Source organism: Anopheles ziemanni, chromosome 3 (assembly GCF_943734765.1).
Source record: "Anopheles ziemanni chromosome 3, idAnoZiCoDA_A2_x.2, whole genome shotgun sequence".
Classification (NCBI taxonomy): domain Eukaryota; kingdom Metazoa; phylum Arthropoda; class Insecta; order Diptera; family Culicidae; genus Anopheles; species Anopheles ziemanni.
The window spans coordinates 17033398-17104479 of record NC_080706.1 but is presented as its reverse complement, the minus strand read 5'-3'; the positions used below and the strand labels follow the sequence as shown (position 1 = coordinate 17104479).

General features: G+C 45.0%; 5 protein-coding genes across 9 annotated transcripts in view; 3 read left to right on the top strand and 2 right to left on the bottom strand.

Moving 5' to 3' along the window:
• The window catches only part of LOC131288790 (cyclin G), a 21114-nt gene extending 2595 nt beyond the window's left edge, over positions 1-18519 (top strand). Inside the window, exons 3-7 of the mRNA XM_058317966.1 lie at positions 5389-6206; positions 14870-15112; positions 17576-17950; positions 18040-18260; positions 18331-18519. Of these exons, the coding sequence (XP_058173949.1) occupies positions 5409-6206; positions 14870-15112; positions 17576-17950; positions 18040-18260; positions 18331-18418 (1725 nt within the window). The 5' untranslated portion in view covers positions 5389-5408 and the 3' untranslated portion in view covers positions 18419-18519. The remainder of the gene's footprint in view (positions 1-5388; positions 6207-14869; positions 15113-17575; positions 17951-18039; positions 18261-18330) is intronic.
• Positions 18520-30163: 11644 nt separating this feature from the next.
• Positions 30164-38024, top strand: LOC131288962 (F-box only protein 11). The gene is made up of 7 exons (XM_058318147.1): positions 30164-30629; positions 33581-34376; positions 34443-35947; positions 36020-36264; positions 36361-36541; positions 36739-37813; positions 37886-38024. The coding sequence occupies exons 1-7, from the start codon at positions 30539-30541 to the stop codon at positions 38013-38015; spliced, it is 4023 nt and encodes a 1340-aa protein (XP_058174130.1). The 5' UTR covers positions 30164-30538; the 3' UTR covers positions 38016-38024.
• A 6481-nt stretch (positions 38025-44505) lies between these two features.
• On the bottom strand, positions 44506-46823 carry LOC131284233 (adipocyte plasma membrane-associated protein Hemomucin-like). Its single transcript, XM_058313087.1, has 2 exons — positions 46511-46823; positions 44506-45536 (listed from the first exon to the last, which is right to left on the bottom strand). Exons 1-2 carry the CDS (start codon positions 46821-46823, stop codon positions 44506-44508), a joined length of 1344 nt encoding a protein of 447 aa, XP_058169070.1.
• A 2440-nt stretch (positions 46824-49263) lies between these two features.
• On the top strand, positions 49264-51975 carry LOC131284232 (endoplasmic reticulum metallopeptidase 1-like). The gene is given in 3 exon segments (XM_058313086.1): positions 49264-50694; positions 50776-51133; positions 51136-51975. Coding segments are annotated over 3 exon segments (2622 nt in total). The 3' UTR covers positions 51969-51975.
• Positions 51976-54048: 2073 nt separating this feature from the next.
• Positions 54049-60078, bottom strand: LOC131289917 (catenin alpha). Of its 5 annotated transcripts, XM_058319264.1 has the most exons (10): positions 59465-60078; positions 58405-59303; positions 57302-58138; positions 56525-56597; positions 56288-56355; positions 56030-56211; positions 55723-55969; positions 55438-55554; positions 55053-55058; positions 54049-54285 (listed from the first exon to the last, which is right to left on the bottom strand). In XM_058319264.1, the coding sequence occupies exons 1-10, from the start codon at positions 59616-59618 to the stop codon at positions 54121-54123; spliced, it is 2748 nt and encodes a 915-aa protein (XP_058175247.1). In that variant the 5' UTR covers positions 59619-60078; the 3' UTR covers positions 54049-54120. The 5 variants fall into 5 exon arrangements, with proteins under 5 accessions (XP_058175247.1, XP_058175243.1, XP_058175244.1 ...); XM_058319260.1 differs by lacking the exons at positions 55053-55058; positions 56525-56597 and adding an exon at positions 56967-57033; XM_058319261.1 differs by lacking the exons at positions 55053-55058; positions 56525-56597 and adding an exon at positions 56967-57033 and having other exon boundaries at positions 55729-55969.
• Between the last annotated feature and the right edge of the window lie 11004 nt (positions 60079-71082).

Below are 71082 nucleotides of genomic sequence, written 5' to 3'. Positions count from 1 at the left end.
AAGTCTGAAGTGTGTATTGTGAAAATCCTTCGGGTCGGGAAGTGGAGGAAGGGGCAAGGGTCGATATTGACGCGGATTTTTTTGAGGGCAAATGTTGTGGAAATGCATTTCATCTAAGGGGTGAAACTTGGAAGTGGGTTTTCCGAACATTCGAGAAGCAAAGCGATTTTGAAATATAATCGCAGAAGCGGGTTTTTTTTTTCTGAATCACCTCTTGAAACGAACCAGACGTTAAAAGATTGTGCAAACACGATGAAGCAGTGTGTTAGCTTTGAAAACTGTACAAAAAGTTTTCCTAGATTAAGTGAAAAGTTTCGCGATCATTCGCGGGATAAGATCCATAAGCATCATCCACGGGACCATTCCCGAACGGACAGGATTAAACGTGAAATTTCGTCAGCCTCTTATGTGGGTTTCTTCTTGCCAAGGTGCCCCATCTTCCACCGCGAAGCAGTTGACTAACGTCAATAAGACAGACAAAGAGCAGTAGCTGAGGCGATTTTGTAGTTGCTAGGTAAAAACGGGAAAAAGCAACATAAAAAACATTAAATGAAATCGCCTGCCGCGCATCATCATCACACCAACACCGCGGACGTTCGTCCGCAATCGCAATTCCTGCTGTACCATAAACCCCCCAGCTGGTATATGTTGCTGCCCCAACCGTTGGAGCTGTGTGAGTAAGGTTGGTTGAATTGGAACGGGGGTGGTTGGTAGGTAATTGGATGGATATGTGAAGCAAAATCATCTGTTTCAGCATGAATTCGAATATCCTCAGCAAAGGGATGTTGGGGGATGGAACGGAGCTAGATGGATGCTGAGTTGTACTGCAAATTATGCTCCGTAACCAATGAAACAATTGATACTACCTCAGTAATGAAAGGAAAATAGGTATATGTTTCTTATATGCGAAACTGTGAAACAACAACAGAAAATAGCAAGTTTAGAAATAGAAATCGACGATATTCAATTTATTTTAGGTCAGCTGATTTTTGTTCATCGTTAGCAATTGTTATTGCTAGTGTTTGGGGCCCTGTATTATCACCTTAATTTATGTACTTTGCGTGCCTACTTTTCAGTCGTCGTCCCACTGCTATATTTGTAACACCAGCTCGTCCGTGTTCCGCCCCCTGTTGTGTGACCCAGCGAGCTGAATACGATCGAAGGGAAAATCGGGAATAAATTTACATACAATGGCGCTGTTGGGGTGGAGAAGCGCGAAGACCCAACACAACAACACTGCCATCCGATCGATTTTGCATAAGTGGAGTGTATGCGCGAGAAACAAAAGGCACGACACAGACACAGACGTCCGACATACACAACACAACATAATCCTGGCGATGTTGATGGAACCAAGCGGAGCGAAAATGAAGATCTAGTGTTTCATGGCACTGAAAATGTAATGTACCGAGCAAAGAGCTACTGCTGCTGCGCGCTGTTTTGTGTGTGTGTAGCAGGTTGCATTTTCTACGCTTACTTCGATGATCGAGAGTCGCGCAGAGGCAACGACGGCGGGGTTGATGTTTTCCAGAGTTTTCTATGGGAGAGCAAGCAAAGCAGGCTGTAACGTACGACGACTGTTACGAGGGACAACACAAAACCCTGCAATGGAAACGAGTAGTATGGCCTGAAGCTGACTGAAGAGAACGTGTAGGAGTGTAGGAAAGAAGGGAGTAAATGTCCAGCAGTGTCGCCACTTGACGCAAATAAACAAAGCGCGCGTTGGTCGGGTCAGATGTCGCTAACGTCGTCGTGTGTCCGCGTTCCGCGACCGATTTGGATCACCAACCAACCAGCGTACAATTGCCACTGGGCACGGTTTACGTTTTCAGTTTGATGGAGGCGCTTTTTTTTTTTGTTCCCTTGACCGACCAGAAGTGAACTGCTTGTTGCGGGTATATGGTAATCAATCACTTTTATTAGGGGGACCCAAATCGTACTTGCTTGCTGCAGCACTGATTAGAACGGCCATAGCATAAGCATCGTCTTTCTTTTGCGACTTTTTCCGCTGCCTGAAGTGTTGAATCGGTTTTATTAGTTAGTAACCTTCGGCCGGGGTTTCGTTGATTCACCACTTGTGATAAATATATGTGACGACGAAGTCTGAAATCGACTCCCCAACCTCATGACTAATTAGTTCATGGCCGCTGATGCATGTTCCGCGTTTCATGGAAAGACTTGTTTCCCTACCTGTATAACACGCATCAAGTATGGGACTTGGCTATTATCACTTTTCAGTAGAATCGTGATGGCACGCGTTCGTTAGCTGGTTCCGTTTACCATCCTGCCCCTAAGCTCGTGCTGATAAAGGCTAATGCATACAACAACTGGCAACCCCTACTATACTGCGTGCCGAACAAACCTTACCATGGAGGAACCACGCACACATCATCCTTTCTCATGGACACTTATCACGAACCTTGCCATCACCACGCCGACTCTCTCTTTTTCCCTGGTTTCAACTAGGTTGGCATCCGCTTTTACGGTGTCCTAATCCGAGCGGCATAATGAACGCACGTGAACAAGACACTGCCCAAAAGGGCAGATGGAGAACCGGAAAAGGGCCACCGTGCGCACTGCAACTCATGTGCGAACCTTTTAATGTCATCTGATAGAGCGCGCAACGTGATTCCTCAAATGTCTTCCATAGGTCCAGTCTCGTGTACGGACACATGGCGACACCTCTTGGGTTCGATTTGGATAGTTTCGCGTTGCACATGAAAATGAAAGTTTTTACGTAAACGCACATACACTGTACGATCGACTGATACTGATTATCAGCTAATGTCGGGTGTTAGTGTAGAGGATTTAAAATACATCCTACATTTACATGGTCACGATTTGGTGGAACACCACCCAGACGACATCTCAATGTGCCACTCCCCTTCCTTGTGTTTGGTTTTCATGCTGATTATTGGCTAATCATGTTGTTTGTGGAGGTCGCTACATCGATTCACACGGTTTGAGGTTGTTTTGAGCGGTCGGCTCATCTTTGCTGTGCATCCGGGTTTTTTTTTCTTGTTGCTGTGATACCCCGAGAGATGATCATACGATGATCGTCCGTTTGCGGCGAACGATTCTTAACGGTATTTACAACGGGAAGGCGATGATGCGCGTGATCATTGAACTAGGTCATCTGCGAGCCCAATCGGCCAAGGGTGTTGCGCCACTTGTTTGGTACGTTCAAAAAGGATTCGCAATACACAATTTCTGCTTCACATTAAACTCACTTTTTGGTCCAAAGAATATTTTAAAACCTTTTCATAAACGATTGTGTATTCCATTCAAACTTCATTATTGAATACACAAAGCTTCACATTTAAATCATCTTTGTAATATGGAAATATATTTATTCAGGTTTTGTCCAGTTGTGCCTTTCTTATGCTTGTGCGTGTGCTTTCCGTTTATGACATTCTCGTGCTAATGAATCATCATTAGGAAGTTGCATTCCGCGCCAGTCTGACCCTGTTCGGACATAAAATGCCCTTAACGATTTGCCTAAGGCGACGACGTCGTCGTCGTCGTCGTCGTGCACTAAAAACGGACAACACACGCCCTCGCGCATTAGAAGACCACATTCTCCACGCCCACGTGAACTGTATTATACCCCTGCATTCCTTTCCCAAACTTATCCTGTCCTGCCCCGTAACCAACCCTATACCTGTCCATATCTATGTTACCTTCCAGTAGCCCTCGGCGTGTTTAGACTGTTGTTATCTCCCTTCCATCCCATGATTATTCCATTGGTTTTTCCAGCAACATGCGTTAACCATTTACATCCAAATTTTCCAGATTATAAATGTAAGTGTCGGAACGGAAGTAAAAAGACACGGAAAGAAGAGCTTCACGAGAAAGAGAGAAGCTAAGATATACAAACAAACAGGGTTTGAAACAGACAGACACAGACAGTTTCTAGCCTCGTATCCTTGGTTCGTGCTGACCTACGTCGTCTTATACGCTCCGGTTTGCTCTGGTTTCTCATACCATTTTCGAGTACTGGGTGTTCACACCGTGCGGTTCCTTGCTAAAGTTTGCTCGGAAGCAGTAGTATATATTCTTTCCTATTTGTGTGATCAGTTTTGGTTTCATTGGATCAAAAGAAGCACAATCTTCTGTTAAAGAAAAAACAAAGTGAATTCAAACACCCTCTTCAAGGAAACGGTTGAGAGACTATCCAGACCCCCCGAGTGGAAGGTAACGGCTCAGCGAATCCGAACCTGTGTGTAAAGCGAAGGCTAACCATAAAAATCGTACGAAGGTCTTCTAGATCGATTACGTTCAATCCAAACGCACACTCTGTCCCAGCGACGCGCGAAACCTCCCCGTGCTTCGAAAACGACGGATCCTTGTGTTGAACCAAGCGCACGTGATCGCAGAACGTTCGCTTGCACGTGCTGGAAGAAAAATCGTGCGTATTTGCTGCGTGACGAACGTGCCCCAGAGGGTACTAAAAAAGTGAACCAGATCTAATTGACCGTTGTGTACGAAGGAAGGATCGTAAAAAAGGACAAAAGCGTATAAATAATCAACTAAATATAAAGAAGTTCCTCTCGAGGTGAGGCAAAGCTTGCAAGTAGAAAGGCGCACGAGTGTTCGGTTGAAAAATCGTACCCCGTCGCATTTCGACACACGATTCTGGCCCAGTGCAAGGCGGTACCAAGGAAGTGTCGTCCACATTTTCACGTACGTTAACAAGAGTATTAAAGTTTGCCCGCTCTAGCGAGAAAGGGTATAACTGGTGTATACTCCCATCGCAAAGAAGGAACCGAAGTGGGTAACTCCTCTTCTTCCGATTGTGTTCGTACGGCCGCAACTGCACTTCTACTGTTGGCTTTTTGAAGAATCGATCTGTTGAATAACAAGCAAGCTTCCTAAGCGCGACCCACCCAGAGGCGAGGGTTATTCTGAGTGTCACATTTCAGAAAGTTAGTGCTTGCGCGCGCACCAGTAGTAACTGCAGTCCTGCAAAGGATAGCTTACCCTACTGGGCAGAAAACAGCATCACTAACTGCCGTTCATACCAGTACCTAGCGGAATCGTTTTGCAATATCGTGCACGTTCGCAATAACTCAACAAACGGGCAAACACAGGCGCCAGGTTCGACCTACGGTTGTGTGTGTCCGCTGACCGTTATTGCGTGGGTGTATCAGCATACGTACAAGAGCAAGAAAAATCAGAGTTTAAGAAAAGTTCAATCCTAAAACGAAAAAAACATTTTCTACGACAAACGAATCTCTTGTTCTTGTTTTCCTTCCTTAAACAAAAAAAAAATCGTATCCCGTTGAATTTGCGGGGCGTCATTACATACGAATTTGCTGAACCAAACCATCCGTTCGGCCGAATTCGGACGCGCTGTTTTGCAAACGAAAACGATACTAAAACCAATAGGTACTAGGCCAGCCCTCAGTATGTCTGTCCCTGTGCGCTGCTACTCTGTCGATAGCATGAACAACATCGACCAGCAGCCCATCGGCATCGGCGGCCACGGTCTACCCAGCTCCTCCTCCTCCTGCGGCATGATGATGATGATGGAGGACGACTGCGGGGACGACCACCGGCCAATGATGCGGATGAGCCCATCGACGACCGTTCATGGCTCCGACCGGGCGATGCATCACGATCAGCGGATGTCATCAGAGGAGGGCCGGCTTGGGACACCGGATGCTGCTGATGGAGTTCTGTTGGCGCCACTAGACGTCGCCACCGGGAACCGCAGCGGCTACAACCACAACAACAACAACAGTGCCCATTCGTCGCCAGGAGGCGGTGGAAGCAACAGCAGCTGCAGCAGCAACAACAACGCCGCTGGTTACTATCATTATCAGCCGCAGCAGCAACAGCAGCAGCAGCAGCAAAATTACCACCACCAACACCTGATGATGATGGATACGGCCGCCGCGGTCGGTGGCACGGGCGCCAATCATGACGATGGCCAAGACCTAGCTGGAGCTGCCGGGGCAGCGGCAGCGGCTAGGTACACCTCACCACAACAGTCACCAACTCACCACCACCCACACCACCACCATCCCGCATCATCATCACCACCCTCATCGCCAGCATCGGCGCACGGTGGCAGCAACGGCGCCGGAGCAACGCCGCCGCCCCAGCCGGCCATGTCGTTCGAGCAGATGATGGCCAAGCTGAGCGAGCTGCTCGCACTGGAACCGAAGTACCAACCGAACCTTTACCTGCCGCAACAATCAATCGTAAGTAGTTCCATACATCTTTTGTAGATTAAGTTTTCTTTTTCAGAACAAGAATTCAGACGCCGTGAACAGGCCTCCTTTATCACTAGAATCCAACCCGTTGCAAAGAATTCCGAAAGGATCTTTTCTGCTTTACACCAAACTAACGGAATGTTGGAGAGGCGCATCCAAAAACCAAACGATAGTCAACAAATATACTAAAAGATAGCCGTTTACGGACTAGAAACTCTAAAACCGACAAAACTGTAGCAAGAGCGGTCAAAAAGTTCGCTCGAAAGCATTCGGGCAAGATTCCTAAGCAATGTATTCTAGTATTTCCTTTTGGTGTTGGACAATCATAAGCATCGGTACAAGTTCAAACACACTTTCCATTTCAAATCCAAGCAAGATGGTGTTAAACGAAATTGTTGAACTTTACTTTTGCAAATATGCTGATTGATGGTGGCAAGCGTGTACATCATGTTGCGCATATCTCACGTACTCCACGGACCGCGACCCAGACGGTGTTACACATTTTTACACGAAACCGTTGCTTGCCCCTTTCCTTCGTGGTGATGTGAAAAATGTTGGAATGCCACAAGAGAAGCAGAAAAACGAAAGTTGAAGCCGATTATACCCGGGCGAGACGAGGGTTCAATATGTGTGTGGTTGAGATGGTTTCGGCCACAAGGTAAAACAATTATTTGGTGCATTCAAACACTTCTTCACACTCTCTCGAACACGTGTTCTTCGGTTTAGTTTTACTGCAGCTGGGAGGTTTTGTTTTCCACGTGTGGCGTTGTCTGCTGTTGCTTTGCCTCACGTGACTTACTTTTTCTCGACAATGCCAATAAAGCAAAGAGAGTGAGAGAGAGCGCGCCAATTGCCGTCAATCAGCTGACGATTGTGGCATAAAATTTTCCAGTGGCAAGCATGAAATGTTCCATGGAATTGAAATCCGTTTTAACATTTTTGAATTATGATGAAAATAGTTGCTTACATACTTCATTTTATCTCCGCTATCTAAATGGTAGCGCACGATTGCGGTTTCCGTTCTTAATCAGATTGATCATGAATACGTGACCGATAAGGATTGTGGTTTGTTCTGCGTGGTTAGGAACGTAAGACGATAATGTAATATTTGCTTTTGTGATTATTTCATAGGTGGCAATCCTATTTCTGCTGGCCATAATTTAGTCGATAATGAGGGACACAAATATGTAAATAATCATCAATCCCTTTTGGATAATCAATATTGTGACACCAGCTACTCCATCATGATCGATCAAAAAAAAAAGGGAAGAGACTAACACTGTCCAGGTGTGTGTTACCCAAGGCAGAGAAAAAATGGACATGTTCCTGTTTTGTTCGTTGAGTTCGATCAAAATAGATTCCGATCTTTCGGGAAATATTCTCTGCGTCATGTTGCCAAAATAGCTTGCATGAAGCTACACACATCAGAATACACCAGTAAACCAGCGATGCTCTTGGTCACTTGTTCGGCTTCTACCAACGTTGTTTAGTTTCCTGGGTCACAAAAATCCCGCCCCAGGAAATGCATCCAGTAGCATTTTTTGGTAAAACTTACAAGGTTTCGCTGCACAAATTTCCGTTTCACACTGGATGGTCCCCTTCTTGACTCATTTTGCCGAATAATCTGGAGACTAAACTTGTTTCCTATCTTCTTCCCTTTTTTATGATACGTTCTTTCGGCGTTACTTCCCTCCCTCTGAAACCTGTTTTATGGCAAATGGGCTCTTCTTTAATCGACCAGACACGGACAGCGTGAACACCACCACACCACGAATTTTGTCTACACCGAAAAGAAGCATAAACGACGAAGTATGTTGAAGCGAATCGGCTTGCTATGTCAGTTGGTTTCTTTATTTTTTATTTTTTTTTGCATGTCCCAACTGCTCCCCAAGGGTGTGTGTGTGTGTCCGTGACAGTCCGCGATCACGTAGTCACTTATTTTTAGAGCTTGTAGGATTTTTCTTTTTTCGACTAAACGACTAATCGCTTCACCGTTTAGTCTGAATCGAAATCGAGATTTTTGATTGATTCGTTTTGTTCTTGCTGAAATGTAAAATTTTATTTGTGCCACAAGAATCGTCACCCTACAAAAAGAAGGATTCATGAGAAATGATCATAATAAATGGTGGAATGATTCTTATAAAATGTTGTTCTTAAGGCATCTAAGCCATCAGCTGTTGTTTGTCGGATGGACGAAGGTCCAAAAGGCCCTACCCTTGGCATGACCGAACTCTGCTCTTTGTTGTCCACTCCGAATTGTTTATGCGTTTATCGATTGAGCTCATGGTGGTGGAGATAATCTAACATCACCCCACCAACGTCCCACTCCGGAGTAGGTTATATTGCTTCGTTATCACCATCATCGTCATCGTCGGTGGTGGCCGCCGCATTTGGCGTGACTTTGCCGTTGTGCATGTTGGTGTTTTCTAAGAGCCTCATCACGAACGGGCCTCCCTCTGTTGTGGCGTCCTCTACGGTTGTCCTCTGCAAAATAATAGGATTTGTTGTTGTTGATGACCAGCTGGAGAAGGAGGGAGTGTTAGGTATAAGTTAGCGTTTGGTTTGGCGAGCCGAACTCTATACAGGGTGGATAGGTAAGCAGCCCTTCAACACTTTAGCCGGGCGCTCTATATTTAAACATCAGGTGTTTAGCCGGTCCCGGGTCGTCACCGGGTGTTAGATCAATAGGTAGGCTTAGCATCGGCGAACCAACAACCCCCAAGCCTTCGTCCACTGCACACTTAACTCGACAGTCCGAATCGAATGGTCTCGAGTCGATAATGAACCGTTTACCATTTGCAATAAATATCACCATACAATGGTAACCGGAGGGAGAAGCATATTGACGTACGAATGATTTGGTGTAGACTCCACGGTAGGGCGGGGAAGGCAGGAAGCAAAGTGTCTTCAGTGTCCGTCTGTCTGTCAATATTTGGCATGCTGATAACGGGCGAACAGAAGAAACAACCAAACGAAGGGTGTGGTGCCCGAAGGAGAGATCTATTTCCTTATCAGGCTCGCTTCTTCGGGTGTTGTACAAGACGCGAAATCAGGCCCGATTATTCCTAGTGAATTGTTTGTTCAGCACATTTTGCCAACCTCTTCTGGTGAAGATTTGGAACGAATGGAATGAATACAAAGAAGTACCTACGGTTTTTGTTTTCATTGCGCTTTTTTGCAGATTGAAACCCGCCGTCGACGTCATCGTCATCAACGTTGTTCCACTCCAATTGCAGACGGAAAAACAATCCGCTGTTTGGTGCTATCAGCATGACGATTTCGTTTTTAACCTTATCACGGTGAAATTAAACCGAAAAATAAAAAAAAAATATTGTGAGGTTATCGACCGGGAAAAGGTAACGAAAAATGAAAACAGGAAAATAAACCTTAGAGCGGAGGAGGGTGCAATATTTTGTGTCATCTTTTCTTCACTCCCCGGTTTCAAACGGTTCCAGACTAGAAGCCTCCCTTATCATTAAATCGATAGGAGGAGCGCAAGATACGGTGCTGGTACGACGATAAGTACCATATGTGACAAGACCATTTGCGTACAAAACCCGCTCCAGACGACATGGCACTGCGGCATTTTTGCTCGCTTGAAGATGGTGTTTCGTATGCGGAGATAATTGTTAGTATCGCGAAGAAGCCCGTTGATAGTGGCTTTTGTTGTGTTGTCCAGCTTTTCTTGTCCAGTCCGTGTGTAATCATACAGCGGGTAGAGCCGGGCTTATGTCAAGACCGGAAAGAATCTCGTAAGAAGGAAGGTTTTCCGAGGCTGTTGCACTTTCGATCAATAGCTTCAAAGTGGCCACCAGAAGCGCTCTCACGGATGTACACGTTTCTTGCGTGCGTTCGATAGTTGCATGTTTGATTCGTGTACCTTGCGGTGAGGGGAGGGTTAGTGCAAGTATAAGTAGACCGCTAAAGAGGATGATTACGACGAGTTGGTCAGCAGCTTGTTGTAATTAGCGTCAATGGTTGGGCATTCTGTAAGCGACCATTAAATGCTACCAGTGCTTAGGCTCGACTTGTTTGTCTACACAGCAAGAGGGGATAAACGTGTAAACAACATACTTCTTATCACTCTCAAGAGCACAAATGAATGAAATATCTCTGCCTTCAATTCTGTTGAGTTCTTTTCTACATTTTTTTCCACCCACCGAATCTGGCCTTTCCTTATGACCCAACCTCTTCTGGGTTCAAATGGCAGCAAGCGCCGGGAAAGGTTGTTGTGCAAATGTTTTTTTTTGTTCTGTCTATTTCTAACTATCCATCGTTGTTCTCGATCTCCAGATACACTGAAGGGTTTGTTCTTCTACCAGGGGCGCACTTCCTGTGTCGCTCCCGATTGTTAGACAAAAAAAGAGCCCCGTTGCGCCCCGCTTTACACCCAACAGAATACAATGGTGTTGTGCGTCATGTTAGTCAGTGCAGATATACAGAACGCCACATTACTACTCCACATTGTGTTCCGTCGGCGACGTTCCAACGGTGCCAACGTTCGTCACTTCGTCACTGGTGCGGAAAAAGAATGGGATTCATCGGGTGGGCCCGCGGCGGACTCGCGCGCCCGGAAGGGAGGCATAAAATTCGAATAGATGTATGCTCTAGCAGCAGCACCGCTTCCTGCTCGAGGGAAGGAACATTTCGAGCGGAGAATAAAGACGGTGCTGACTTTCTACTGGGAAGGCCTAGAAGAAGCCCAGTGTTAAATCTACTACTACTCTCGACTCTTCGAGGTACTGTAGCTAGCGTAAGATAATTGCTTCCACATGTTGCTACTGTTAAGGGTGGTTATTCTTTTCTCTAATAACACGCAGGCGTTAGGCAGAGCACGGTTCTTTTGCCGCTAGTTTTCAAGTACCGTTCGATCGTTTGATTCTCGTTCTGCCCAAGCGTTGGAAGCGAATGTCGGGGTTGGGTCTGGACGATAAAATTAACATGCTAATAAAGCGAAAATCTAAGGCTACAGATTATCGCCAAATAGAAAAGCACCTTAAGCGCGTTTGTGATTCCTTTTTTATGTTTTAGAAACACAATCGAATTGAGTCGAATCAGCACAAGTCGAACCAACCCAACACATGTTCCAGTTTGAGTTTTGCTAGTTTGTTGAATATAATCTCCACGCTTCAACGCGCCATCGTTTTACCCATTCGGGCACACAACGGAAGTGGGTGAAACGCTGTGGGGGATGATAGTCGTTTTCATTTGAAAAGGGTAACATAAACAAGGAGAGAACGACACCATGTTTTAGCATTGGTGCCCGCCGCTTGGTGTCACTCTCCATAAACCAACGATATTTCCCTTTTTTTGGGCGATTGTACGATCATCCCTTCTGTGCGTGGGGCGCCATCCGTGACCGTCACGCACGGTTGTGTTCGTGGTCGGTGGCGCACGCTTGAGGAACGGGAAACAATGTCATATTGTTCCTCTCCCCGTCAGGGAGATAATGAAGATCAAAGCGGGTTAATTTAAATTAAAAATAATGCACAAAGAAACGATACCCATCAGGAATGATTAACGTAACGAGATGCACAAGTAGGTTTAGCGAATGTAAAACATAAAATGCACGTTGCATTTTGTGGTAGGTAAGGAGGAAGAAATGATCGTGATAAAATTCATCCTTCTTTCTTCGTTTCCGATTAGTATTGGCCTAATTACAAATAGACAGACAAACAAAACGGGACGACATCCGCAAACAAACAGCAAACAGGTTTTTGGAGGCCATGTAGCAAATTCGTTCGTTGCGTCAAAGAGGGGACGGGGACGGGAACAGGCTTGTGTTTGTTATTTTGGACGAACTGGAAGAACCAGTTTTTCGCGAGTACGTGACTGGCAAGAAACTCTCTCGCCCGTCGATGTGTGCGTCTTGCGCTGGTCGAATGCTGCCTGGGCCATAGGGTGACGCCATAAAATGTCGATGGCAACACCAGTCCAACCTGCCCGAGCAATGGAAACGACATCGACGATAATAATAAAGGTACACCTTTCGAGGGACGACGGAGGCGGCAGACTCATTACGTACGACGACGCGACGCGACCATGCGTGGGTTTGCAAGACGCGCGCGATATCCAAGGGAAAGGAGGAACACACATCGACCCCCGTCGGTTGGTTGTTCGCTCGCTCTTCGTTGGTTGTGTGTGTCACGCATGCAAGATTTATTTTCGGTTTCAATGTCAACTGGCTCGATCGACACAACTGGTCCTGCCCCCCGTCCGGTGTACCCCCTATTTTTCCGCAGGGAACTATCCCCAAGGAGCCTGGCTATAGCCTGGGTGCCACTCGATCCTGGGCTACTGCTGCTACTACTTGTAGTTGGTAGCATTATTTGCCCTGGGGGAGGACATACTTATCCGGTCGCTCCGGTTACTGGTTGGACCGGCTTTAGGTTGCCTATCGTTGAGGGAATATTCGCAGACGGCTGGCGCTGCTGAAGGCAATGGACCAGTTTTTAATCTGGATAATATTACAGAGCCCTACCATCATCATATGGTATGAAGTTGATGATGGTGGTTTCTATTGGTCGCCTGTCTTATCGTGTTACGATCCCCACCGCCTCCCACTGGCGTTGTTCATTTTCGTCGACGGTCGTACACAACAACGTCGTTGTGCATACATGCGAAAATATACACAATCCCTCCCTCTTGATGGCGAGGGAGGATGGAGGTGGGTTGGTTTGCATTTACTTACGGTTCAGTTCGCGGCATGTGTATGTATTCATGCGTGAAGAGCAAACTTGGAAGTCCGATGTCTTCTTGTGTGTGCGGTGCTTAACGAATCGTTCCTTTTTTAGCTCACACTACTGGCTTGGTCAGGTACCACCGCACTTCCTTCTTCGACGCAAACCATCCTTTCCGTTGTACTTGACTGATTTTATAAATGATTTATTTTGTAGGCGTTGAGGAGGAGGATGAGAAGGACGGTTGTTGTTGTTGGGGGAAGGTATAAACGGAAGGTCGGCTAAGCCGAGTGGTCTTTAGCAGCTGTTTTAAGCCGTCCTTTCTCGCCTTGAAATGTTTCATTTCCCTCTGCCTACTGCTCAGGGAGGGGTATGGTGGGCTCGGGGAGGGAGGAAGGGACATGCCAATGCAAAATGAGACAAACAACAAAGATGATGGGCAGGAGGAGGGGGTGGACGAAGTTGTTGAGATCGATGTTGTTTTTGCCAACGAGAAAGTCCTCCTCGATCATTTGCCTTTGATTATTTTCAGCACGGCCTGATGGTGCATACGTGTGTATGTGTGTGTGTGCGTCACTACATTCGGTCCACAGCTGATGGACACATACGTGTTATGCTGAGGTCGGTCTACGTGACACACTCTACGCTGTTCCACATTTGCTGCCAGCCTGACCCTGGTTTCTCTGGTGCTATTCAAAGCAGGTGTCAGCGTTAAATTGATTACAAGGGCCGTGGACAATTCTGCCCAACCGCTTGTCACTTCTTGTCGGTTTAAGGACGATTTTGATTCATAGTGCAATAAAGAGTTATTTCTCCTTTACGTAAGCAATCGTCATGGTATGCAATGTAAGCTTTCCAATGCTCAGTCAGCATCATCATCTCTGTGTGTCTCCAAAAAGTGTTATCTTTCCCTCTCTACCTTGTGGCTCTTTTAAATTCCTCAAACTTGTTGGTATGCCGTTCCCAACATCGTCCCACCAACCAGCTCGCGTCCTCGCCTCGAGTCGTTGAACCTCCCCAGCGAAGAGAAACTCAAACCCATCTCAACGAAGGTTGACCGAACCCACAACCCCACGCCTCGGCGAATGGAGGATTTCGTGTGCACTATTGTCCACCGATGTTTCTCTTCGGATTTCCAATGCTAAAGCGTACCAGGAGGAAGCTGGGATTCCTTTGGGAAGATGGAAGGGCGGGGGGGGAGTGTTGTTGACAGTTGTGCCTTCCATAGGATTTTCATCGCAGCGCATCATTGATGTTTCTTGTGACCTCAATTTTATATAACACTCCATCCACCATCCCATCGGTGTGTGTTGTGATCTGCGGGTCACACTGAGTAGATGTTGTTTCTCCAATGGCGACCAAATAGAGGCGAGAGGCCCGTTTCTCAAACTCTCTTTGTACAACTTTGCATCTCCTGTACATGTTTTTCATTTTTCTGGGCAATGTCTGAAGGCTGCGTCTCTGCTGAGTTCGGCAATTGTCGAGGGCAAGAGATTGTTGTTGTTTATATTTATATATAAAAACATGGATCGCCTTTTTTCTGTTGCGTGCAATCGACGCGAAAAAGAATGTCCTCGATTGTTGGATGAGATTGTGTTGTTTGCTTTCTTTACTCCTGTGATTTAATTTTAAACTTTGCCCGAACACGATCTTGATTGCCTATTCCCGGGTCTCTTTTTAACGCCAATTAAGCAATCACCCGATCGGTTTACGTTGTCTTGCCTTTTCTCGAGGTCTCGCATCTACTTTCAAGCCACTTTTGTTTACGTGATGGTATGGTTCTTCTCCGATTGATACCGATTTGCCACAAAGTGGAAGCAACAATATGTACTTATGCTGTGCGCCGCACCGCGCATCCTTGGGGAAGGCCAATGACTCGCGGTTCCATCATGTCCAAGCTCTGAACTATATGTCCGTGTGCTAATGCCGTCCGTTCTCATTTTTTTCCCCCTGTCCTGTTTCTCATTCCAGAATGGCGAAATCACGATCGGCACCCGCGACGGAGCCGCTCATGTGCTGCGCTGCCTGAAGGTTTGGTACGAGCTGCCGAACGATGTCCTGTTCGCTGCCATTAACTTGGTTGATCGCTTCCTGACCAAGATGAAGGTCCGCCCGAAGCACATGGCGTGCATTTCGGTCAGCTCCTTCCATCTGGCGGTGCAGCAGCTGAGCATGCCGATCATCGACACGGAGGATTTGGTTGCTATCTCACAGGTAAGTTCCCGTGCGGGTTTTTTAAATCTAAAATCTAGAAGATAACGAATTTTCCCAAGGACAACTTTAATGTTGAATTTAATCACGCGCATTGAGACTGTATCTTGTTTACATTACACTGGAAGTAAACACCGTGACGCCATTTCCATGGGCCATCTTTTGCGCTGCAACATATCGAATTTGGATGTTGGGTAGCATGGTGTGTGATGCATCGAGCCTGTTCCTAAAAGAGAATGGTATTACGCGGTTGACTCACTCTCATATCGGTAGACACAAGGCCCGCCGTCGGTCGTCGTGCCTGTGTGCCGATTAAATGGCCAAATATGGCAATAAGAGTGGAACGTAATCTGTGTGCATATAACACAGCATATTGCGTGTTATCCTCGTAAACGCGGGAATCGATACTCAAAAACAACATCCCATACCGTCCTGCGTTTGTGGAGCGGCGGCCACCTAAGTAAACTAATAACAGATTGTGTTTCAACAACCGCGATACGTAGTTTTAATTTATCCCGTATTTATCAACAATCAGTTCAACTTATGTGTTTTTTTTTAAATAAATATTGTTTAATTTTGAAATTGCTGCGTCATATGATGGTCTCACTTTATTGGAAACGTTTTCCGTGGTGCATATTATTTTAGGTACACCAAGGAATACGTCACGCACCGTGTGTTGAAGAAGAATGCAAGAAGCTCATGACGACCTTCACTTCCAGCCTCAGCTTCGTTTTGTGTTTTGAAAGTGGCGACAAATGGGAACCATATGTCGCCGTCCACCAATAATACAGCATCAGTTCCCAGTACAAAAACCTCAAATCGATTCGATATGAGCAACGAAACAGAACGCCCGCGGAAAATAGATTCCTCAAATGCTAAAACATATGGCTCTCTCGGCGGCTGTGGTGGCTAGCTCAAGTTACCAAACTCTGCTGTATGGATGGAAGGACAGGCAGGCAGCAGTAAGAAAGTATTGGCCATTACTCCAGAGATGTTTACGTCAGTTCCCCACCCATCTAGAGCTTGTGTGAGCGATCTGATGCCCTTCGATCGCTGTACTCAATTGCGACGATGCGGATGATGCCACAAACGTACGTAGTACGAGAAACAGTTCCCGTTCGTTTGAAGAACGATCGTTTCATCGGCGGATGGCAATGAAGAGTTGAACGAAAGTCCTAAGAGATTGGACGTTAGCGACTAGTTCTATACGTCGTTGCACCGACGCTCAATATGTTGTTCCTTCTCATGCACATGTGCAGACATCATAACATTTTATCAATCCTTCGATCTCCCAACCACCACCATTCGATGAGCCGTAGAGAGACCGATCGGTGGTGTTTGTTTACGCGTTGCCTAACGGTTTGGCTGCGACTTTGAATGTTATTACCCAACAACCATGCGTGTGCAATGCGCTTGATATGCTTCTGTTGAAAATGTACTCCTTCCCCATCATCCCTTCCTCCCTCCCCTTTCTTTACACAACAGTAGTTTGTGTTTAATTTAAACGGGTATTCAACTTGTGTGTCAATTCGCTACGATCATGCAGAAGAGGAGGGAGGTTATGCTGCTGTAACATGCGCCAGCTTCAATTTAAAAGGTCCACCCACTCGACCAGCACTTACTCTCTGTGGTACACATTGTTGCCGATCGGCAGAACTGTCCACGGTTTCACATGCCGCGAGGGGGACACTTGATGATTTGCTACGAAGTTCGTAATTGACTACAACATTTTCTATGGTCAACAAAATGTGACCGGTTGCTGTGTGGCGATCCGACGAAGATCGCCACGGCTCGCAAAATGTGCTCGCTCGGCGGGTGTATGTGTGTTTGCACTCGAGCGGCCAAGCTCATCTCGCCCATTTGTGACGATCGGTTTCCATTTTAATGCTGACGTCGTTACTGAATCTACTTCACCATGTTTCAAGTGAGATCGCGCGGCCTAATGTAAACATTTTTCGAAGGCAAATAGTCGGAAATTTACCAGGAGGAGAAGTACGAAGATAGCACGCAATATAAACATACAACTCCTCTGGAGCTCACTCTTCTATTTCTTGTTGGGTTTTTTTTCTCATAAAAAAGTAAACTCTCATCGTTGCTAGTAAACACTTTACCCTCGGATGATAATGTGTTGATATACATTGCAGGCTACACCATCTTTCCGGATAGGTGTGTGTTTGTGATAGGTGGAGGGGTCGCAGACGAACCTCATGCACTGCCAAGCCCTTTTAAAATAAATCTTTTCTGGCTTCTTTTAGTTGACAATGGTCTCTAGGTTATAAAAGCATCTAGGTTCGATAAAGCTTGAAATCATGCACCCACCATGTTATCGATCTTTCGAAAAGCGAAACTGTGGTTTGGCATGGGTTTTGTTAGAGTATTGTTAATGAAATGAAGGGGTTTTTCCTTACATTTTTGGCAAATTTACACCGCTTAACTTCAATGCCTTCTTCTCTTTGTTCCCCACAGTGCCGCTGTACGTCGCGAGACCTGGTGCGAATGGCCGACATCGTCGCCAACAAGCTTGGCGTCCAGATGAACCTGGCACCGGTGACGGCCCTTTCGTTCATCCGGCTGTTCTACTACATCTTCGAGAACGCCGCGAACGCACTCGGGCTGTCCGAAATCTTCAAGTCGGCCATCTCGCTGGCCGATCTCGAGATGCGGCTGGAGATTCTCGCCTGCGACGCCAGCTGCGCCAGCATTCGTCCGTCCGAGCTCGCGCTCGTGATGATCTTCACCCAGATGGATGTGTACGTCAGCGCCAACAAGGACAACGGTCTGGTACACCAGCAGATCCACGATCTCGTTGACTACGCTATTCAGCTGCAAAAATTCTGTCGGGTAGGTGTTCATACCAATACCACTGAGGGTTGCTTGCTGTCTGTTGTTATTGAACTTAGAAAATTATCATATATTTTTCCCATTCGCAGATCCCCGACAGCAGCTTCCTCTACAGCAACAGCATTGTGACGAAGATTCTGTCGCTCTACAACGGCCAGCACAAGATGCCGTACAAGCAGAGGCTGGTGTGGAAACTTTCATCCCGCACCATGCGCGTTCTGCGCCCCACTGACAAGTTGACCTCCTACCTGCCAACGATTGCCGAACATCACCAAGCCCACGGTCACATGAACAACAACCTTAGATTCAGGTATGTGATAGACACAGCTGCGACATGGGTTCCTTTTGGTTTTTATCATTTGCCTCTTTCCCATTAACAGAACGGGTAGTGTAAGCTCCGAGGACGACGGCGAAGATTGGCCAACGTCACCGATCGTAGCCGTTTGTGAACAGTTCGTTGACGAGTAAGAGGCCCCTCTGGAGCCGGGATCGCGAGGGATTTCGCGAACCCGGGGGGTTATTACTTCTCCTTCGGTCTACAGCTGGGAGATGGGAAAAACAACATAAGGGTTCCTAGAACGTTGTTTCGAACGAATACAAAATTCACACATCACGATGTACACGAGACCAGCGTGTGTGTGTGTGTGAGGCAGCAATCTTTGTATGCCAAGAGGACGATCACATATTATGGACGTACGATTCCCCCAGCAAACGGAACGATCGAGACTGAGAAAGAGACACGTAAAGGACGAGTATATTTGCATGGCTAATATTACTACTACCCCTACTGCATCTATCAAAAAAACACTACTCTGCTACTTCTATGTTATTGAGCACCGATTTTGTTGATGTTTGCAACGACCGAAAAGAGATTGATTTCCCTTTTGGAAGGCAGCAAGACGGCAGGCGAATAATAACATAGCATTCTAGTATTGCATTGATCGGTGGCAAATGGCAAAGACAATTCGTTGGAATGGTTTCCAGCAGCTTCGTGTACATCATCATCACGTACGGGAGAGACACCGTGCTCTTCGCGCAATGTAAACATCATCATATGGAAACAGCGGACCACCACATCCCATTCCCCGCTTAAAGGACGATCATCATCAACGGAGCAGAAAAGCACTTCGATTGGTAATGTTAATTTTATTTTGTTTTCCTCCCTTTTTTATTAGTAAAAAAGCTTATTTCTAACACTTATTTGATAAATATGTATCGAGGCGAAGTGTGACAGAAAATGGGACGACGAGAGCAGTCAGAGAAAACAAAAGAAAAAAGATAACAGTCTAATTCGTTGGTTAAGGATTTATCAATCATCAATGTAAGGAAGTCGTTGCGCGTGTCGGTGGAAGAAAGGAAGAAGAAAAAGAAGAAGAAGCACAGAAGAGTAACGTAAGGTTTAAGATTCAAAAAGTAGCTGGAACGATAACGAACGCGCAGAAACATATTGGAACCCCTGTTACAAATGACAAAACGCCTGTACTTTCGATGGCGGTCTTAATTAATAATGAAGAGTGTGAACATAACGGAACAAAGCTGATTCGCGAAGGGGAAGAAGCACGGAAAAAGCATACGAAAAAAAAGTCCAAAAATGAGCAAAAACAAGTACACACACACAAAAAAAAACATAAAAATCTCTCAAAAAAGTCACGCAAAAAAGAAAGATAAAAGGAAAATCAAAAAAAGTACAAAATATACAAAACGGTTAAAAAAATCCTAGCAGATAAGTTGTGTAGGGTTTATCAGATATGGCAGACCGACCTCTAATGGTGTGAGCATATTTTGACCGACCAACAACTATTTACGGTTCAACCACTTTCCGGGATTGCAAAAGGGAAAGCAGCACAACCAACAGCGCAACACCTTTCATACAAAAAAAAAAAAAGAAAAAACGGCGCACCAGTTGGTTTTGCTGTTTTGCTGGAAAGTGGGTCTGCCAGCGTGTTGAAGGATAAATGCGTACGATTACTTAGAAATGCATGGAACTCTAGGAACGACGAGAATTACGCGATGCCCAAAAAAAAAGCGGCCACCCCCATCCCAACTAGTCCTAGGTTGGTAGTGTGGAAGCTAGGAACCAACAGAAGGAAAAGTGTCTGCGGCGCACTTACAGCAAACAGCCAGAAAGAAGAGTTATAGGAAGCAAGTGGAGAGAAACCAGTTTTGTTTATGTTTGCTAATGTTTTTTTGTGTTTATGTACCGAAGAAGAAATGTTTGGAATTATATTGATTTTCTTGTTTGATTTTTTGATGAACGGAAAATTCAATTGATTTACTTGGACTAAATTTTGAATTCAATTCAATTGAAAGAAAAAAAAATACGACAATTAAGCAGTAGAAACATAAACAAAAATGAGAGAAAAAAACTAACCGCAGTAGAGCAAAATTGAGTGTTAAAAGAAGAACACTGTTATCGTAAAGCCAGTACTGAATGTGTTATTAGTGTGTAGAGAAAACAAAACCAGAAGTGCGTAACACACGTTGCGAGAGGACAGGCATAGTAACGGTTTAAAAATTCAAACTATCCATCATTTATTACCCTTCGCGCCCCAAGCATACACAAATTCGCGTCCATCTCCCATTTATTCTCAAATGCAAAAGCCTTTTTCTATTCGATGCAAAAAGGAGAAATCATTTCAATTCCGGTAGAGTACAGCTTTAAAATTGAACAAAAATACGACGATAAACATAGCTGCTGCCAACAATACTTCTACTACAACTACAACAAGAAAACAATGATAACTTATTAAACACATTAGCTATTTGCTATAGGAATTAAAGGGAAAGCCACAGCAAACAAAAAATTACCGAAAAACATAGAAACAAGGACCATGCAAATACTTCTATCGAGGCGCGCCAGCATTAATTCTCACCATTCAACTTGTGCGTTCTGTGCATGCCACTTTTAAAATATTGTAACGTTTACTACATTGCAGAATCACAACCAGCGCGCAAACAGATCGAAGTAGGCAGGAAACGTATTCAGTAGATTTTTGGCCCTGTGAGCCTTTTCCTGTGTTTTGATCAGAACCCTTTTCTCACCCATCGTAGTAGCTGTGTTGTTCGTAGAAGAGTGTGTTTGTCTCTAAGTGTGGCATGATAAAAGATAAAAGCAAACCAACGTAAATGGTGAAGCGAATCGAGAATCGTTGGATATGTAATATGAAACCAGCGCGAATGGTGGATATGAAATGAATATGACTAAAATGTAGATACAGTTAAACGAAAAGCTAATCATCAGTGTAAACCGTGAGAAAAGCAAAGCCAACAATGATGTAGAAAAAGGATCAGGACCGCAATGAACTACAAATTTCGGTAACTTTGTACTACATTTACCGTTAACACTTGCAATTCGATGCATTTTAAAACCCATCATTCCCATTACGGGACTGGCGCAGGGGAGATCGTATGCTGGGAGGATTGATCCTTAACTGATCGATTGCAAAGATCGCAATGATCGCAAAGAGAAAAAAACCGAAATCTCAACGTTATAAAAGCCCTGTGCTCGCGAGATGATGAAACAAAAGTGTTGCGCAAAGAAAAAGTAAAAAATGACCACGATGCTGGCAAGGTTGTGCAATAATTATCTTCCGCCTTGTGGCTATCGGTCCTAAATTACCCTTTCCCCCCCTTCTCTTAGTGCGGTGCGCTAATGTTAATTTATAAATCAAAACCGCTATTGATCTCGAATATATAAATAGTTATATATATACATTATTATACACACATTCTTTTTTTTTTAATGTGTATAATGATTTTGTTTTTGACGTCCCTGATATCTTTATTTCCTTCGATCATTTTCACAAGTCGAAGGACATTTGGATTGTAGCAGGAGTGAAACAAAAACAAAGAGCGTACGCCAACCATGACTTTTCCGCAACAGTCACTAGGTAAGGCCGCTTCGGTTTCATCATTCTCGTACACACGCGGTGCACACGTGAACGCGTGTCGAACAAAAGGGGCACATACGAGAATCTTAAAGCGAGGAAACATGAACATTCGCTAGACACAACATCGTTAAGCTGAATGTGCGGTCGCTTACAAGTAAAAGAAGTGACCGAAAGATGAAATTACAGGTATTCGAAGAAGTAGTAGCGAGTGAGGTGATAAAGCAAAAGCAACAAACAAAACAACAAAACGACATGCTAGGAAAAGAAGTATTTTTTATCTGATAAATATTATTAGTTTACGAGGAACAAAAACAAAACGAAACAACAAGTGTTACAGTAAAGGAGGAGTAGTAGACGAAAGGAGTTGAAGAAAGTAAAAAAATGTGATTAAATTTATTTAAAAAGAATAGTACAGAGAGAAAGCGATGAATCGAAACAAATGAAGCAAAGACGTGAAACAGTAGAAAAAGAGCGAATGCTGTGGCAAGGATGATTGAAACAAGAGACGTTGAACACAAGGTGTTATAGACGTGAATCGGATAGGGTTCGAAAGGATTGGGGTACGGCAGTTGTTGTGGCCGTTACCTACGTAGCCAGGATGAGAACAAGAGTATTGCACAGGTAAACGTGTTTTTCCCCCACCTCACACTCGGCATCCTGTTTTGGCTCGTTGTGGAATGGTGGTGAGGGGATCTGGATATCTCTGGATAAAACCAAGAAGATTGGATGGTGGAAAATTGATCCTTTTTACGCACAAGAGATCGGTTGACTCTTCCCTCCAACCAGGATTTGGGCGCACGCTTTGAGACAACCATTAACAGAGCTAGTGCATTCAAGCATTTTGCAATATGGGTGTGAAGGCATATTTGATTTTTCTAGCCTTCATTCTCTTTGTCGTTGCATTTCAGTTGATTAACATACACTTTTTTATTTATTACCCTTATATGTTACAACTGAAAATTAACGACTAGTTATGTATGCTTTGTTTTTTTATCTTATAAGGTGCAAAGGTCTATTGCACCTTCATCATTGAGTTGTTGAGCCCTTTCCAATTAAAAACAGAAAGTGAAGCAAATTCTGGACTGGTAAAAGAGGTACTGAATGCTAGAGAGGACAACACGCATGCAATTGGCACATAAAAAAACACATGGAACCGCAGCAAAAGAGGACCATGCTATCACGTTCCACGCACACTCATAGTATCACCCTGAACGGAAAAGCGGAAACCAACCCTCGTGGGGGCGACGCATACAACATCACCACCCCCGCCTTCTCGAAGACGACCCCCCGAGCAAAAGGATGGAATGCGGTGTTGCACCTCATTCCATCCCACACACACACACACACCAACAACCGCACAGACATTTTTCCATCTACCGTTAATTTTTGCTTCATTTCTTTTGGTATTGTTAAAATGATGCACATTAATTATGTTGAATAATTTTATAAATCCCACCTCTTGGAACGCCGTCTTATAGGCTTCCATGTTCTTTATTTTTGTAAATTGTTTTCCCATACCCTGCGTCGTCGACGTATGCCGCTCTCAGGTCTGTGTTTGGATTTTCATACGACCCGGCAAAAACGACGAACGATTTTAAACGAATTAAATTATTTATTGCAAAATATCTCCCCTTAAACGATAATTCATCCTTTTTCCTATTTCCTTCCCGCCCCCTAGATCCCTCTCATTTCCTGCCCAAAAGCAAGCGCCTTTCCCTACCATCATCCTTCCTCACAGGCGTCTCCATACACCTAGCGAAGTGAAACACTTGCAAAAGCGAAGCAAACAAAGATGTGATGCGATGTCATCAAGTAAAGAGAAATAGAGTGTGCCCGTGTGCCAACGCGTGTATGTGTTGTGAACAAAAAAGTGTAAAGAATCAGGAAGAGTAAAACGAAAGCGAATGTGTAAGGATAAAAGTTAGAGGCACCTAAAGGCTTGATCCACAGAGCGAGTGCGAGTTTTGAAGCCTTAGCAAGACGAGTAAAAACTGTTTAAAAAGTTTAATCAGAGGCCCGTCTGGGACAAACGAAAGCGGTAGCTGATGTAAAACAGACACCAAGAGCGCAATAGCTAAGAGGAAACCTTAACTGTAGGTTCACGAGATCGAGGTTTTGGCACAGGAAAAGCGCGCAGTCGAGCGAAAAGAAATGGAAGAGAAGCTAAAACAGTGGAACAGGCATAAACAACACACATACACCGTTTGTCGTAATTCTCGTTCGTTTCATCGTAGTAATTTCTTCTTTATTGTATATTTTTCTTCTATATATACTTTAATTTATATTTTAGTTATACTTTAAGGAAAACAGTCCTTTATCACGCTTTTCCACATTTTTATAAAGTTGCAATTGGAACGACTCGTTTGTGCAATCGTGTTCTACTTTCCTTAACTCTAGTCCTTTTTGACACTCGCAAAACGTTCGTAGAACTGTTGTTCGGTGATCGAAAGGGATTTCTCCATATATACATACACACCGCAATCCTTTTCTCCCCATATCCTCGTTTTGCTATAATTATCCTTTCACTTTTTAGTTGTTAAGAAATCAATCGTAGAATTTTAAGTATACGGTGGGGACCTGCGCGTGCTGCGATATTTCACTGCAACTTCACTGGCGGAAGTGCAAGCATAAAACCCATAGAAGAATTCCCAGTCACTCAAAACTCTACACCCATTGCATCGTCCCGATCTTTCTATCCCGACCGAGACTGAAGCATGACGCGATATCGTCCTCGAAAAAAAAACAAGCAAACCAGCAAACTACTAGAGTTAACAGACAGATAACAGATCAAAACACGCCTAAAAATTTCCAACTATAGTGTAATTGAAACTATTTTTAAACCTAACCCGTAAGGGCATAAGAAGATGATTGTGAATCGGTTGATTAAATTGGTTTAAGAACTTTATAATATGTTTTTTGTCCTTTGATAGTACACCCAACACAGATATCTTCTCTGCACATCGCATACATTCTAAATGCTTAGACAAGTCCCCCGCAACCCCCATCACTTCCTGTCTAAACTCCAAATCCTGCTCTTATGATAGAAAACACAGAATAGTATCCACTCGAAGGATCCATAATAAAACTACAGGATATATATATACTGAAAGGAAGATGGAAAAGCAAATGCACAGTTTAAAAGAAATATCCATTCGGTGAAAGGCCAATAAGTAAAGCGCGGTAGTAGGATGTTGTCACCAAATAAGAGTAGAAAGGGAAAACAAACTAAACGAACAGCCGAATTAAGGACAAAGACTAGCGAGTTGCAAATCAGCATTGCGTCGTCGAGAAATGCCGGAAGGCGGCGGCGGCGAGAGATTGTCCATCGATTTTGTGTATAATTTTATTCTATTCTAAGACGAGATCAGTTTGTTAAGATCCAAATCGACAAATGAGAAAATCAAGGTGGGGCGAAGGGAGGTGATGACTGTAGAGTGAAATAAGAAATGAACATAGTAAAGCTTGTAAAAGGCTGCAAGTAAGGAGCAGTTTTTGAATGAATGTATGTGAAACATTGTTTAAGGAATGAGGGAGGAAAACATGCAATTATAAGCAACATTTCGAGGTGTGGCAAGTGAACGAAAAAAAGAGTGAACCAAGCCATGCGAGAAGTGAAGAAAAAAATAAAATCATTGATTTATTTATAAAAAAAGTATCTTTTGAATTTTGTTTCGATTTTCACACATCAAGGAATTTTGTAACATGTGTGTCCGAAAAAAAAGTAATTTTAATTGTTATAAATGTTCGCAAAAAATATTAAATCGGTAAGTTTGTTCTGTTTGTAAATCGCATAAGAACGAAGGAAAGCATTGGTTTATTTGGTCGGATCGTGTTTTTCTTTCATTGTTAATATTTTAATCGCTCTTTTTCTGTTATCATTCGATAGATAACCCAGCTCACTATTAAATTATTCGGCGAAATAATGCTTTCCTACTCAACTTTGGCTACGGGCCTCGGCAACCATGCTTTCTCTTGTTCTTAAACATAGTTGCTAGGTACGGAGTAAGCTAGAGACAATTTAGAAAAAAAGTAAATTGTATCGCTAGTTGAATTAAATGAAATTTTCATTGATAAGATTGATGTTTTAACAAAAATGAAATATCATCAAAAAATAACCTCCATTTCGAAAACAAAACAAATGAAATCTCTTTAACTGAAGTTTTTAATTTGACAGTTGAAGACCAAATGTATAAGCATTGAGATAATTCAATGAAAATTGTTTATCTTCAATCCCACTTCCTAGCCAATAGTTAAAACTTCGGCTTTTTCTTTGTGATAACGCAGGAAAAATTGTGGGCATTCGAATATTCATTAAAATTTCCATTGATTTGTGCTATTTTTGGTTTTCATCAGTGCTGCCTGTTTCTTCTGCTATCCGTCGTACGTACGAAGTCGAATTCGAAGGCAACCCTTACCATCAAGGTTACTAAACACTAGACAGGTTGCGACAGAGCAGTTTTGCTCGGAACCATTTTGGATATCTTGTTTACAATTTGTCTGTCAAAATAACGGTGGTGTTGTGGTTTGCAGGAACGATGGAGATTATTTAGTTGCTCGCATGAAAATGCTTCTCTTTTAATCTTCTTTTGGTTTACTTGGACCATGGCCGTATAGGTTGTAATAAGCGTAAGATGTGAGAAACAACATTGCTCTAAATCGTAGAATCGGAGGAAGGACCCAATGTGTACAATGAGTTGATCTTGATTCATTTGTACGTCCCCAGTAAAAACCGTTTACGAAGTTGATCGAGGATTTAGCCCGGCTACAGGCACACCGGTACTCAATTGCAAACTACGATAGGGAAAATCAGGAACGCGTTTGCAATGTTGAACGATGGTAAGTTCGGCCTCATGACGGACATGCTCCATAGTAAACTCTCTCTACACCTGCCTTTGTGAATTGATACTCATGAAGTAGCTTATATGAGACGGTGTTCTAGATCAGTTACATGTGGCCTCTTCCCGCGACATGGATAGCCAGATAATTCGTAAAGGAAATTATCGATGGCAAAAAAAAAAGAGTCGATCAACCTTCAGATTAATGATAGCACAAAGCTGCGTGAGAAAGGTCGTACGCTAATGCCCCATTTAAAGACGTGCAGCAAAATAAAGGTAAAATGAAGCAACGGAGCTATTGGCGGAGTTTAGAAAAATGGGAAAATATCTGTATTCGTCGGTGATACGGCAATGAGCACTATACATTAACATTCTAGTCATTCACAACATTCACAGTCATTCTCAGACTAAGACATGGTTTTTGTTGTTACTACCGTAACAAACGGAACAATCTTGTAGAAGATGAAATTATTAGTATGAACCAACAAATTTAAATCAACTCAAAGATAGTGTTCAATAGATTTCGAGTTCTCTTAACACCTGCTCTCGTGGAACTGTGAATCTGTCCCTCCGCTAACTTTAATAATCTGGTTAAAGCCTTCTTTGATTGAAAATAGTATTATTGAAAAAAATCTTCGTTATTCCAATCCGACCGTAAACAAACCATTCCAACTTGTTTGTCAAATTTTTCTTTCATTTTTTTATCTCCAACCGGTAAAAATGTTCTATTTGTCGCAACCTGTCTAGTGTTAAGTAATCTTGCTTATACTCTTATTAGACAAGGAATGTATCTGTCATATTTTTCCAGAAGTTATCTGCCAAACGCTCTGGACAGATACATTCCTTCCTCAAAATCGGAATCAGGCATGACCGGTTCCGATTTTCTTTCGACTGGCATTTATATGTCAAAGTGGCGATTTGTTTACTTTTTGCTTTGTTGTTTGCAACGGATTTTGTTCGTTACTCTAGGATGAACAATACGCTAAATTCAAACATGAAAAGATCAAATAACTGCTAAACCCATTTTGTGGAACTTTGCGTTATTACACGAGCAGTCATCATTTATATGTCAAACGCCCTGCCAGAGCCTACTTTGACAGTAAAAGGATGGAAAAATATGACAGATACATTCCTTGTCTAATAAGGGTATTACCATACAAAAAACAATCGAAAATGTATGAAAAACAGGTTCTGTAATTGTAATCGTTCGTTAGACAACTGCCATAGACAACTGACAACAAGCAAAGGTAAAAAAGTCATAATTTATAATTTGGCGAGTCCTTTGTACTTTTTACTTTATGCATTCATGTCTAAGAACTTAAATGCATAACTATGTCGGTAAAATTAGGAGAATTTTACTCCTAAAATGATTACTGTACAAAGGTGTACAGGATTCAACGGTTCGCTTTGAAATGCAACTGTCAAAATGACCTGCAACTGTCAAACTAGCCTTTGGGATCTACCTTGGCTCACAGGCAGTGAAAATCTTTTGTGTTTGACTGCTTTCTGCCGAGAAGGAGTTGGCCGTGTGCGAAAAGTCTGTGAAAAATTATGCAATTTGCATCACGATTTTCGCACCGATCGCAGGCATAGAGTGCGGCAACGGGTGCCCGAAGATGTCGTGCGTGTGATTGCGATATCGTACGTGCTAGCGACGGTAATTTCCGTGCGTAAAATCAGTCGCAAACAGTGGTAGGATTTTTTTGTGTGTGTGGTATGTGTCTGGTGTTGGTAGAGTTGTTGCGGGTAGAAGGTAGGCTAGGTAGGCAGCGAGTATGCGCGGCGAGTTGTTAAAGAGTGTACAGGGTGAGGAAGTGAAACGGAAGGACACGGGCACGACCGGTGGGCCGAGCGAGAGCGAGCGATACGCAAAGAAACAAAAACGAGAAAGCATTCCATCGAGGGCTGCGTGAGCGAACGAGAAGTACACTCGAATGCTGGTGTTTTTGGAAAGGCACAACGGCACACAAGAACGGGGCAGCTTGCGCGAGTGAGTGAGTCGGAAAGGACAGATGTTCCCGTGCGCGCAACTGAGACACCTTTTTTGAACGAAAAGCATAGTAGCAAGAAAAGGAGTCTCCCAAGCGCATCGGCCGTCGGAACGGCAAGCTAAACTATTTCCCTTTTTATTACAACACTGCTGGCGTAGTGGTGCCGTGCGCCTTTGTGAGTGCGTGCGTGTGCGTATGCTTGTTTCTCCACGGAACACACGGGACAAAAATCCGTTCGCTTGCCAAAGGCCCAGTAAATGGTTGGTTTCGGTACTACGCTGCAAACCTTCCCGTTTTCGATTTTTGTGTTGTCGCAGTCGGCAGAAACAACCGAAGTTAGCTCGGTGAAAATGGGACTGTGAAGCAACCCAGTGCACTACGACCCGGAGCTGATGGAGCCCCAGGAGCACAAGCAACCGAAACCAGGAATGAACGGCACGGTACGGGTCAATGGTAGCGCGGAAGGAGAGAGAAGAAGAGGAAACAAAAAACAATAACTGCACATTCCTCTCGTGCTACTGCTAGCAGCAACAAACATCGTCGTGAGAATCAAGGATCAGCGGTGGTAGAAGCAGAGCGAGATGTTTTAAATATCAAAAAAATGGCCGCATCGCAGCAAACATTGTCGCTGCAAACGTCATCGCCGCTCAGTATGTTGAGAAGCCACAGTCTTCTTTGTTTGGCAAGGTGGTGAACGAACGCCTAAAGATTGTGCCGAAAACCCTCATTTTCAACCAAAGCCACCGTTCGTAAATCTCGCATCGGCCTTCTTTCTCTGCGAGCTCCAACAGTGTCATCATCGCAAACGGTGTGTACCCGAAGTACAAAGGATTGAATGGAAAGGTGTTTGCGTGAAAGGACATTTTCCCACTGTGGTGTATCTATTGTGTGAAAAGCTGTTTGTTTTCTTTTTCCCTTCGCGGGGCACGGACACGGTTTTGCTCCCGGTGGGACACACGAACACTGAAACGCTCGGGACTGCATCATCCGTGCGCGGAGTGGTAGACAGTGGTATATCCTTGCCCCGGTTCTGGCACATTTATCCTAGTCCAGTGTAAAGTTCGATCTGTTCAACGCTTTCTCTGTTGGTTGCGGTTTGTTTTCAGGTTTCCCGACTGTGTCAGTCCCCCTTGTCGAGGAGAGAGAGAGAGAGCATAACTGGGCCAAAAGATTGAGGAAGCTGCCTTAGTCCGGGAACACTACCCAACCCGGTGGAAAATGGTTTCCACCGCTGGAGCAACCATGCTATCGACCCTTCTTTGCAGTGCAAAAAGTAGTCAGATGAACCATCCCAACTAAGGTGATTCCGACACGGCGGTCATATATGTGTTTTTTGTGAGTGTGTCCTCTTACGTATGCCCTGGATTAGATGAGGATGGTGTCTCCAGTCGCTGCCGATCTGCCACTTGACAGTTCTCGCACAACCTAAACAGCATCAAAAGCAGCTAAAGGAAAAAAAACATACGCACATCCTTTGAAAACCGTTGACTGATTGTATCAAGGATCATATCGAGTGCTTCACCGGCACCAGAACCATCTCCCGAACGATATTGATTACGAAGTCCAACGGGAAGCTACTGGACCCCAAGGAATTCCCCAGAAAAATATACTGCACCGGACTTCGATTGCAGCATTAGAAGAATTGTAGGAAAGAAGGACAACTTTGGCTGATTCCGTGTTCCTAACGCATGCGGAATGCATAACAGATAGTGCAGTTTCGAAGAAACTTAATCCAACGAAGTCGGAGGGGGCCCGCTGTTGCTGTGGAGCTGATAACAGAAAAGAAGAGAATATTTTCGTCCCTTCCGGGTCTGCTTGTACGCCAGCGGTTGAATTTGGTGCCCCAAAGGAGTCAACAAACTACACAAGAAAATGCCCAGCGCTTCCTTCACGTCGTCTCGATCGTACGTCAGGCGGTCCCGGCGGAAGGGCAATCGAATTCCGCTGCCATCGAGAACATCCGGTAAGTAGCATTTTTTCCACGGCACGACAACCGGTTTGCAATCTGAATGAGCGATGCACGAATCCTGCCGATAGTCTTTATTATGCTTAACCATATGGCCAAAAATGATATGTTCTCTTTGTATTTCTACATGGCGTGCAACAAAGTAGCCGCCGAAGGAACTCAGAACGCATTGTCGTATGATGCTGTGCGAAGCTGGGCGCTTGAAAAACACAATGTTGATCCACATTTTATAACGAGCGCTCTTACTTTCTCTTGCATTTTTATTCCTTTCCGTCTGTTTCTGTCTCTATCCACTCGTTCAGTTCCAGCCCGAGTCTGCTCTCGGCTGGTGCTGTGTTGGTTCCCACTTCCGCAAAAATACCATCGCGGATTGCTGCCGCGGTCCATGTGAATTGCTTGCAATCCGCCGTCGTGGGCCAACAATTGTTTTATTTTCCTGTGCGTTTTTGTGTGTATGTGTATGTGTGGGTCTGTATGTATTTCCTTCTTTTCCAGTTCACCAACTATGTTGCCTTTTGTAATTATACTTTGGGCGGTGCTGCTTTATACTGCTTTTTTGCTAGCAACAGCACCCTGTTTGCAACTTTTCACTTTCCTTTTTCCCCCCTGGTCTTTTCCCTTGCCACACTTTGGATTAAAATTATTTTCCTCTACGACGGGTGGCAAGGAAATCTCGGGGGGAGCTCGGACCGAGATGAGATAACTTGATAGCTCCGAAAGGAGAGTGATTAAAATGTGCAAGGATATTGCAAGGATTGGACGCACAATCGTTTCTTTGCTTCCTTCTGCAAGAAATGTGAGAGTATTAGATTCACTGACCTGAAAGGTAAACAAATATAACTACAAAAAATGCACCATCAATAATATCCTTTATATATTCTTTTCCTTATGACGGTGAAGTCCCGTTTACCTGCGCCATGCAGGATCCGTCCTTTTTTTTCTATGGGAGCAATTTCGACCATCCGGGATAAAAGAAAGTCTGGTAATCGGGTTTTTTCTCAGCCATTATGCCTAGTTTTCGGGAAAATTTATTCAAATCATATAAGGTTGACGTGGCACTGCATTTTGTACTTTTATCAGGCCCAGAAGAAATCTCGTGGTTTTCTGATTATTGCACTTACCATTCTGGCATACCTTAAATTTGGATTACGGCTTTGGGTTTTAAATTCAATTAATCCTTTGTGCACAAACGATGCTCTAAGGAATAACGAAAGTGTATTTAATATCCATTTTGTGATGTTGTTTATGTTTTATCTGGAGTATTCTTTAAAATATAAAAGTATAATCATATTTACTTGATACAAAACTTCTCTGTATGACAGATATGATCTCATTTTTTTAAGTGTTGCTCCATTTAATATGAATATTATAGCCTGTTTTCCCCACACGTTTTCTTAAATATTACTTTTATTATTCCACCAACCGAGATTTATTTAATAGCTGACAACACCTCAAGGGCGTGAAGCGTGCCAGAGTGGGATGAAGGAAAGTACTAGTTTAAAAATATAGTTGCAGTGAAGAGGAATGAATTTATTTATATTCCCCCACCCAATACGGCAATAAGGTATGGCAAGGAATGGAATGTGTAACTCTTTTTGTTTGTAAAGTTGTCGAATTTTGCAAACCTCAAAAACAAGCTTGTTGATCAGCAGATAAATCATGCGTTATAAGAAAAAGGGCTACAGTGGATAAGGTTTATGTTAATTCGTGCCCGGAAACAGATGTATAATATATCTTGGTTTAATTACAAGTTTCCGCAAGGATAATTGCTGACAACAGCCAAGCGTGTTAGCGTTGTATGTATACGCTGACACAAAGGATTTGATCTGTTACTTTCTCGTTTCTCTGTACTGCGCGATAGTTCGTACCGCAGTCCGGAAACATTCCAGTGGAAAACAGAAAAAGGAAGGAAAACCAAAAAGGAGTACAATTTTGGCTGCCTCAATTTTTCCTGCATTGTTCGAAAAAGCGATCACCACCGCTTGGTTTGGGGGAAGGTGTCATTCGGTTCGACTGGCGCTTCCTCGAGGTGCATGCCCTTTCAGCAGACACTACGTACGGCTTGGGTGGTGCGTTGTAATTTCATTATTAATAGTTTCCGGACGGGGGCCTCGGGGTTTCGGAACACGCGGACTATCGTCGTTTCCCTTTTTCCATTTCCCCACGGCAAGTTCCGCGTCACTCGTGTTGTCTGTTCAATTCGAGGGGGAGGTGGCCCTTTTCCTCACTGGTATGTGTGTGATTGTGTGTGTGTGTGTGGGCGTGTGTGTATACGAAGAAGATCAAGAAGGACATCTTCATCTTCGAAGGGGAAACGCATTGCTGTGTAGTACCGAGTTTTGCTCCCGAAATAAATCCGTCTCGAGTTCGGTCTCTCCCGATCGTTCCGAGGGTAAATCGTTCCCGGACAGTGGGGGTTTCTCGTGTTCGGCTCGTCAGCAAAAACGTAGTTGAAACATATTCCGCCCGGCGGTACTGGCGCGGTGCGTTGCCGTTGTTGCATGTGCATCCTGCTAGGGAAGCACGCAAGATGATCACTTTCCTCCTTCGTTTTCCTTCGGCTGCAGTTACTTTGTAAGATCGCATGCTAGAGGGTGTTCCAAATTGAATGTCGATGACGGAGGGAAGATTTTTGCTTACAAAACATAATATCATTGATCAATTTTTTTTAATAATTTTGTATAAATAGCACCTTCAACAATGTAGGGTTCCATATTATACATTAATTTAAAATATTTTTATAATTTGTTTCCACATTCGTTTCCAAGCAATTGCATTCTTGATATGTTCAGTGATTATGAAAGTAACGCTCGTGGAAATAATAAAAATGAAATCTACATTTCATAAGAATGAAGTTAAACTTCATGATCACCTTGTGTTCCGTATTCCATATGAAAAACATAGATCACTAATATATTGCCTTGCGTCACTGTTTTCCCTCTCCACAGCACTCTGCGAACCACCGGGACAAAACATTCCAGCACCAAATGTCGGCGCAGCCCTATCTTCGAGTGGTGGCAGCGGAGGAGGAGGAGGAGGAGCGGGAGGCCCAGCTGTAACAGCTGCAGCACCTCCGGCAGCCGGGACGGGTCCCGCGACAACCGTCGTCAACACTACGCTCAACTCGAGCGCTGGTGCCACAAACAGCAGTAGTACCGGTTCGCCCGGTTCATCCAACTCTAACGCTCCCTCTACATCCACATCGTCCTCCGGCTCATCGTCCTCAGCATCGTCGTCTTCGTCGACGTCCTCAGCGCTTGGTTCCTCCTCGTCGACAACCCTTACCACTGGCTCCGGAACGTCTTCGATGGTCGGCGGCGCCGGTTCATCTTCTGGCCTACTGTCGTCCCCGCCACTGTCACATCTGAACTTTAGCAGCGGGTACACCGGTGTGACAGCAACCAACACCGGTGCCGGCAGTTCCGCCACGGGTGCGCCATCCTCCTCGACCACCACCACCTCTTCACAGTGTCTCTCTGCGATATCGGCATCACTGTACGCGCTCGGCGGAACCGGTGCAAGTAGCAGCACTTCCTCTTCATCCACCGGAACATCTTTCGGTGCCGGTGGTGCATCTTCCACTTCCGGATCTTCCTCCTCCGCGACGGCGGGACCCTCCGGATTTGGGCTGGGTGGTCCAGTTTCCTCGGTCACGCTTTCGGAGGTGAAACAGAGCTCCAACTCGCCATACGATCTGCGCAAGAAATCGCCCCTTACGGCGCACGATTCCGCGACCGGTGGATCGTGGCTCGCGGGGGACGCACGACCCGCCACAACGACTTCAACATCCTCCAGCTCCAGCGTTGCCAGTAATTCAACGGGAGGAGGAGGAGGAGGTTCCTCGTCGAGCGTCGGTGGTGTGTCATCCTCATCTTCTTCGACTGCTTCCGCGTCGTCCACTGCGACGCTCTCGACGTCCGCTGGTTCGGGCTCCTCGACCGGAGGAATGATGGGTCTCGGCTGTGGTCCACCGTCCTCCTCATCCTCCTCCTCCGCTTCTTCCTCGTCCGGTGGTGGAAACTGTGGTGCCACGGCGGGAGGAAGTAGCAGCAACGGTGGCAACAGTTTACTCCATCACCACCACCATCATCATCAATCATCGCACCAGTATCAATCGTCCGTTGGCTACGATCCGAATGCGGCCGCCTACATGCTTCCGGCCCGCAAGCGTCCCCGACGCACCTACTCGTCCAGCACCGAAGCGGGCACTTCGATGGCTGCAGCCACCATGCCCCAACAACCGACGGCAGCCGCCGCCGCCCTTCTGGCGGCAACTGGGGCCGCCTCCTCCTCGGCAGCCTCCTCTTCCGTCGCTTGTCGGCCGGCCGCGACTGCCGCCGTCGTATCGCTCACCTCCCCGGCCACTCCATCGCCACCCATGGCTGCGGCCTGCGCTGCGGCCGTCGCGGTTGCGGGCACCATGTGTATGCAATCGGCCGCCCACTACCTGCAGTACGAGATGCCGGACGAGGTGCTGTTGACGATCTTCTCCTACCTGTACGAGCAGGACCTCTGTCGGGTAGGGCTCGTCTGCAAGCGCTTCCAGACGATCGCGAACGACAAGGAGCTGTGGAAGCGGCTCTATCAGAACGTGTACGAATACGATCTACCGCTGTTCAACCCGGAACCGTGCCGGTTCGCGTTCGTCAAGCCGGACGAGTCGGAGTACGCCAACCCGTGGAAGGAAAGCTTCCGGCAGCTGTACCGGGGCATTCACGTGCGGCCCGGCTACCAGGATCGTCGGTACCAAGGGCGCACGCTGGCCTACTTCAACACGGTGCAGGCTGCGCTCGATTATGCGGACGAGAAAAACTCGGCCAACAGCAGCGCTGTGGCGGCGATATCCGGTGCCACGGGTAACAACAATGGGAATGCGGGGAACGGTGCGAGTGGGAACGGACTTAACAGCAATAGCGTCAGCGCCAACGCCAACAACGGTGGAGAAGATACCGGCGGAGGAGGTGGTGGTGGTGGTGGCGGTGCTGGAAACGGCGCGGATGTCGTACTCGCCGGAGGTAGCTTAATTTTCCTGCACAGCGGTACATACCGGGGCGAGTTCCTGGTGATCGATTCCGATGTTGCACTGATCGGAGCGGCCCCGGGAAACGTGGCCGAATCGATCATACTGGAGCGAGAGTCCGAGTCGACGGTAATGTTCGTCGAGGGGGCGAAGCATGCGTACGTGGGACACATGACGCTCAAGTTTTCACCGGACGTGACGTCGACGGTCCCGCACCATAAACACTACTGCCTAGAGGTGAGCGAAAACTGCAGCCCCACGGTTGATCATTGCATCATCAGGAGTACGTCTGTCGGTAAGTCAAAACATTGACGAAGATGTTTGTGCTTTAGTGCGAAGCCTTCATCATATCCCCTCTTGTTTACAGTCGGTGCGGCCGTTTGTGTAAGTGGCGTTGGTGCCAACCCGCTGATCAAGTACTGCGACATCAGCGACTGCGAGAACGTGGGACTGTACGTAACGGACTACGCGCAGGGTACGTACGAGCACAACGAGATCAGCCGGAACGCGCTGGCCGGCATTTGGGTGAAGAACTACGCTAGTCCAATCATGCGCGAAAATCACATCCACCACGGGCGTGACGTGGGCATCTTTACATTCGACAATGGCATGGTGAGTGTACAGAGAATGGGCTAATTCCTTGTCTCCCTGCGTGATAGCCTGTTACTTGAATAACCCATTGCTTTTCTTTCCGCTGCCACACTGTAGGGATATTTTGAGAAAAATGACATCCACAACAACCGAATAGCGGGCTTCGAGGTAAAGGCGGGTGCAAATCCGACCGTCGTAAAGTGTGAGATACACCATGGTCAAACGGGCGGCATCTATGTGCACGAGAATGGACTCGGGCAGTTTATAGAGAACAAAATTCATTCCAATAATTTTGCGGGTAAGTAAAGTCTAAGCGTCAGTAGAAATATTCAATGGACGCGGTAGTTTATTCAGAAGAATGTCAAGTTCTGGAAGGCTCTTTACGCGGGACTAAACATCTTCAAAGCATCTGAATAATAGTCTACGAGATGAAATATCACCCTTTTGAATTGGATAGTTCGAAATCCTGACCTACTTTGTTTGCCTTCTTTGTAGGTGTGTGGATTACATCGAATAGCAATCCCACAATCAGAAAGAACGAAATCTACAACGGCCACCAGGGAGGCGTATATATTTTCGGCGAGGGCCGCGGCCTCATCGAGCACAACAACATCTACGGCAATGCGCTGGCCGGCATCCAGATTCGCACGACAAGTGACCCGATCGTGCGGCACAACAAAATCCATCACGGTCAGCACGGTGGCATCTACGTGCACGAGAAGGGTCAGGGTTTGATCGAGGAGAACGAGGTGTACGCGAACACGCTGGCCGGTGTGTGGATTACGACCGGCAGTACGCCCGTTCTACGGCGGAATCGGATTCACTCGGGTAAGCAGGTCGGTGTGTACTTCTACGACAACGGTCACGGCAAGCTGGAGGACAACGACATCTTCAATCATCTGTACTCGGGCGTGCAGATACGAACCGGGAGCAATCCGGTGATCCGAGGTAACAAGATCTGGGGCGGTCAGAACGGTGGTGTGCTGGTGTACAACGGTGGGCTGGGGTTGCTCGAGCAGAATGAAATCTTCGACAACGCGATGGCGGGCGTGTGGATCAAGACGGACTCGAATCCGACGCTGCGAAGGAATAAGATCTACGACGGGCGTGATGGTGGTATCTGTATTTTCAATGGTGGCAAGGGTATCCTGGAGGAGAACGACATCTTCCGGAACACGCAGGCCGGCGTGCTCATCTCGACCCAAAGCCATCCGGTGCTGAAGCGGAATCGGATCTTCGACGGCTTGGCGGCTGGTGTCGAGATTACGAACAATGCGACCGCGACGCTCGAGTACAATCAAATCTTTAATAACAAGTTCGGAGGGTTGTGTCTCGCCAGCGGCGTCCAGCCGATCGTCGGCGGCAATAAGATCTTCAACAATCAGGACGAGGTGGAGAAGGCTGTCTCGGGCGGTCAGTGCCTGTACAAGATCTCGTCGTACACCTCCTTCCCGATGCACGATTTCTACCGCTGCCATACGTGCAATACCACCGACCGGAATGCCATCTGTGTGAATTGCATCAAAACGTGCCACTCCGGTCACGACGTGGAGTTCATCCGACATGATAGGTTTGTTAAAGCGCAGCACCGCGCCCTCCGAATCCTTGGCAGGCTTATCTCAATTCTACGTTCTCCTTTCAGATTCTTCTGCGATTGTGGTGCCGGTACGCTCACCAACCAGTGTCAGCTGCAGGGCGAACCGACGCAGGACACCGACACGCTGTACGACTCGGCGGCTCCAATGGAATCGCACACCCTGATGGTGAACTAGGATAAATAATCGCCGCATCCTTACATTTAGGCTCGTTAAGTTGTGTTGTTTTTTATGTTATAAATTTTCGTGGCCATGTCATGAGAGTACGAGAACGTAGAAGAACGCCGCCTGCCGCGCGCGTGATTCCACGGATTATACACACGGAACTGGTAACTTAATATTGCGGCAATCAATGCAATTAGTTTTCATTGTCGAAACCAGAAACTTCGTCAAACAAACAAGCACGCCAACCTTCTCTTGGTGGTGCAAGCGGGGAAGGGTAATGGAAACAAGACGGATATCTATGTAGGTTGAAAAGGGCAGAGGGAAGGCCATGCGGAAGGCGATAGTATTTTTACCTTGTAAGATGTAGTAATTTCAAAAGAAAATTAGAAGAACTATCCACTATCCCCCCCTCTATCCCAGGGGCCCTCTCGCGAGTGTATATGTGAGTGTGTGTGTGTCAGTGATGATGTTCGCGTGCGTGCTAATATCATGTATTTGTGCTTGTGGCCATTTTCATCGAGAGTGCGTAAATGCAATTGATGTTTAGAAAACCCTGGTTCGCGTAGAGTTCTTAAGTTAAGTCTAAGTAACCGTCTTCTAAAGTACACAGATACACACACACACATAAACACATTGTCATCGTGGCAGTTTTTAAAATCATGGCCCACTTGTCTTTACATCGTAAGCTTGTTTCTTGCGCTTGCTTGTCAGTGTAAGTGTTCGTGTGTGTATCTGGACCTGCGATTATCGTTGGTAATACCACGCGTGTTATTTGCAGTGCGATGCATACCCCAAGAATCTGTTATAGAAGCATGCATTATACTTGCATTGTTTTGCATCGTTTATGTCCTTTTGTTTCTGGCGATGAAAATGTCCCGTTCAAACACGCAGCAGAACTCAAAATGCTCCACAAGACCCCGCCATCCTTGCTGGTGGGGAAACATGTTCGAAGTGTTAACACTTTGCCGTCCGGTAACACCTTTTTCTTCTTCTTCTTCTTCTTGGGGTAAACGACCTTGTTGGTTGGCGTACCCGTTCAGGACTTACGAGACTTTTACCCTATGTGTACGTGGATAGTCAGTCCTCTCGTACAGGGGAGGATCCGGTCTTGGTTGGGATCCGAACCCACGCCATCGAGGTAGTGAGCCTCGGCACTCATGGGCCGATTTTCTAACCGGCGCTACCGGAATGGAATGTAAACAAACTTCACAGGGTGCGTGGGTATACACATACCGACCAACCCCGGACTCGTACAAACGCGCCGGTCGTTAAGTGTTATGACACCACGAATTTTGCGGACATCAAAGTGTTATCACGCAACAGATGTCTTGATGGCTGCGAAAGCACCAAAATGATATTAACTCCACTGGATTGGGCTTCATTTCTCCCAGCGTAGAACTAATGTGGGCCCAATATGTGCAGAAACACAAAAAAACATTTCCTCCAGAAGAACGTTTAACACAAGCCGAGCACTGATGTGAATAATTTTCGTCAGCAAATACAATATTGGCAGCTCCGCCTCATACAAAGCCTGATCGTGGTGATAAATTATACTTGAGTATCAAATCCTGGTACCCATTTTCTGATCACTGAAAGTGTTCATTGATCCTTGATGTGTGCGCATTTTCTTCTGAAATGATTCTATTCCCTTTTGTGAATTTTTTTTGACAAGAGAATCTCTGTGTTAATTTTCTTTACATTTATGTATGCATTTATTCATGCCTCTTAAACTATACGCCTTTCCTAAGCTAGTTTGATATATTTAAAAAAAACTGGACAATAGGTTTTAGTTTTGAGCATTCAAGTGCCAACTGGTTTGGGTTCAAAGTATGCTCAATAGCTAAGCCAACAATAAGCCCTCTTCGTGCAAAAATTCAGCATGATATATTGCTTTATTTTGTGGAGGTTCCTTTAGCAACCATCAACGATTCCTGGGACTTTGGCATAAGATTATTTTGTCCTGCTACGTTTTGGTTGTATAGTCCTTTGGGGAATGGAATCATGAGCTTTGTTAAGCCATTTATTTAAATATTAATTTCTTTTATTTTGCTACATACTCGGTTCCTTTCGTAGATAAATGCGCCACACATATGTCGCCGTGTCACAACATAACTTCAAATTTAATTCTCATAGTACAAACAACTTCAACAAAAACCCGGAACACACCAGGGCCCACCTTGGGGGTTTTAAAAAGTATATGGTGTGGGAACAAGGACGTGCGGGGCGGAATAGAGTGGCACTGGAAAACGGAGTGAAAAAAAAATTATCTGCGTCCCAGTGCATTTATCTGTGTTACTACAGGATCTATCGAATGATTCGTGATGTATTTCTTTTATTATTATTATTATTATTATTTTCTTATTATGTTACTAATCGCTTCGTTTTTCATGTTCCAAGTCCCCCCCCCCTGGCCACGCTGACCCCATCGATTGTCCCTTCCGTTTCTGTAGCCTTCCTCTCTGCTCTCGTACAAGCAATTTGCAAAAACAAAAATATATACAAAACACGAACGCAGGTCTGTTAAGTTAAGGCACCTGCAACTAAATAGAACGCTATTACTAATTGTGCAGGAAAAAGTAGACCGTAAGTCAATCTGCTCGGAAAACGGATGGTATTGAGGTTTTTCTTTTATCACTGTGTTATCATGATTTTACTTTAGGGATCTTTTATCATTTAGTCAAAAAAAAAGAAAAAAAAATACAAAAAAAACTCCAAGGTAGAATAAAACACTAAACTAAAAAAAATGAGAGATTTGTACGCCGAATATACGTGCGATAAGAAAAAGTAGGGTATGGGAGATACAAAAAAAAAACTTGCAGCAAGTCGGAACGAGGTATTGGATGTGCGTTGTATTTTAAGCGATAGTGCGAAGTGTTTTCGGTAGTGTATTTAAAACAGAAATTCCATTCGTTTAGCTTTAGTGTGCGATTTTCCGACCGGTCGCGGGGGGGGGGGGGGGGGGGGGGGGGGAGTGCCATCGGGGCACGCGTCCTCCCGCCTCGGGTGGGCTGATAAGAGTTAAATGATCTAACAAAACATGTAAATTATTATCATGCGTTTTTTAAATTAAATTTATAATTTAGTTTAGTTTAGTTTAGTTTAGCATCTCTCACATGCGCAACAGTCTGTTTAGAAAGGAATTATATTATTTATAGGGTTCGAATTCACATCGCTGTAACTTTATTCTGCCCCGTATCATGTATGATGTACGTATATAGTAGGTTTTTAAGGAAATGGAAACCATTCTTCCCACACACGTGGTGATCCACGTGCTCCGTCTCTCTACCGGTTGCCCCCCTTTTCTTCTCCTGCCAGCAGTATGAAAACGCACCAATCGGGAAGAATGTTTGTGTGAGTGTGCGTGCGTGTGTGTGTTTGTGTGGGTGAAGAAATGTTTTTGAAAACACTAAAAGATAAATGCTTATCAATTCATTTTTTTTTATATATGTGTACAACAACAAAAAACTGTGTTTTGTGTTTTAATTTAAACATTTTTATTTATTTTTTAATGATCTTCTTCTTGGCGTAACGACCTCTTGGTCATGCCTGCCCGTTTAAGGGCTTACGAGACTTGTTTCCCTGTTGTACGTGGATAGTCAGTCCTCTCGTACAGGGGAGGGTCTGGTCTCGGTTGGGATTCGAACCCACGAACCCATTTTTTAATGATATATTACGTTTATTTTTTGTTTGTTTCATTTTATTATTTTTGTATGCAGGCTTATCTCGGCCGAGGTGGGTATTTATCTGGAAGAGAAAAGGAATCGCTTAGAATAGCACTTGCACTGAAAGAAAATCATCATCACGATCAATGCTCCGAAGCACACTGGGGGCTGCGTAAGCAAGCAGTATTAGTAGTAACGTACGTATGTAGCAAACAATTCGAAGCTGCAAACATCTGAAAACCCCGACCTATGCGCAGTATACACGTATTAAATTATATGGGCTGACCGGCATGAGGCAAGGCACAACTAATAAGCAATTCTTTAAATCGGACTCATTCGATATAAAACTTAAAACAAACAAGGACGTATAAAAAGTCTAGTGTGTAAGTCTGCGATAGATTGGATGGAAGAAGTCCGCGAAAGTAAATACGCACCCGGAAATGTATACTCTTAGCGAACTGCTGAAAAAATAAGGATATGTGAATGGATAGAATGAAAAAAGTAACGGAAGGCAACGGAACACGATTTCATCACTTTCGGGAGTTAAACTAAAATAAGCCTATAAAGCAAAGCCATCAGAGCAGGCCTTAACGGACAAGGAGCATGCAGTTTTAGCACAAGGAAAGTGAAATAGGTTGGCTCAGTATGAGGAGCAGAAACATCTATCCTCCCATTTCGCTTTCTTCGAGAGATCGTTCGTTTCAAACACGTTGCAAAAAGATGTGTAATTTTAACTGACTACCGATCGCTTAGAAGAGTTGCTTAAAGATGAGTGTGTCTAGAAAGAGGAACGAAGAAAAATTATGATTCATTCAAGCACAAGAAATTGTGTGTGTGCTCAACTGCATGTTACACACATTAAAAAAAAAGTATAATAACACAAATTATTTATAGCATAAATGTTCTTTACCCGACGTAACCCAAAAATGGGGCGGTGGTTCATGTGTGTAGTGCAAAAAACACCCCTAAGAAAAAAATCAAATGAATTTACTTGTGAACTTTAGTAAATATTTTCATTTTTGGACCGGTTTGGAAAGCATTGAGTTATAGCGGCAATAGGAAATGTTTCACTTTATTTTGCTAGCTGGGGAATATTGTTTTTACCTTATTATGCGTTGTGCACATCTTGACTGAACCTAAACATTTGCATTTACGGTGAATAAGTATTACAGTTTTCTAATCCTTCTGCAATCGCACACGCTTCGGACGAAAACTCCGCCAAGTTGCGCCTCACGGCCCCGAAGTGTTCAGTTTGCAGAGTAACCAACACAATCAAATCTTAGCGGGAAAGCTAGTTTTACCATTTTGTACATAAAGACACGCTCGGGCAGTGTAACCCCTTTTCCTTTTCGGCCGCAAATGTTCGAGAACGAATTCAAGTCCTTTTGAGAGCAGCAACGGATGCACACCACAAATATTTAAAATGATAGCACTACAATTACTCTCCACTGTGTAGTAGCGGAAGACGGTTCGTAGTAAAAAAGGAAAACAGCAAAGTATTAAGTAAATGATGCAAACATTGGTCCACGCCGTCGAAATTGTCGTTCGAACTATGATTATTATTGTACCATTCTAATTATCCTCACTGTAAATGTATATGTGTTTGATTGATCGATCAAGTAACTAGGAAGCAGAGGAATAAAGGTGAAGGAAACAAATAAATTAACACGAAACTAGTACTAACTTGATTACGCATACTATTGACATTACTCAAAAAGCAAAGAATTGAACTCGTTTGAAAACCTTAAAGTAAAGTAAAAAAAAAAAGAAACTAATAATCAATCAATGAAGTCAAGTAGTAGAGATTGTATAGTGATGTGGTGATAAGAAAAAAAAGGAAGCAGATGACACATTATCGTTAAGAAACCAAACAGACGAATGAACCGTTTGCAAAAGCACACAATTCAAGTGATCGATGAGATTGAAAATTATATATCGAAAGAGCAATGCGAAAGTATTGCTAGCATAAATCAAGGGATCGGGAAACGATTGGAAACAACAAATAATTATTGGGAAAAACTATATTTCGATTGGAACGACATTGATTGGAAAAAGGAGAAAAAAAAACAACCGTTAAACCAAAAAGGAAGAAACATATTAGAAAAAGGGATACTTATAGTTACAAATCGTGCTATTTCATAAAAGTTATCCTCCGAATGAGACACTAACAATAATTTCTTATAAACAAAAAGGAAAGGAAGATGTAAGATCATGCGGAAATTTACCACTAACGCTAGTAAACTAAATAAGCGAGAACCGAGATAAAAAAAGAATACAATCTTTGAAGCGAGCGCAGAACAAGAAAACAACAAAAGTAGTTAAGCTTAACGAATAACAACAATTTAGCTAACGATATCGTACGATGATGGAAACGAAAACCTGGTCATGGTGAACCAAAACAAAATTGGAAATTGAGAAGACGTATGTGCGACGAGTGGAAGTTAGTATATGACAGACGACACATGATATGAATTTGAATTTGAGAAATTAGTCAAAAATGAAACATGAAGTGGACAATTTTCATTATGTGTGTGTGTGTGAACAAACAAGTGGCAACAACTAAGTGAAAAATCAACAAGTTCGAGTAAAAATAAAACTTAACAAGATGAGTGCGATAAGAAAAAGAGAAACAAGTGAACAACCTAATCGACACAGTAGAAAACATGGGATGGGAGAGAAGGATTCGAGGTCAACAAACTGATATTTATAAACTAAAAAAAGGAAAAATGGAGAAAAAAAAACAACTAAATAAATGTAAATTGTAGTTTTTGGAGTTTTATTTACTGAATCTTCTCACACGCTCATATTCGAGGAACAGTTCCTTTGCCAGGAGTGTTTTCCTACAACTCCTCCCGGGCCAACGTTGCCGGTGGTTTCTGTTCTGTCTTTGTCACCTTGGCCGGCTGTCCCTTTAGTGCGGCCAGCGTTTCCGGAGTTAATCGTACGCGTCCCAACCATCGGTTGACGGGCGATCCGAGCAGCAGATGATCCTTACCCTGGCGAACCGCCTGTGAGATGACGTGGCTGGACTTGTCGTCGTTGTGCAGGGCGAACACGATGTTGCCCTCCCAATCGATACGCAACACGGTACCCCGGTCCGGGAAGAGGCTGACCAGCCCTCCGAGGTGTCCAATGTGGTGCGTTGCCCACAGTGCGTAATCATTGCCGGCCAGATCGTACAGGAACCGGAAGGGTGCCTCGACCAGCACGAACAGTCGCACGATCAGTCGCCGAAGGTTCGGGAAGGGCGCGAGAATACCCACGAACGAGGGGTTGGCATCGTCGGAGGCAATCACCAGCGAGGCCCAGAAACCGGTGGCGTCCCCATTCAGATTGTCCACTGCACCGGGCAGGCCATCGATGAACACGTCGTGCGTTCCCGCCAGCGGTCCCTTCAGATGGTACCGTCGGATCAGCTGGCCACCCAGTTCCCCAACCAGCACGAAGCTTTCGTCCGGGCTGAGCACAACACCGTTGGCACCGTACACTTCGTCGATGAGCACACGGTTACGGCCGGTGGCACGGGAGTAGTGCAGCAGCCGACCGGACGGGTTGCACAGTAGCGCCTGGATCGCGTCCTCGAAGATAAAATCAGACGCCGTGTCGGACCAGTAGAAATCACCGTTCTTTGCAACCGCGACGGCGTTCGGGAGGTTTGGTTTACGGGTTGCCGGTGATTGTTTGCCATCCGTTCGACTCGTGCCATCCTCGACGATGGCGTCCGTTTTCGAGACAAGCAGCTTCCGCTCGCCGGTTTTGATGTGCACCTGCCAGATGCCGAGGTACGGGTCGGCCACGATCAGGTTGTTGCCCTTGGTATCGAAGTCAATGCCCAGTGGTCGCCCACAGAGCCGCTCGGAGTAAGTGCCAACTGGGGAAAGGGAGCAAATAAATGTATAAAAAGGGTGTCACTGCTTTGTATAGTGATTTTAACAATTTAAAAAAAAATTAATCTCAAGAGTATTTGTGAATGTTTCATATGTGAATTACGTTCGGGATGGTTTTAAAATATCGCAAAAATAAATCATCCTCAATTCGCTTGGTGCTTCACAAAAACAGATGGCAATGATGGGAGTGTGTTGCGAATTCTGCGGGAAGTGGAAACGAAACCAGAGCTCGTCAAGTTATAAATCCGACTGAGTATGGTCTACCGAAATATAATTGAACAGTAGTGAAGCGAATTGGTAACGTAGATGTATTGAACGTCCTTAAACCCAAAACCTTCGGAAGATCTCTGTAACACAAGAGAGATCGACATTAGCAATGCGATACGTAGCATGAACATGGAAGCTGAACACAGGCAGCTGCAATTGTTTTAGAAACGTTAAAGAAAACAGTTTGTAGCTTAAAATTTTAAATTAAAACATCGACTGTACGTTCTTTAAGTGCATGTGCTTTTGTTTGTGTTCTTAAACCAGTAATGAAGCATAAAGAAAAACTGAAATTCTGAATTTGTTTTCGGATAAAACATTCGGTTCAAATCGTTTTCCATTAAGCAGTTAGATCGTCCCCACAGTTAGAAGCTTGTCCGGTCCAGGTTAACGTAATTTACGAAGTCGTTATTACAATGATGAGGTAGGCATAATTTGGTTCGGCACAAAAAAAAGTGATGTAATGTGATCGCCATTGTTCATAACTCATACATGCACAAGATAGTTTTGGGTATTCGAAGAGAAGTCTACCGACAGGTTTTTCTCTCTTCCGCCGGAAAATAATATTCATTTTTTGTTCCAGTTCAAACACATCCCATTAGTAATCCGTTGCCAACCCCTGAGTAAATGCAAGCATGTCCAAAACAGTTGAAGTGCACCGGTTCCGGTTACTTGGCGTCGCTACCAGACTTACCACACTCGGGTCCCAGCTTGGCCACGGTGCGCACCGCGCCCAGCTCGTCCAGTTCCAGAATCTTTCCACCGTAAACCGTGACGTAGGTGAGATTACCCCGCACCAGCACACCCTCCGGCTGCAGCAGGCCACCCTCGTGCAACCGTTCGGCACCGTTGAGCAGCTGGTTCGGGGCCAGCACACCCGTCAGTGGGCGCACCGGTGGGATGCTGATCGGCCTGAACGGAAACACGGTCCGCGGGGGCAATCCCGGCAGGACGGCGATCAGCAGCAGCACCAGGGCGGTCTTCACAAGCTTTCCCCTGAAACCCATCACCCCCACTGGCTCGGCAGTTCCGTTGGTTGGTAAACACTTATGAACACAGTCCGATCACGAATCACGTCAGTACTCTCAGTCCGATAGACAATTGCGTTTCACGTCGCGAACTCGGTTTTATTCCAATCTTCACGCACGTCCGGCGGAAGGTGTGCGTACGCACGGTTCGAAAGCACAAAGCGTTCTACTTCGGACGGAATGTAATTATTATTTTTAAACCGTTTCCAGCTGCACTACGAACGGTGTGTGTGCGTCTGTCTGTGACTGTGAGGAGCACGCAGATGATTGTCGGTATCGGTTGTCGGATTTATTTCGAACGGATTACATCACCCCCGGAATCGCGGGGTGGTTGTGTACGGATAAATAATCGAACCGCACAAACCGGACAGAAATCGAACACACACTTGACCGTGCGCGAGGCGCGAGAAACGCAAATGGAAGTGGCACCGCTAGAATGACCTCTGTTGAGGTCTCTTTTCCTTCGCTAGCACTCCACGATCAACGATCAACGCACAGGCAACGCGGTACGTAATGGAGTTTCTTACATCGTTCCAACCGACAAAGCAACCCACCCCGTTTGAGGTAGATCAAACAACCCCTCCGTCTTGATCATCCAAGGAAGCGGTGGAAATGGAAGATCAACTGGAGAGAGAGTGTGCGTGCGAGTGTTTCCGCTAAAGGGATTCCATGTTGCATGCGTAGGCCGGAGAATGATGAAGAACGGTAGGGAGCCTCCGTAACGGCCGTTAATGCCTGCGTGACGATGGCCTGCGCTCTTGCCTTTTCTTATGTTTCGTGTTCTGGAGGGGATTGAAGATGACTTGCCGTGCCAAGTACCGGTTTTTTATACTCCATACCAAATATGCCCAATGGGACTCAAGTGCATCGATGTCTGCTTGGATTGGAGGAGTTTTTAAAGCTCCGCTAGACGCTTCATTCGAATCAACAGCTTTCAGCAGGAGCGGTACAGATTTACATGCTCGGATTTTGTTTTCTATTTTGGTTATAGTATAGAAAAAAAATGTAAAAGAATATTGGTTATAGTATACAAAAATGTAATATAGTCACATGTATTGGTACTAGAGGCAATGTAAGTGATAAGTAGTTTGTCCGCATTTTTCAGGTCATTTACGGATTGATTTTATCTGTGCTAAGGTGCTCGTTAGGAAGATAAAGAAAGATAAGCTAGGCGCTGTCATTCGTAATTGGAATAATAAAATAAAATGAAATGATAAACGTTTCCGGAAACGAGCCCCAGGGAGCAGCTGATTTTCTGGCACACTTATTGCGTCAGATAATGGTGTAGCGTTTACCTCCACCATACATTAGGCAAGTACTCGTTACGATGTCTTCAGCAGAACCGATCTGATTTTGGCAAGTCATTCTAATCCATTTGTTGCTTTGGTTAAATCCTCAATGTTCATCTATGATGAAAAACTTCTAGCAAATAGCAGAGCTGCTCTCGAGACGGATAGTCTTTCATAAGCAGTAGTTCGAACGTTTTGAACGAATCGAAAAACACGTGTTGAAAAAAATGTATTAATATTACATCAACATACACAATGAAAATGAATTGGCAAATGAAGTACTAGTGTATGTCAAAGACTGAACTGAATAATCGAATCGAATTTGAAGATAAATTTCTGATTGTCAGGCCCAGGCCGGTAAAATGAACCCGCCCTGTGGTTCTCAATACGTAAAGAATCTAATTAAATGTATCTCCATACCACAGCTAAAATGTATTCCAAACTTATTGTTAATTAACAAACACTAGTCGAAATCATGTGACTCAATCGAACGTAGTACTGAAGGTTTCTATCTTTTGTGGTCTAGATAATTGATTTGCTTCCCCTTCTAATCATAACTTTTTTGCTAATATCGTGTACAAATAGTAAATTAATTTATAATAATGCGGATTTTGTGAAACATGTTTCTTTTACATCGTATAAGGACTCCGTAGTACCTACATAAATAAGTTGAAAAAAATTAAATTGTATAAAATAAAAAGAAATCGAATGTAGCAGTTTTCAGGCAACGTGATTTGTTTGAATTTTGCGCGCTTGATCTTTGGACTCACTACGTTCCTTTGGGAACAGTTCCGATTTCTCAAAAGACCCACTATGAAAAGGTGCAGCAAGAACCCCCCCCTTCACGAAGAAATATTGGTAAACAAACTGCTGAGGCAAGCAGGAATATCAACATTAATCCAAGAAAGCAAGGCACCAATCCAGGGTACAGTGAATCTGAATGTATAGTTCATGTTGAAATCGATTATGGAGGACGTCTTGATGATTCAGCAAGAACCCTCCCCCTTCACGAAGAAATATTGGTAAACAAACTGCTGAGACAAGCAGGAATATCAACATTAATCCAAGAAAGCAAGGCACCAAACCAGTGTCCAGTGAATCTGAATGTATAGTGCATGTTATAATCGATTATGGAGGACGTCTTGATGATACAGGAACGCCGGACGAAAACCAAGGAAAACTACGATTCCAACATTCACCGGCTGCCCTGGTACGCCGGCTGGTTGCTGATCGCACTCGTGGCCGTTTGCAGTACCGTTAGCTACCAGACGCTCCTGCAACTTCCACCCGCGCTCAGCGAGGCCGACCTTGGCCAACACCCGTTCGCGTTCATCGGTGCCCGGGCCTGGGAAAGTCTCCGCCGGCTGGAAGCCCTTGGCCCACGGCCTACTGGGTCGCGGGCAAACGAGGTGTTGGCCGTGCAGGTGCTCGAGCAAGAGTTTTCCCTTATCAACGCGTCACGGCACACCGGGCAAGTGGTGCTTTACGACAAGCAGGTCGTTTCCGGTGCATTCGTACGCTGGGGTGCAAGCGTCTACCGGAGGGTGCAGAATTTGGTCGTGAAAATCGTCGGCGAAGACGGCGATCAGCATGCGTTGCTGTTGAACTGCCACTTTGACTCCGTACCCACCAGCCCTGGGGCGAGTGACGATGGAGGACAATGCGCGATGATGCTCGAACTGCTGCATGTTCTTTCCCGGGAACCAAGGAGACCCCGTCACTCGATCGTGTTCCTGTTTAATGGGGCCGAGGAAACGCCACTGCAAGCGTCCCACGGTTTCATCACGAACCACCGGTGGGCCGGGAATATTCGGGCGTTCATTAACCTCGAATCGGCCGGTTCGGGCGGGAAGGAATTTCTGTTCCAAAGCGGTCCTCAGCATCCGTGGTTGATCGAGGCGTACTCCCAGGCCGTTCGGCGACCGTTCGGGCAGGCGCTTGGGGAAGAGATTTTCCAGCTCGGTGTTATTCCGTCCGATACGGACTTTGGTATCTTTCGCGACTATGGCCACATTCCGGGGCTAGATTTTGCCCACATCTTCAACGGGTATCGCTACCACACGCAGTACGATTCGATCGAGTACCTTTCGCCGGCCGTGCTGCAGCGTACCGGTGACAACATGCTGGCGCTCGTACGTGTCCTGGCAAATGGGCACCACCTCGGGAACAGTGCAGCCCGTGCCGTAGGAAACACCGTTTTCTTTGACTTCCTAGGACTCTTCTTCGTGACGTATTCGGCCACCGAAGGTTCGGTATTCAATGTGATTGTATCAATCGGTGGGTTGGTCATTGGCTGTTGGAGCGTGCTGGCCGTCGTCGGATGGCGACACTTTCGTTTTGTAGCGTATGAAGTAGGCCACGGATTTGTGGCTACTTTGATCGGCTCGTTTGTTGCAGCGTTGGTAAATTTGGTCATCGTTCATCTGCTCGATCGTGTTCTGGATCGATCAATGGCGTGGTTTTCATCATCCTGGCTTGCTATCGGTCTGTACTGTATCCCGGCGATGGCCGTGCTGTTCATTTTCCATCGATTGCTCCATCCGCTGTGCAGACAAGCTAAGGTCTGTACTCGCACTAGTACAATATATTTTCAATTTTGCTCATGATGACTTATTTATCCACTATTTATGGGTTTCTTGCAGACGGTCCTATCTCTTACGCTGACGGTGCAAGCAAGCATAACGGGAGTGTTCCTTTTCTGGGCCATAATAACCGTTGGTGCCACTGTTGCGGGTTTCCGGTCCCCCTACGTCATTGCGATCCTTCTCACGCTTTCCTTATTCGGTACGTCGATCGTGGCGCTGTTGAAGCTGCAATCCTTCCCCACGGGCTATTGGTTGATCGTCTACCTGATCGTCCACACTTTGGCCCTTCTCTGGACGACGCAGTTTTATCATCTTACCATCAGCATGTTCATCCCAATCGCAGGTCGCGCACGTTCCGACGTAAATGGCGACCTGCGAATCGCACTCCTGGCAACAATTTGGACCGTTCTTGCCACTTGGTTCCGTTGATAAACTTGCTGAGAAAACCGTGCTACACGATCGGATTGCTTGCAGTGCTGTTTGTTGTTACATTTGTGCTGGCCACGGCGACGTCGATCGGGTTCCCGTATCGTGCCCCCGGTCCCGACCAAGCTCCCAAGGTTCAGCGCATCCATGTGCAGCACATCCGGCGTCGGTTCTTTGAACCCAATAGCACCGAAAGCGTGCGGCGAACTGATGCCGGATATATTTTTAACCTCTTGGATCGTCACAGTGAGCGAACGATACGGCAGGTATTGGCAACTCAACCGGACAGCGCGCCGTTAAAAACGACGTCCTTACCAGACTGCACGACCGAACTGTCCTGCGGTCTGCCTTGGGTGGCATTTAACAATCCCTCACTTTGGTCACCCCAAACGGACTCAAACCGACCGAACACACCGGAACCGGTACAGCTTTCCCTCGACTCCCGGGACGATGGAAATTTGACGATCCTGCTGTCAGGAAATTACGAGACGAATGTTCTTCTTCGCCCCCGACCGAACGTGACGCTCGCTGGATGGAATCTCACGCCGGGTTATCCATCGCCGGTAGGATTCGATCGTCACTTGACGTACCGTATTCGCATTAACCATGGACTTCCCTCCGACGAACCGTTCAAATTAGTACTGAAGCTGCAAACCAACGCACCCGTTGACGCCTATTTGTCACTGGTGGACATTAGCGTGACGACGAACTTCTGCGAATATCAGGAGCACTTTACCAAACGGTTTGCGACATTGGTCAGGTCGTTTCCCGACTGGACGGCCGCCGTGCCTTGCGTGGCTGTGGTAGACTTTTACAGATTTTGAAGTAAATTTAAGGATACTTCAGGTATGTAAACGTTGGGGTTTTCATTCGAATATATAAACTTTATGTTTTAGCTTGGACAGACCAAAAACGACATTAAAAATTTACCATACATTTAAGTACATTAAACGACTGTTTTCGCGAGCAAGACTGAATGTTGTGGAAGGCACAGTGAAAAACATTGAATCTCGACTATCTTCTGATAAAGCGTTTAAAATATAAAATAAACACAACATGAAACTGAATTAATTGCATCTACCAGTTTATTCAACTTCGATTGATTTTTCCCACAATACATTATAAACGTTTCCGCCGCTAGTTATCTTTTTAAACGTATCGACTAACACACACTCCTAGTAGCTGCGTTGCGGCGTGTCATGTACTTTTTTGTTTGTTTAATTAAGAGTGCTTTACTTCCAAACGGGGTGAGAAATTCCTCTATAGTTGGTTTGCTGCTCCCATGCATAAAGTGTTTCCATCTAAAAAGCTCAAATAGAAGTGGATAGATTTAAAATAATTTCGCAAACGAAACAGAGAAACGGGGAAAGGGAGCTGCTTCTTGATTTGTGCCTCACGTATCGTCCGCGGAGGACATTAACGAAAGGGTTTACTCTATGGAGGTCTTTCCTGTCTCTCGCCATTATCAACTGTTGAACACTTTCGTTTTTCTTCTTTCCTTGCGGCGTTAAAATCTTCTCTGGCCCACAATTCGGCCCACGTTTATTTAATGTGTGTATATATATATTATTACGTTTATGGTACGTTAGATGAATGTGTGTGTATATATATATATGGAAACTCTAGATCACTAAATCCCTAAACAACTACATTACAGTGAAGTCGGAGTGTAGATTAAATTGCGCTGAGGTGGCATGGTGTGTGAAGGGGGTGGTGGTGTAGTGGAAAGGATGGGAGGGCGATTTCCCGTTTTAATTCCGGAAGTGGAACTATTCGACAGCATCCCTACCCGCCTTCCTAGCACCCCACCTTTCCGTGGGTCTCCTTTTCAGGAAGCATAAGGAGTATAATTTCCAGTAAAATTATCCATCAACATCAGATTCAACACTTGTTCTGTTTTTTTTTTTGTAAGTCTCGTTCGGAATTCGTTAATAATTCGATGAGTACTATTTATATTATTCGGTAATAGTACACTATACCACTTCTCTGTTTATCAGCTTGAGCGTTTAGTTTGAGTTTTTCGATTCGATTCCAGTTATAAATCTTTCCTGTTTTCATTTTTAGTTTGGCTACTGCACACTCTATTTTCCTATATAAAATTGCGTTCTCCTCCCCCTTAACTCCATCATTTTCCAAACGGTATGGGTATTTTCTGCCCTAATTTAATAACTCATTTTTGGCCATTCACTTGCGCCCGACGCAACACAACACACCACGACAATCTTTTCGGGGTTTTTTTTTTCTAACCCACCCCCGTTTTCCCTGTGTGCAGATTCTATCATATATCATTTATGCATAGTTTTATAAAGGAGAAGAACAAAAAAATGGAAAAATGCAAAATACTGATAAAATACACATACTCTCCATATACTCTCCTATCACCAACAATAAAACGCATTGAAAGTGCTTCTTTCCCCTTTTTCCGGTGCAGTAACAATTAAAACATATGAAACGGACTATTGAACGCGTGTGTGTGTGTTGAGAACTAAATGGTAAAATTTAGCGGGCAATAAATAAAATTATGTAAAGATGCATCATGAATGTTTTAGAGGAAGCCAACGTCTCAAAATGTTGCCATGTTAAAGTCCGTTTCTCTAGAGAGTATCCGTGGTTTACACCACGCTTTTCGTTGAACAAAGTTTGATTAAGCATTCGTTTTAGGACCTTCCTTTTTAAATTAATTTTCAATCCCCTCAATGACACCGCAGCAGTATTCAAACATCCTTTTGACCAGTACAACTTTTCCTATCCAACTCTTTGTTCAAATCAGTGCGACCCTCCGTGAGCCGCTTCGTCATTTCTTTATGTTTGAGGATTTTTACTTTTAATTCGCTTATGTATAAAAAAGTAACTCTTCTCTCTTTGTCTTTTACGTGTTTTGTTTTGCTCGTAGTTTTTTTTTTATAATTGGAAATAAGTTAAAAAGTGACAGACCAAGCCTAACGGGCGCATCGAATGATTGGGGGTTGACCCCAATTAGACGGCATCCGTGGGGCTCTGAAACTCCGACAGTGCATGCACGGGATTCTGTGTCTTCTTCTGGGACGCTCGGCGAACCTTGGCGCGTACCTCTTCCGGTTTTTCCGGTCGCACCAGTGGCTTCTTTTCTGGTGCTTTCATCTTCCACACGACGATCGGTGACTGCGGGGAGTGGGGGGGAAGAATGCAAGGAAACGTTAATAAACATTTTTAATTTAAAACAAAGCGAGCCTCAGGAGAAAAACTATGAAGAACTATAACCACGGCTAAAATGATTACGAGAAAATGGTAGCAGATATGTTATTAGTATTGCTAGAAAAAGGAAAGAAAAGGGATGAAATGTTGGCTAATACGAATGATTAACGAGCTATATACACTAAGGCGGAAAGGATGTGTCATTCGTTTGTGTTTTGTGTCCGATCGTACTTCAGCTTCAACAATCAATAGAATATTTAAATGTATTTGAACAAATTCAAAACAATTTGTAGATGTGTTTTAAGAGTGCCCGAAGATTGTTTAATTGTTCGTGTTCCACTTTATAAGCGTGTTTTTTTTTGTGTTCTAGAAAGAGTCTATCTTTTTACAGGAAACAAAATACACTTGAAGAAATAGTGCAGATTCGATAAAAAAAATTAATGATGAATAAGAAAAAGTATTATCAAATATAAATGGCAAACCAGAGTATGAGCAACCAAAATCATGTAGAACAGTGAAGAAAATAACGATCATGATATGAAAGAGTAACATTGGCATGTCACAGAGAACTTTGTACATCATAAAATGGACCATTCTTCCGCCGGTTTTGGACATGGGTTCATGTAAGGTGTCGTCCAAGACGCAGAAGAGGTCCAAGGCAAATCAGAGAAAGAAAGAGTTTAACCGAACAATACGCTACAACACGAACGAACGCATTATGGTAGGGCACTTACGTAGTTCTGGTTGGGAAGACGCAAATGTTTGCACAGATAGAAACATCGCACCGAAGGACACATAATGCGTAGGGGTTATTTTTGGTTATTTTTCATAATATTAGCACGATGTTAGGTACAGGGGCAGGTTTGAAGGTAAAGAAGAGGGTGGGTTGAAGTGTGGGTTTTTTTTGGTTTCGGTGGAAGAACGATAAGAAAAGAGATTGTAGAAGAAAAAGTACAGGAAGAGAGAAATATGTGTTAATCGTGGGCGCTTTACAACTTGTCTACATTTAACGCTCATGTTAGCAGCTACAGTTATCGTGGGAACGACGAAATTCAATGGACTTATGTTGACAAAAACCGAGCCAATTCTCCAAACTCCATCCTTGAACCGTATACTTACCGAAACCGTGCCCTGTCGCGTGTACTTTGTCGACGCGACGTACGAGTACTTGACCGTGTAGACGACGGCGTTCATCAGATTCTTGGCCGCTTGAATCAGCGATGTCGCACTGTCCAGCTGTAAAGAGAACGTGGTGGTAGTGGGGAGGGGCAGCGGCAGCGTGGCACACGAAAAATATCCCAACACACACACACACACACGCGTAAAACGCCGAGCAATAAAAAAAAGAGAGGTCAAGGGTAGATTAGATCGTTCAACTAAAGAAAAATCGGAACATAATTTCACCATTACCCCTGACACGATCAGTTCACCACTTATGTTCTGCACGTCCGCCTTGACCTTGGAGGTGATTTGAATCTGATGGCAGTACAGGGCAATCCGCTGGAGGTACGCCAGCAGGTCCTTCTTGGTCGAGCTCTCCGGGCACTGGTCGGCGATCTCGCGTGTCAGCTTGTCCAGCTTCGTGCCGGCTTCGGAGATTTTCTTCGCCGCGTTAATGACGTCCATCGTCGTCTTCAGGGGGCCTCGTCCACTACAAAACGCGAGAAGGTAATCAATAATGGCCACCGGTTGACAACTAGAGTTAACCTACCGAGTAAAGTCCGTCATCTCCATCATGATCATGCACATGTGCTTAGCGAGATAGATGATATCGTTGCCGGTATCGTCCCACTTGGCCACCTCCGAGTCGAATGTAAGTTTCTCCCGACGGAACAGTTCCACCTGTTGCATGATCTTCTGTTTGTCCTCTTCGTTCATCTTTCGCATCGCTTCCTGTAGAGTGGAAGGTAGAAAGGGTAAGTACAAAGTGAACATCTCAAATACTGGTGAGAAAAGAAGTAGAACTTACTCTAGCGGTTGTAATGCCACTAATTTCAGGATACTCATCAATGGTTTGATCTCCGGTGTGTGCGCTTGCTGGAGGGTGGTGGAAGAATTTAAAATTAGCACCCATATACTACTTTATAGGTTCAAATTTCAAAACAAAATTCCCCATTTTAGTCATGCACTAGGTGTAAATAAAATCAAACTAATTCCTACAACATGAAAAACGTTAGGAAAACCTGCAAACGATTCCGATTCTTACATCTACTGCGCGTCTCGATGGTCATGTCCTCGACCGGCTCGAATTCCGTATCTGTATCCAGCTCGTCCGAACTCTGAAGCACATGTTTCATGCACAAACAAAGGCACACACACACACAAACACATGGTTGATGGACATAACACAACATTCACAGGATGGGATGAGACGATGCATTTGGCGGGTGGGAACGTACGATGTCGGGATAATATGTGGAAAACAAAAAAATACACGATTGAGTTAAATTATAACTGATTGATATAAAGGAGAGGTTTAATTTTGGAGGTAAGGGAAAATGATGCGAGAATGCTTTTCAATGGGAAACATGTAAACAAACGAACATAGCAGAACAAATTGGACTTCACATAACAATAAGTTACCACAAAAAATCTATCAAGTACCATTAGGTACTCTTATCCCCACATTTTAAGGACACTTTGCTTACATTTGCTTCTAGTTTCAAGTGTGTACTGCTCGTCCTCAATGTCTTCTGGATCCAAATCTTCTTCGTCCTTTTGGGGAATGTAAAACACATGGAAAATATTTGGAATATAATCTGATAGTTGGAAACGTTTTCCGTTTTTAAATATTTTTTAGAAGAGAAAAAGGCGCTTAAGAATGTTTTCGTTATTCGTTGTTTGTAAGCATTTATCATTCTTCTTTGGGATGTTTTGTTTGAAGGTATTTATCGTATTGAAATATCTAGCGATAAACATTAAAAATGGGAAAATGGGAGTGTGGGAAAAAAAGGAATGTTTTGCTGAACCTAAAGGCACTTACCCTATTCATCAGCACGGCACGACGAATCTCCCGCACACCATCGTACACGAGCCGCGAAGCGTCGATAAAATCGTTCTCGTCAACGTCCTTCGGTGAGTTCGAGGAGAGAGCATCCACCGCCACATCGACGCGCTGGGCAAACTTGGACATCACCTGCTCCCGGAGCACCTTGACCGCTTCCAGTACACGCTTGGTGTAAATGCACGGTTCGTAATTGTCCATCTCCGCCTCGACCACGTTGCAAACACGTGCCGATCGGCCCTGTATCGCGCCGGCAGTGTTGCGCAAGTCGAGCGCATCACCTTCCTGGAGCGCCAGCACACACTTGTTCACGTCCTCCAGGATGTGGTTCTCCGACACGGCCAGGAAGTCATCGATCGTCGTAATGTCGTCGACGGCTTCGGTCAGGATGCGCACCTGGTTCTCCCACGCCTGCCGATACGCTTCCATGTTCTCCTGGGCCACCTTGGAGTTGGGCCGTGCAGCGAGGATGAGGGCCGCGTTGATCACCTGCGGGCAGAGCGTCTCGATCTGATCGGCTGCGTAGCGTACCATCTTTACGCCGTCCTCATTGTTCGACATGCTGCACACAAGGTTTGCCACTTCGACCAACTTTTCTGCGTGCTTCGTAAAGATGTCGGCACGCTCGCGGACCACCTTTTCGTTGCCACTGCGGGCCGCTTCGATCAGATCCAGCAGTGGCATGTTTGTCTCCAGGAATGAATCCGACACGTGGTCGACAACGGCTTTGCGCAGCTGTCGGCGAAGATCTTTTGTTTTGCGATACATGTGGCCGATCGCGCGCTCCAACTCCGGGGTGCGATCCTTCGTTCCCATCTGCACAAAGATGAAACAATATTGAGGTAATTTGAAAAGTGTTTTAAATCAATATCAAATGAATCCAGGGCATGTGTTAGTGGGGCAGTACAAACATGTTCAGGGGCTACAATGTAAATATTTACTTCTTCAAGTTAGTTTGCCAGTCGATTTAAATGATTCATGCTATTTTATTTATTTTCCTATGAACGACCATACTGTAAGGTCAGTGCCAATGATTCATGCTTGCCGCAACGTGATTTAATAAAATTATTGTGAATACTTACGTTCGACATGTACTCGGAAAGTAGATCTTGCAGCGCCTGTCGCACCGCATTACACTCCCCGACAATTCGTTCACGGCGCTCGTCACGCGTGCAATCTGCATCTGCCATGAGGGCCGCCGCGCTGATGATACTCTCCAATCGCTCCTCCAGGGATGGGCGCGAGCGGACCTCATTGTAAGCCCTCGGGTCCATGATGATGCCCTCGTCAAAATCGTCCAGAGCTGCGGCAAGCTCCCCAGCACCAACATACACATCCTGTGGTTGGGAAGATTTGCCCTGCGCCACATCGCTGATCGTGTTGACTGCCTCACACACCTGCTTCAGAATGTGATCACGGTTCACCTTGGCCAGATCGAGCTCCGGATGGCGCACGTACACCTTCGACGCCGTCAGCAGCATGGTCGAGTGCTTCTTCAGCACGGCCCGAGCTGCGGCCAGATCGTCACGCAGCTGCGGATCCTTTAACTCTTGCTGACGCTTCGCAGCCTGCTTGATCAGCTCGTTCGCGTTTCGTCCAAACTGACGCATATTATTCATCAGCTCATCCTGCGAGGACGCATTCCGCAGCTTGTCCAAATCGTCCTCGACGACGTGCAGCGATTTGAGCAGCAAATGCACGTCGACCATGTCGGCCAGAATGAGCAGCCGGGTGACGGCCGACAGAAGATTCCGGGCGGCACGCACCATGTTGCCCCGCTTGAGCGAACTGCACGGATCCTCGGAAAATTCGCGGGCCGCAATGCTCATCGCCGACCCGGTCTTCCGGACCTCCTCCACGGCCGAAAGCATCTCCTGCGTGATGTCGGGATTCTCGTACGCGATCTGTTCGCCTCGTTCGATGAAGATGTCGGTCGCTTTCTCGACCGCCGCGACCAGTGCACTTGCGCGTTTCGATTTGCCTGCAAATAAAGCGATGGGAAATGTTTTAAAAGCCCATTCGGAGGGTTACAAAACCAAACCAGGGTTGAGGGTGTAGGGAGATGCCCGAATCGATCTACCCGGAAGGGGATTTCCGCACGAATGCACTCGAATCACCCCTCTTGTGGCAAGCGAAAAATACCTTTCTTCTTTTTGCTCGGTCCCTTCGTGCTGACGAGGGTGGTCACCTGAAGCACCAACGGCTCCAGCGTTTTCTCCACCGACATCGTACGAATCTCGAGATTTTTCGGATCCCACTTCAGGGCTACCTGCCCGAAGTTCGATAGCGTTTCCATCGCGATTGGAAGCGCCGCCTTTATCGGTCAATACTCGACGCCTCTTCTGATGCACTAACCACTGCTGCACTTTTCTGTATCTCTTCACGGGTGGGTTGAGTCTTTTGTTTGCTTCGGTGGCTTCCGCGTACGGAACGCAGCAGAATTCACATCGAATTAGTCACACAAAGTTCAGTACGTTTTGTGTCGCCCCCTTTAGCGTTTTACACACACATGCGCATCACCACGGTTGTTTCTTTTTTCCAGAGTACACATACATGCACAAGATGACCACTGGAGAACCAACTTTTCTATTGCGTTTTCTCGGGCAAATAATGCTTGCAAATGAAAACTAATGCAATTTTCAAGATCTATACGCTTTCGTTTACAAACTGCACACACTGATTGATATCAACGGGAGTGTTTGCATACATAAAATAACCACTTTTCTGTCCAGTTCTATCGGACTTAGGTGTGACGTTTCGCGTGCGATTCAGTACTGAGGTGCACTAGTTTATCAGGTGGGTTCGTCTCGAACAAATTGCATTGATTTCATCAGCTAAATAAAGCAAATTTTTGAAAATCGATCCTGATTAGTTTCTACGTTTACTGCTTTACGATTGTTGTCTTTTCGTAAGTAAAATGGTTCATTATAATGAAATCAAAACGACTTGTTCGGGATAAACCCACCTGATATGTTGATCCATCTTGGACTAGCATCCGTTTACACAAGCTAGCTGTGTACTTCGTTCAAACTACTTTTACGTTTATAAAATAAAGCTCTTCCATTTGAATTTGCACTGCGAACGCCGTGATGAATATTTTTCTACGGTTATCGGTTTCGTTTGTATTTTGTTGCACGTTAGTTAGCGAAGAAAATAAAAAAAGATAGATCTTTCCAAACCGCTGCAAATGAGCAATCAAACCCTGCGGGAACGTTCTACCTTACAGCAGCTGCCAAAGTTGTTGAGATTTTTGTAGGTCTGTCAAGCGGCGCCTGCAAAAAATCTGGGCCGCCTGAAAAAACGGCTCGGACACAAAAGAGACCTCATTTTTCGTGCATAATTCCTTCGTCATCGTGGCGGAGGTCCTTTTTGTTTGTTTTTTCAAGATGTTCTAAGAAAATTATCTGTCCAAATACACCAGGAACGGTGTTGTGTCGGTGCGGTGCGGTTTTTCTTTTTCGTTTGTGTGGTGTGTGGCAACCTTCGAAACGTTTGCGAAATCGAGCTCGAGAGCGCCGGTCAGAGAAATTGGCAAAGAAAACTATTTTTCTAATTTGTGTTCCCAGCGGAAACTACGCATTACTCACTCCTTCAAGTTCACTGCTCGTGTGTAGAGAAAATCGATTTTGAAATGTACGCCTACGAGCATCCCACGGCGCGTGTTGTCAAAGTGCATTTACCATGCTGAACTGCAACCGTGTATAGGCGGGGAGCATCGATTCCGTTGAAACATCACAGAATTCAAGCAAACTCGTCCCCGTTGGTCCGGTTTATGCGTGCGTATGTGCATGCCGGGGTGCGTCGAAGAAGGACCGAAACACGCTTCTGCTGTATTCCTTGGTCAGATGCGCACGAGAGCAGTTTAGTGCAAGAAGACGAGCCCGGCCGGCGATCCTGTAGGTGGTGCAAGTTTCTGTGGTTCCTGTATTGCTGACTCGACCAACAGTCTGGCCGCTGGACGCGCGTCAGTAGTTTTTCCCGGCTACACCCAAGCACATGTTAATTGGCGGTAGTTAGTTTGTTTCCATCGTGTTTTCAAAATTACATGCTCATTAAAGGGTCCCGAGGTTTGTTTCGTGGAAAATGTTGTAATCCGAAGGGGTTGTTTGCAGAGGAAATCATCCATACCTGCTAGTAACGAAGACCAAAGAGCACGAAGAAAACCAGGTAAGTGCTAACTAAACCAAAGGTTGCTATTCTAAGTTGTAATTATTTCTTTAAGGATGAGAACACATGCCAGTGCGTCTGGAATGTCGAACGTACGCGGTAAAGCGCACCATTTCATGTGCCTTGAAGCGGAGCGCACTCCCATCTTCCTTCACTCCCATCTGCTTTAAATGGACGACGGGAACACGATGGAAGAATTAAACCAGGAAACGGGTCGAGGGCGAACGCGCACCCCGGACATACAAATGCCGGCATTCTCTGCGCAAACATCGTCTGAAACGGGTGAATGAAACGTGATAAGCTCTGACACGTTGAAGCCACTGTAGGAAGTGAGACGTGCGCGATGGGGCATCCCATCGATAATAGCTACTGACCCGATCCGTCAAGGATTAGCGAAACCATATCACCAGCCCCTGTGGGTTGAAGAACGGTCGTGACATGCTGGTGCTACTGCGAAAACCTAACCTCACTACGCTCCAATGGATGGACATCGTGGTGTTGTGTGTCAATCCCACGAGCGGCGACAGAGAGAATATTGTCAGTCCTACCGGTCATGCGCCAACAGTCACGCTAGAGATGTAGCGCCCAGCGTACGGTTTTGTGCATGGTCTCACTGTATCGACATGCGGCCATCATCCGTTCTGATGCAATGTTTCTGTGTGTTGCTTGAGACACCGTTGTTTTGCCTCTAACAACTGTTTGTCTAATCTTTGAAGATATTTTTTACGAAGAAGCGTAAGGTGTCATGTAAAATCACTAGAATGCCTGATTAGAATTCTAGTAAAGTTGCGAATTCCATCATGCAACATTTCATAGGGATTTTTAGTTCCATCTATTTCTACTAAAAGCCATCATGGTAGACGTCACAAGGTGATTACTTCGATTAGTAATCTTCTGTTTCCAATGGATGATTAATGCTTCCTCCACATTGCGGTGGTGAAGCGGTATCAAATTGTTTGTGCTGACCTTATGTTACAATTAAAACACGGTAGCAAACTGGTTCGGCTGAAAATGCAATGCAATGCAAAGGCGATAAAAACAAGTGTAATAAAAACACTAAGTAGTTGTTGGGAAACATGCATTCTACCACACAAGTGCGTACTACAGGTTTCAGGTTTGCATGCACCGGAATTCCAGACCGGTTTTGGCTAGCATCAGGGGGTCGTTTCTCGTTTGAAATAATCCTTTGTGCGGGAAGATGCTTTGCAAAGATGCCCTACAGTTTTTTTGATGAAGTTGCTTGCAACCATGATTGTAATGTATTGCTTTTATTTTTAGAATCATAAATTCAGAATTTATTCCTGTTTTTATTTTAATTCCTTTGTGCAATCAGCTCACCACTGTAGCTTTTGAAATATGGTTTGGAAACATTTGCTTTGCTGATTTGTTTCCCGTGGAAAACTGGAAACATATACACCTGCACCGGTGGTACTAAACGTTGGTTTGCCTTCGAAAGTACCTACCAGTTAGTCAGGAAAAACAAACGAAGAAAAAAATTCATTTAGGTTCGATTTAGATTGCTGAGGTTTGCAGACACATGGACACATTCCCTTGGTACTGAAGTAAAAAAACACGTATCATCGATTGCATGTGTCACTCGATAAATTTCATGATTATAAAGACAGACCCTACCAATATGAAGCCAACGGGGTAGCAGGCGGTGGTCTTGACTTCCATTTTCTAAAATTGGGTCAGTCAGACCTCCACCGCCACGGCATCCCTGGAATGGGTGGAATTCTGAAATCCCCCAACATTTTTCCATATTAATCCACGCTCGAAACAGGTCACTCGAAGCTGGTCAAGCTTACGATCTAAACGCTTGTAACCGTTACAACAGATTAGTACTCCTCCGCTTCCTCTGTCAACTTTTCTATCCGTTACATGGCACCGTTGTTCGATTGACGGACACGTTTGACACGACGGGGTCACCGTCATCAACAGTTGCTCCACATTTCCATCATTCTTCGCAAAGGTTCGTTCTTTGGTGAGCGAACGTTGAGAAAGCATATAATGGTAATGAAATAATAATCAAGTTTTGCTACTTTTTGTACACCGTCTTTTTTAACGTTCCCCTCTGTGCTAAAGGGTATTATTTGATTGGGACTGATGACACGTGGTGCAGCGTGTATTTTAGAATAATATTCAGGGAAAAGATGAGAAGCAAGTGCAGAGGCAATCGACGCTTTCCGGAGCCAGTATGGTTGCGCTCTACCACGTCTTAGAGAAGCGGTATAATTATAGATTAAATTCAAGTTATGTTCTCAGCATAATTAGTCTGTGTTGCCGCACGAAAGATATCGCTAATTTGGTGAATCGGATGTCTCGGATGGACTATTTTTAGAACTAGAATTATAGCTAACTAAGAACCAGAGATTAGATAAGATTATTTTCTGGCATAATATGTTGAGGAAAATTTAAATTTTAGTTATTCCTGAATATGGTGTTTAGGAAGGTGTCTTCCTTTAATTTTTATTCGAATGTTAACAAAATAGTCGTGGAAAACCTTCGTGTTATTATCAGTTGCAAGATTGTTTGGGACATGTCTATAATGAACTAGTATCGCGAAATGTAAAGTTCTTTTTTTATTATTTCTCCAACTTTTACTCACATATTCCATGGCAAAGGACCTTGAGCGTTTCGAGTAGCTACCCGAAAACCCGATGGTCGACCTTCGGAGGATAGTGCTTGAGCGTTTCTATAGGTGCACATCTCAACGAGAACGCTCGTTCCAGAACGACCCCGCGCGAGAAATTGGGTCAAAAACTAAACAAGCAGCGCCAAGAAGCTCTACAAGGGCGGCGTCTCCCGGCGGAATAGCGATGTTTATGTATGTACGTAGCCGCTACGCCACTAATGATTGCTCTGGTATAAGCGCGCGGTCAGTAAGAACTTGGGACGATGTATGCCATCACGCGTCCTACATTTTGTTGCCGTGTTTTGCGTAGAGCTGCCACTTGAAACATAAAACCAGGATATATTCACCGCTGGCTCATCCGTCAATGAGTGGCAATATGTGACATTTCCGTTGGTTCCAATCTTGGTGCTTGGAACTACATTTCTACTATGTTCTAGAGGGTGTCAAAGGATCGTTGTCATTAGTTTCAGGCAGTTTGACCTAATAAGATGGAGCGGCGGAGTGGCTTATAAGTCTCTATATCCCCCATGTATATGAGGGAGAATGATGTTATTACAATTTGGAAAAGATTTGAAAAGAAAACAAGGTGAGTCACGATTGCGTTCAATGTTGCGCAATGTTTATTGAACCGAATGACAACGGTAGAAAATCAGCATCTTGTGTATATTTATGTACTCCAGATGTGCCAGCATTAGTAAGTAGCGTTAGTCCCCATCGTGTACCGATGCAGGAAATGGTACCACGCCATGGGCCCAGCTGGTAGTACTACAGACGGTCTTAAATCTCGCCGCTCAAAACCCAATTGTACCCACGCGGTGGCCACGAACGAAGAGGGAAGTATGTTGCATATTTCGATCAATCAATGTTGCAACATCGGGCACCCCCCGATGCAATGCGCGGTAGCCAGAGCAAGTGGTGCAGCGTTGTGCTAGCGCCCCCGGAGTGACGTAAAGTTAGTTGGTCTTGTTTTTATTTCGGTGCTGGCTACTGGCTGGCGCGAAAAAGATCAGGGCCTTTAATAGTAGGGCCTTTTTTTTGAGACTCCCGTACAGTGTGGTAGGTACCGTGGCACGTACAAGCATTATTGCATCAACAGCTGCTTGTTGTTGGCCGGTCGGCTTGTTGTAGATGTTTCGAAATCGACCTAAAATCGAGATCAAATCTTGGTGCATCTGGGCGGACCGTGGGGCCAATGGGTGGTGTGGTCGGTCAGTAAGTATGCAGGCTTCTGTTCGGTAGTAAGACGACGCCCGCAACGTGCCACCTACGCGCTGGGTAGGCTTCCGAAATACCGAGCATTGGGGCTTACAGAGGTTATCGGATATTGAAATCCTTGATTTAAATTCTTTTTGTTGTAAGCGAAAATGCTTGGATGAATGAGGCAAATTAGGACTAAAGTACAATTCCAGGCAAATAATTTAATTTGACTAATTTTAATTACCTTTCTCAGGTGGCCTGTGCATAATCCTGTATTGATTTTCCGCCTTGAAGTCAAGTCTTCGATTTCTTACGGTAGCCAAACACCAGATGCCAGATTCGAAACGGGGGCGGCAAAGAAAAGTACAGATTGAATTATTGTGCCACCGATAGCTTAATATTGCAGTTTGCGAGCAAATAGTACCCTACCCGCCGTTCACAGACAATGCCACTTTAGCAGACAGGCGAATTGCAACTGCACTCTCGGTGTCGGTTGGAGTTACAGTTTACCTATCTGACCAGAACACACACCCACCTGGGGGCCTTTTCCAATTGGCCTCATTTGATCGCGAGTGATTTTCTTCCTCCTCCGTCGCCGATTCGGGAGCCCTTTTGGATGCGAGTCGAAGGCGGCCAGCCGGGTTGACTGTTGGAAAACGTTCAACGAAAAAACCCCCGGCACATGGTGGTGAATGTATCTTGGTCCTGATTTCACCGCCCCTTCTAGAATTTCCCGAATGGTTTTTTGTTGCCTTTTCCAAGAATTGATTTGCCATTTGCCGGTCAATTGGTGTAACTACGTCGCAGCGGAGATCATGCACCCCCCCATTTGTTTGCTGGGTACATTCGGTGCCCTAAAACCCGGCTGATCGTTTCTCGAGATTCGGTTCGTCGGTTGGGCCAGTTGTGTTGTGCGCCCATTTTAGGGTTCGTCAATCAGGGCAGCATCTACGACGCCGATCACGATTACGATCTTGAAAGGTTTTGCATTGGCGAACCTAAGGTGTGGACTGACTTTTGCTTGTATCTCAATTTCGATCAAACATTTCATGACTCGCGAAAGGTCTCACATGAGCAAGCTTGTGCACGAAAGTGGACTGATTGATCCGATTTTGTGGTGTGGCTAAATGTCATTAGAGTTGCGTCCATTTCTAGGTGCATTCTTTGGGTGAAATCATTATGCAATATGTGAGATTGTGCGACTGCCAAATGTAAGATAAATCCAGTTGGATGCTGTAACTGTTATAGCAATTTTGCTGTAAAATGTAAGATTCAAAATAATATCAACGGTAACAACATTACCGCATTCGTATCGCTTCCACTTGCATTCAAATTATAATATCCTTTGCGGAAAAAGTCGTTGGAAGTGAATTTCATTTCAAAGACAGCCACATTGCTTCATGCTACTCAACCGACATGCTGGTAAAAGCATCATGTTACATCAGATTAACGTTTTCCCGAGTGACTTCCCACTGCACTCCGGCGGGGTCGCTTATGAAAAGCAAGGAATGCTCACGGAAATGGAAACGCTTTGTGTACGCGCGACGGTGGCATTTTCCCTCCGGGGGACGTTCGCCCTTTGTTGTGCGGGTGAAAAACAAATTACGTACGCTGACTCATTAAAAGTCGTGTGCTCGGTCGTTTCTCTTGCATTTTGCGCCACATTTGCGTCGGCCCCGTGGGGATGGCTTGTACGTTTCGGACGTCAGAGCACTCGTCAGTTGCAGCAAACGCCAACTGCTCGCGGAGTTGGTTGACGCCACCGTGGTGTGTCTGGCCTGGAAGGGCGATTATTGTCGTCATGAAGCTGGATGACGCACCCGGGATTGGAGTGATGTATCCTTTTTCCTGTTTTTAGTCATCGAGCCCACCTATTTTGAATGCAGTAGACAGTCTGTTGCCTTTGTTTGCAACGGTTAATAATAACATTAAGTAGGGTAACTATACCAATAGTGGTGCACTTAGTAATGTATCTAACAATATGATGTAATTTATAAATGTTACGAACACAGTATTTTACATATTTTTACCAATATTGATCAAAACACTACTTTTCTTCTGGAAAACATCTAGTTTCACCATAAACCATTAAAAATACAAGAAAAATGCATTATTGCATAGACCTCTCATAAACCAATGCATTTTGCAGTGATCATTTTGCAGTGATCATATTGCAGAGCCTTAAGGAAATCATGGCATACCTGATAAATTCTTAAGAAACCCAGCATATTAGTACAACCTGTTTGGAAAATATTAATTTTGGAGCCTTAATTTATTACGGAATGAGAAGGATTTTTACACAACACAAACACTCCGCAGAAGATCAAAGAACATTTCATAGTAGAACCAACATCTTCATTGTTTTTATTTCGTCGTAGAGCTAGAATTTTATTCCACTATATTGTATTTATTTCGTCATAGAGCTAGAATATTATTCCGCTATATTGTATTTATTTCGTCGTAGAGCTAGAATGTTATTCGACTACATCCACTATTGGTACTAGCACCACTATAGGAGCACTTACCCTACTAATACTTATTTTTGGCTAAATTTACTTTACGTAGAGAAGGTTTAGAAAATTTAATAGATTTTCCCCATTACTACTTTTTAATATATTCATTACCAAGATCCAATTTTATGCTTTTTTTAAATTGTGTTTCCCTAATTATGTATGTTTCTCATTCGATTTTTTTTCCAAAACTCATTTGTTTGTTGTCATATAAATTTACAAATTAATTTAATCGGTTTTTCTTCTTTTTCATTTCCCCGCTTAACAACTCGCCCCACAGTAGGTAAATTCCAATTCGTGGGTATTTGTCAAAAATTGTGCCAGCGGAGGTCATATGCAGCTTCTGTTTGTTTTGTTACGCGAGAGAAACGCAAACAGAGCGCGATGTATGCCGTCGACGTAAACTTTTTCGGCCACTAAGGGAGGGAAAGGATGGTTCCACCTGTTACGAGACTTGGGGCAAACCCAAGTAAAAAAAAACCAAAATGGTTCCCCTTCGCACCCAATCATCCGATGTCGGTTAATTAAGAGTTGGTGCCACTACTGCTACCGTCACTTCGTTGGCGAGTAATTTGATAGTGAAACTGTCAAATCGATTGGCCTCTCTGCGTAAGGTTACCCTTTTCCTCTGTCCCACCTGTTGCTACCTCTTTCCCAACTTGCGTAGCATAAGGATGCCTTCGTGAGACGTTCTCTTTCCGTCTTCCCTGCCAAACACTTGAGTTTGTGTGGTTTTTTTGGGGGGATGGCAGGAAGGACAAGATACCGAAAAAACATTCCCTCACCCCAATTACTAGGCCAGCCTCTGTCTGGTGTTTCGGTTCTCGACCCACCCTCCCCTCTCCCCCTACTATTTCCATACTTAAACTTAAAATTTTGGACACTCACTTCAGGCGCGACATAATTTAGCAATGACCCGCTGACGACGACCGCCACGACGACAGCGGCGTCCATGGTTAGTTAAATGGAGCTCGCGTGCCACGAAGCCCCTCTCTTTCTCCTCCTCCTCCCCAACCACCACCATCTGCTTCCCCAGTGACACCGGCTACAGCAACCTGTCGGAAACGAAGGCGATCGGTCAGTACCTCGGCGAACGCGACGAAAAATGTCAGAAGCCGCTGATGGCGACCGGCTGCTGCCGTTGCTGCCATTGAGGATGGAGACTAGGTCAATGATTTTTTAATTCAACCGTTCCTATTCGTTCTTCTCCACTCTCCGGTCGGCCTGTTTCTTTCTTTCCATCTTCTATTTTGGTTTCTTTTTATTGTGTTTTACTGATGCGGATGGTCTCATCTGTCTGGCGGCTAAATAGAAGTGATATGTCCAAGCGCTACGGATTCGTGTCATTGGCGTTACGAAAAGTTGAAGGAAAGGCGCGTGTAACGCATATCCATTTGACCCTGTGTGTTATATCGGACACGTGCGAGGGAGCGCTGCAGATTCCGGTATGTTCAGACCGAATCGATGTTGATCTCATCAAGGAAAAATATTTATTATTTACAAACACTCAAACAAAAGGGCAATAAATAACACTCCTTTCCAATGGCAGAGGTGGGTTTTGATCGGGTCAAAGTTTGAGACAAAGTAGTTTCACATCTTGCTCGATTTCTTTTCGTTCGTATTTTTTTAAACGATGAATAATATACGTTCGTCGGCTTGCAAAAAAAATAGATAAAACGGGCCAACCTCCCAGCGTGATCATTAATCTTCAACACCGTCCCAGCCTCGTAAGATGCTGCTCAAAAGCCCGTGAATCATGCAACACGAACGACCCCACCGTTGGGGTCCTTTTCTGGAGATGAACGCGTGTGCGAATCTGGCGACAAGTCAAAAGTGTGACACACGGGGTCGTAAAAGTTGATGGTTTGATGCGCGATTTTCAAGCGGTGGTTTAAAGATTTGGGCTCGATTTAAAACATGGCTACCACTTTTTTTTCCACTCTCCCTATCTTACCCAGCCGTTTATGATAATTAGCGTTCGTAATGGGTACCTTTTTTGGGTAACGACATGCTTCTGTGGGTGGTCCACTTTACGATCGGTGATCGCATGATAATCGGGACAATAACCGGTGCATGCAGTTACTCCAGATTCGGCATGGTGGATAAATGCAGTTGTTTGAGTTCGGTTTTTCCTGCCTTCGGCGTAAAGGTAATTTTTTTACGCGCCGGAACCGATAATCGTTAATTGGAACAATGTCATTAACCGTGACTTTTCGTCGTTTAAAGAGGTTGTTAAATCGACACAATCTACACAAAATTTGTTACTTCTTGGCGATAAATTTTGAATGGAAAGTAGATTTTATCAGTTTATTTAAAATGGAATCTAGTTCATTTTAATAGCTTCCTCCCGAGGTGACTCCTTAAAGGAGGACTCTCAACCGTAGTGGTTGAATTTTGATTGATATCGGTGCCTCTTCAAATGACCTTTCCCTTTCTGCGACGCATTTTGCTTTAAGGAACTTAAGCATGATCTGCAGCATCATCTCGGCCCTGGCCTGGAGTGTAGCACCTTGCTTTCAATCGGTCGTGTGTCACGGAACATGAACCAACAACCCGGCCTTTCCGGCCAAGCAGTGGTTCGACCGTCGTCGTGGTTCGTTGACCAGGGCCGTCTTCGGAAGCCGGAAAAGAACTTCGAAACTGTCACGTCAAGATCACACGTCATCAGCGCCGATGCTAAAACACCTTGAGAAACGGCATCGGAATCGGAACGAGCGAGACCCGCCTGTGCCACCGCCTACCACCAATGTCTCGTGCTTCCACACGGACACAAAACCATGAGTCTTAAAAAGCAACGAGTTCTTTACACTCCAACGCGACGGCCCACCTCAGAGGGATTTTTCAACTTCCGAACCGGTAGCAAAAGTCAATTGACAGCATCGGGGTGATATGGTTACAGCGTGTCCACTCCAGCCTGTCCCTCCCGCCGCCCGTTTACCTCTAATCTGTTGCAGATGGGTATGCGTTAAATATTCATTCCCTGCTCCCGCAAGCATCAATTATCGAAGCGACAAGAACAGAGATGTGGGTGAAGAAGAGAGTGTTCGCATGGATCAATAATTTATGGCCCGACATCGTGCCTGAATCTGGGATTATTTAGGTCAAGGCTTTTTTCGCGACCAAGCGTTTGTGGCTGCCATCCATCTGTTGTGCGCTATTAGAAGCATCCTTGGTAAACACATTTTGTATAAGATCATCCGCTTGAACAATGTGTATCACAATGTTGTCGAAAATTCATCCCCCAAAATCGA

Coding starts and splice junctions, on each gene's coding strand:
- LOC131284233 (XM_058313087.1), bottom strand. CDS start 46,823: ATGGGTTTCAGGGGAAAGCTTGTGAAGACCGCCCTGGTGCTGCTGCTG. Junction 45,537..46,510: donor CAAGCTGGGACCCGAGTGTG/GTAAGTCTGGTA, acceptor CCCTTTCCCCAG/TTGGCACTTACTCCGAGCGG.
- LOC131289917 (XM_058319264.1), bottom strand. CDS start 59,618: ATGGAAACGCTATCGAACTTCGGGCAGGTAGCCCTGAAGTGGGATCCG. Junction 58,139..58,404: donor TTTCCGAGTACATGTCGAAC/GTAAGTATTCAC, acceptor ATCTTTGTGCAG/ATGGGAACGAAGGATCGCAC. Junction 56,598..57,301: donor GTGCCGTGCTGATGAATAGG/GTAAGTGCCTTT, acceptor CATGTGCTTCAG/AGTTCGGACGAGCTGGATAC.
- LOC131288962 (XM_058318147.1), top strand. CDS start 30,539: ATGCCCAGCGCTTCCTTCACGTCGTCTCGATCGTACGTCAGGCGGTCC. Junction 34,377..34,442: donor GATTCCGCGACCGGTGGATC/GTGGCTCGCGGG, acceptor CAGCGTTGCCAG/TAATTCAACGGGAGGAGGAG. Junction 36,542..36,738: donor TCATTCCAATAATTTTGCGG/GTAAGTAAAGTC, acceptor CCTTCTTTGTAG/GTGTGTGGATTACATCGAAT.